Below are 72,089 nucleotides of genomic sequence, written 5' to 3' on the forward strand. Positions count from 1 at the left end.
ATAAACAGACATGTACAAAAATATTTATAGCTGCGCTTTTTGTGGTGGCAAAAAACTGGAAAAGGAGGGTATGTCCTTCATTTGGGGAATGGCTGAACAAACTGTGGTATATGCGGGTGATGGAATACTATTGTGCTAAAAGGAATAATAAACTGGAGGAGTTCCAGGCGAACTGGAGAGACCTCCGGGAACTGATGCAGAGCGAAAGGAGCAGAGCCAGAAGAACTCTATACACAGAGACTGACATACTGTGGTAAAATTGAATGTAATGGACCTCTGTACCAGCAGCAATGCAATGACCCAGGACAATTCTGAGGGATTTATGGTAAAGAATGTTACCCACATTCAGAGGAAGGACTGCAGGAGAGGAAACATATAAGAAAAGCAACTGCTTGAACGCATGGGTCGGGGCTGACATGATTGAGGATGTGGACTCGAAACTACCACACCAATGCAACCACCAACAATTTGGAAATTGGTCTTGATCAAGGACACATGACAAAACCAGTGGAAATGTGCGTCGGCCATGGGTGGGGGGAGTGCGGGGGGTGAAGGGGAAAGTAGGAGCATGAAACATGTAACCATGTTAAAAATGATTATTAATAAATGTTAAAAAAAAAAAGAAATAATATTGGTAAAACACTTAGCATAGTGCCTGGTACAGAGTAGGCACTTAATAACTGCTTATTCCCTTTCCTTCCCTTTCCTCTAGATAGAAGTGAGACCCAAGGAACTTATAATCTACTGAGGTGATTAGGATAAGTTCGCAGATAAATAAATACAGGATATCTAGGAAAAAAATACTCAGTTGCCAGGGGGTGGGAACTAACTACTGGGGAATGAGGAAAGCACCTTTGGAGAAGGTGGCATTGAAGCCGAGTAAAATGCAAAAAGATGACATGAAATCTTGAATCTCATTTCATATCCATTTGTTTTTAAAATATGCATAATAATACATTTGTTGTTGTTTGGTCCTTTTCAGTTATTGTCTGATACTTCCTGATACTTTTTTGGAATTTTCTTGGCAAAGTACTAGAGTGGTTTGTCATTTCCTTCTGCAGTTCATTTTACAGATGTGGAAACGGAGGCTTGCCTGGGGTCACACAGGTAAGTGTGTGAGGACTTGTTTGAATTCAAACTAAAATGAAAAATGATATGCTTTCATCTGCATTCTGATCCCAACAGTTTTTTCTCTGGAGGTGAATAGCATTCTTTTTTGTTAGTCCCTCAGAATTGTCCTGGATCATTGTACTGCTATTAGTAGCAGAGTCCATCACATTTGATCATCCCACAATGTTTCAGTTACTGTGTATAATGTTTTCCTTGTTCTGCTTATTTCACTCCACATCAATTCATGGAGATCTTTCCAGTTTAGAATTAAGCAGTTCATCATTCCTTATAGCATAATAGTATTCCATCACCCTCATGTACCACAATTTGTTCAGCCATCCCCTAATTGAGGGATACCCCCTCATTTTCCAATTTTTTGCCACCACAAAAAGCACAGCTATAAATATTTTTGTACAAACATGTCCATTCTCATTTTTTTTATCTCTTTGGAATACAAACCTAGTAATGGTATTGCTGGATCAAAGGGTATGCATTCTTTTGAAGCCTTTTGGGCATAATTCCAAATTGCCTTCCAGAATTGTTGGATCGATTCACAACTCCACTAGCAATGTGTTCTCTCACGCACATTTTAAGAATATTTTAATGGCCCTTTTTTTCTGGCACCCCTAAATCATCACCCCTCTAATTATCAAGGGAAATTTTCTTTAAACCCTTGTAACAAATAAGCTTAGTCTGAATCCATATAGTGGCCATATCCAAAAATATGTGTCTCTTCTGCACCTTGAATCTATTGCCTCTCTATCAGGAGATGGTAACACTTTATTAGGTCCTCTGGAATTGTGGCTGGTCATTCATTGCATCAATAAGGATCCTTTAGTCTTTCAGAATTATTTTTCTTTACAATCTTGTTGTCCTTGTAAACATAATTCTTTTGATTCTGCTCACTTCACTCTGAAGCAGCACTATTCCCAAATTCTCTGAAATCATCTTTTTTCATCATTTCTTATGGAGCATAACATTGCATTATATTCATATCTCACTCCATGAGAGTAATGTGCAACCATCCCCTAGTTGATGGGCATTCCAACATACACATACACACACAGATTCTAGTTCTTTGCTTTTCTTTTTATCTTCTTAATAGCCTCCTGAAAGTCAGGAAGTTTATTTTACTTATAGCTATTTCCTCCCCAGTATTATCCTTCCTCTTAATCGCTCTCCCAGCTCTGTTTTGTTTCGCTGTTTCTAAACCATATTTCTACACCAAAGTGTGTGTGTTCAACCATCCTTTTTCTGTTTCAGACAAGAATGAGATTTATCTGATGTCCACTCCTTCCTTCTTTCTTCCATATTAATATAAACTTCTCCCAAACTTCAATTATAGGAAACAGCAATTTCCACTCCCTTCTTCCTCCATCCTGTACATATTCCTTCCCCCTTCTGCAGATACTCAGAAATGAACCAATTCACCCCCAGGTTCTCTGCTTTTCTGATTTCACTCCCTCGATACTTTTTGAAGGCATTAAGGTTCTAAAGGGACACTTGTTTCCTCTCTTCTATTAGAATGTTAGCACTGCATCATCACACAATCCTTTTTAGTTATTAAGCTTATGAGGGAAATCAAAACTTCAGAGAGACAGTAGTAACACAGAGCAAAAAAACATTCTAGGCACCGGGACAGCTTGCACAAAGTCTTGGAAGTGGGAGATGAGCTGCAAGCAAGTACGCCAATTTAGCTAAGAATGTAGGATGCCTTGAGAGTAATGTGTAATCAGTTTGGAAAGACAAGTTGGAGTCAGATTGTTAAATGCTTTAAAACAATCAAACAAACAAACAATACTCTGGTTTATGATCTTTCCCCTCAGTGGGAATGACAATCCCTGGGCTCTCTCTCCCAAGGGCCTCTGAACAAACAGGAAATTATAGAGTAGCAGATGGTTACAGCTAAAAAGGACCTGAGAGATCATTTATTTCATCCCACACATTTTACAGATAAGGGAACTGAGACAAAGAAGGGAAGTGACTTATCCAAGGTCAAATACTGAGTCAGAGGGATCACTGGAGCCAGAACCTAGTTCTCCTGACTTACAGTTCAAGTTTCTTTTCACTATGAATCATTTTACAGGTATTATCTCATTTGATCCTCACAACAACCCTGGGAGACAAGTGCTATTATTATCACCATTTTACAGATGAGGAAACTGAGGCATAGAGATTTTTTAAAGTAACTTGCCTAGAATTATACAACTATTAAGCATTTGAAGCTATATTTGAACTCAGGTTTCTTCCACTCAACTATCTAAGTGATCTTCCTAAATAATAGGTCTGACCATGTCACTCCCCCTACTCAATAAATTCCTTTGCATTCAGTTGTTTTTCTTTTACTTCCAGTTCTTCCAGACTCCATTTGGGTTTTTCTTGGCAAAGATTCTGGAATGATTTGCCATTTCCTTCTCTAGTTCATTTTACAGATGAGGAAACTGAGGCAAACAGAATTAAGTGACTTGCCCAAAGTCACACAGCTAGTAAGTGTCCAAGGTAATATTTGAACTCAGGAAGATGAATTTTCCTGACTCCAGACCTAGCACTTTTATCTGCTGAACCACCTCACTGGGCCAGTAAACTCTCTATCAGTTCCAGGAATAAATCTAAAATCCTTTGGCACTAAAAGCCATTTATAACCTGACCCAACCCAATCTTTCCAGTCTTTTTACACATTACACCTGTCCACATAATCTGAGAACCACTGACATGGTCTTTTGGCTATTCCCTTCACACAACACTCCAACTCCTGACTCTGGACATTTTCACTGACTTTCTCCATGCCCTGAAACTCTCTCCCTCCTCGATTCACCTCCTGGCTTCCTTGAAGTCCCCGCTAAAATCCCACCTACTACAGGAAGTCTTTCCTGTTCCTCTTTAATTGCATTGTTTGTCCCCTGTTAATTATCTCCAGTTTGTGCTGTACATGGCCTATTTGTTTGTTGTTTCCCCACCCACCTATTAGACTGTGAGCTCCTTGACAGCAAGGACTATATTTTACCTTTCTCTGTACCCTCAGCCCTTAACACAGTGCCTAGGACATACTAGGCACTTAACAAATGTCTATTGATTGATTGACCAAATGATAATGACACTAAAAAACAGAAGATGAACATTTTTCCTTCTTTCTTCCCTTCTTTCCTCCTTTCTTTTTCTCTTCCTTTCTCGCTCTCTCTCTGTCTCTCTCTCTGTCTCTCTCTCTGTCTCTCTCTCCTTCCTCCCTCTCTCCCACCTACCTTCCTCTTTAAAATTTCAATCCAGACTGGTAGTTAAACTAGTTCTATGACCTCAGACCAGTCATGGTTTCTCTTGATTCCCCATATTTGTAAAATGAATGATAGACCTGAATAATTCTGAGGAACTTATGACAAAGAACACTCTCCACCTCTAGAGAAAGAACTGTTAGAGTAGAAATGCAAATGAAAACATTTGATTTATCATTTCTTTATTTGGGTATATGATTGGGAGTTTTGGTTTTATATGATTATTCACTTAGGAAAATGAATAATATGGTAAATATGTTTTATGTGACAATACATGTATAACCCAGATTGAATTGCTCACCAGCTCTGGGAGTGGGGAGGGAAAAAAGGAGGGAGACAATATGAATCATGTAACTCTGGAAAACTTATGGGGCAATTTGTTTTTAAAATAAATATTTTTTTAAAAAATGAGGGATAGGACTTGATCTTGTGGATCAGTTCTACCTTTAAAATTTTTTCATATAGAGAATATTGGAATACTTTTAAAACAATCTGATATATTTTCATGAACAATTCCAGTCCTATAGAACCTAGAAGAAAACATCTTCTACTCATAAGAGAGAAAAAAAGTACATAATTTTCTATTATTTTATTTTTATATATTTAATTTTTTCCAATTATACGTTAAAATAATTTTTAGCATTCATTTAAAAAATTTTGAGTTCCAAATTTTCTCTCCCCTCCCTCTTCAATCAGAAGGCAAGCAATTTGATATAGGTTATATATGTGCAGTCATGTATATTTACATATTAGACATGTTATGAAAGAAAAGAACCCAAAAAAAGGGAGGAAAAAAGAAAGGAAAAAAAATAGTATGCTGATCTGCCTTCTCTGTGTCATTTTTTTTTTTAAACCTTACCATCTGTCTTAGAATCAATACAAAGTATGGATTCCAAGGCAGAAGAGTGGTAAGGGCTAGGCAATAAGGGTTAAGTGACTTGCCTAGTCACACAGCTAGGAAATGTCTGAGGTCAAATTTGAATCCAGGATCTTCCATCTCCAGGCCTGGTTCTCAATCCACTGAGCCACAATAGCTGCTCTTTTCTCTACATCACTTTAAGAGAAAGTCTGGCTAATGGGTAGAAAACCAGCTTCAGTTCAAGTTCTGACTTTGATATTAGCTGGGTGACCCTGAACCAGCCAGCATCCTCTCAAGTACCCTAGCAATGCTCTCAGACTATTAAACTGCAGAAGGCTATAGATCATTATCGATGGAGAGAGTTTTCTCACCAGAAAGTCTTTATATTAATAAAATCATAAGTCTGGACCAAAAATAAAATAAAATATTGATTTTTTTAAAGGAAAAAAATCTTTGCAGGAGAAAAGAAGCTAAAGATAAAAAAAAATACCCAGACATATCTTCAGATATAATATCTTCATATCTTCAGATGCAGTCCATACATGTACATATATGCATACCATACATGTGCATTTAAATATAGCAAAGTACCCATGTGGATGGGCAGTCTTGATTTTTGTCTTGCCACTGGACTTCGATGACTGGGAGAGAGAGTGAGGCTGATGGGCAACTCTGCCTCATTTAAAACCAATTCATGTACAAATCAAAACATCACCCCACAATATGTCATTGGTCCTCTTCTAAATAAAGGACCACCACCAACAACTAGATATGTGGGTGTATTATGTATGAGTGTATGCATGAATGGATATGCACATGTTTTTATATATATATATTCTATACCTGTATCATATATTTATGCATAGTTTGTAAATATACATGTGTGTTATGTATACATGTAAATCTATATGTATATTGCATCTATATTTTTGTATGTGAATATATACATACAGAGAGAGAAGAGAAAGAAAGAAAAAGGAGAGAGAGATAAGAAAAGAGAGTGAACGAGGAGAGAGAGAGAGAGAGAGAGAGAGAGAGAGAGAGAGAGAGAGAGAGAAGCACAGACAGAGAGACAAAGAGAAAGACAGAGACAGAGAATCATTGTACTGAAAGTCTTTCAAACCTGCACCTACACTTCCTCAAAGCCTCCCTGTGGGAACTCCTGGGGATGGGGGTGGAGGAGGGGGAGGAGGAGGCTGCGAGGTATATGTGTTTGCTGTTTGTAAACTAAATTGGTTATCTTCCTGATTCATGCAGAAGGTGAATCAGTGAAGAAACTATGCCCTGTGGATCATGAGGTTAAGTGAATCATGCAAGACAGAGAGGAAGAGATGATTTATTAATAGAATTTCTCTTCATCAGAGAGAGAAGAAAAGAGAGATAGCATTGTATCATAAATTGAGAAATATAAGAAACCTTCCTCCTCCAAGGAGCCTTCCCTGGCTAATAATAACTAAGATTTATATAACATTTGCAAAGCATCTGACATATATTATTGTATTATTGTTTCGCAATAGGTAGAAAAGTGAGGCAAATTCTTAAGTACTACCGGGATTATAATCTCCTTTTATAGATAAAGAAACTAAAACTCAGAGACCTGAGGTTACTTGCTCATGGGCTCATCACTGTATGTCTCAGGAAGATTTGAATCCAGGTACTTCCTAGATTCCTCTAAATCCAACACTCAGTCTACTATGCCATGTTACACTTAATACTGATAGCTGCCTTTTCTGTGTCACTTTATGACTTACAAAGTGCATTACCCATAACTGCCTACAAAATAGATAGTATGGGTGTGATTATGCTCCTCTGCTATCCAAGCCTGGTATGTCCATGCAAGCTAGGTTGACCAGTGGTGGAACTGGAACTTAAACCCAAGACTCACTTCAAGTACAATATTTTCTAAAGCTTGGCACATTTCCAAATAAGCTCTTGGCTTCACCTCCCACAGCCCATATGGAGTTAGTTTTTAATTCCCTGGAAGTTGTTTGTAACATACTTTTATAGTTTAAACTTCTTCTATGGCCCAGAGGGCAGGGTTTGTTTCATTATTTTTGTTTTGTTTTGTTTTCCTAGGCCCCAGTATCTGGTAGGCACTTAATAAATGTTTATGGAATTGAATTGAACCAAGTTATAATCGGATGGGATAGGGGTGGGGGAATAGAATTTTGGAACCACACATTAGAAAATAATCAGAACTGGCTGGGACCTTAGAACACAAAAGAGAGATTTTCAACATTTTGGAAGAGGACCCCCACGTGATAGCAATGATATATTGTTAATATTCATTGATTGAGAAAATATATGATAAAAAACTTTTATGAATTTAGAAACACTTTAAAGTGAATTTATATATTTTTAACCACATTATCATATCTATTGTTGTTCAGTCATTTCAGTCATGTCCAACTCTTCAGCACCTCATTTGGGGTTTTCTTGGCAAAGAAAGTAGAGTGGTCTGCCATTTCCTTCTCTAGTTCCTTTTACAGATGAAGAAACTGAGACTAACAGGATTAAGTGACTTGACCAAGTGTCAGATTTGAACTCAAGGAGATGAGTCTTCCTGACCCCAGAGAGGGAGGTGACCCAGACAACAGAGGACTGGTCTGGAATTCAAAACCAGTCTCAGACACTTACTGACTGTATGACCTCAGGCAAGTTACTTGCCTCCATCTGCCTCAGTTTCTTCAACTATAAAATGAGGATAATAATAGCAACTGTCTCCTAGGGTTGTTATAAGGATTAAATAAGATATTTGTAAAACTTTTAGCATGGTGCTTGGCACAGAGTAGTAAGCACTTAGTCAATGCTTGTTTCCTTCTTTTGACAGAAAGAATGATTGTCTATTATTATACTGAGTTATGCTGTCCATTTTGATGATGCTTGTTCTTACATGGATTCTCAGTCCTTGCAATAATCTGTAAGCACTTTAGAGATATGGCCCATAGATCAAGAACAATAGGCACATAACATCAGAGCTGGCAGGGGTCTTAGAGATTATCTCAAATCCAACCTTCTTCTCCCATCCCACCCAACTCATTTATTTTCTAGATGAGGAAACTGAGGCTCATGAAGATGAAAGGATTTGCTCAGCCAAGGCCAATGGCAGAGCTGAGACTAGAACTGGGGTCTTCTGATTTCTAGTCTTTTTTCTTTTCTCCTCAGCCACATGTTCTCCTTTTCTCTTGCCCCCTTCAAAAAAAGATGAAGCCAATGCAGGACATGCTACTTCATAGATACTTGTGAAATGAAGACTGATCCAATGAGAATCATAGTTAGATGGAGACTTTGATGGGATTTAAGGGGATTAAGTAATGGGATTAAGAAATTTAAGTCAGTAATTTCCTTCAAGGAAATGTTGTGGTTTGACCCCCATTAGTGTGTGTGTGGGGGGAATTCATTATAGATATTAAATAATTCACATTTCTAGAGAGAACACTTTACATTTTTTGTTTCCTTTGATTCTCACAATTACTCTGGGGTGGGAAGTTAGGGAGCAGGTAGAGAAGTATCCCATAATACAGACACCTGAGACCCAGAGAGGCTCAGAGCAATTTGGCCAAGCTCATAGAGTCAGTCAGTGTCAGAATCAGCACTCAATTCAGGAGACTGAGGTTCCTCTCATTCTACCATGCAATACTCCTGGCTTATCAAGATCTGTTGAAGATACCCAACCCCAAAAGACATTGGCTAAGGTTCAATAAAAAGCTACCCAGTAAGTAAAGGATAAGTGAGCTAGTAAACAAAGGATAAATAATACTTGGTTGTTTGTTGCCCTATTTTTCCAAGCACTTTGTGTATGAATTTTATATCTATAGCAATGCTGTAGGCTACTGGAAGGGAGATACTGAGAAACTATCTCTTCCTCCTCCTCCCATCAGCTTCCCACTGTAGAACTGGAAATATGGTTGGAAGTATTTAGGAGACTAATGTTGGACTTGTCCAGGATGAGGGGCAAGAACTGTTTTCCTATCTTTGGTGCCTCCCTAGCACAATGCCTTACACTTAGGAGGCATCTAATGAATGCTTGTTGGATTTGTTGATCCCTTCTAACTTTACCAGAGTTAAGAGAATATAGGGAAAGTATTAGAGTATGCCAGGATCCCACGAAATCTGACTACCACAACCTCAAGACTGTTTTTGTTTGTTTGTTTGTTTTTTAAACCTTTACCTTCTGCCTTAGAATTGATACTGGGTATTGTTTCCAAGGCAGAAGAGTGGTAAGGGCTAGCTATAGGGGTCAAGTGACTTGTTCAGACTCACATAGCTAGGAAGTTTCTGAGGATGGATAGAACCCAGGACCTCCTGTCTCCAGGCCTGGCTCTCAATCCACTGAGCCACCCAGCTGCCCCAGTCTCACAGTTCCTGACACAAGATCAGTGGATACTGTCATGGATGAATCTTTTGCTGGCCTTGTGTTCCTAGGTAGGGACCTCAGAGTGGGAGGCCCTGAATAGGCTATAATTTTATTACATGATACTCTGCCTCAAATGTTGAGCAGCTTGGAGAAACACTGCAAGTTCTACACAATTTTCTAAATGAATTGAATTTCTGTTTCCTCTTCCTACTCACTTCTGGGTCCAGCTCATTATCCATATCCAACAGTTATCCAAGATATACTATAGTATATATATATATATATATATATATATATATATATATATATATATAGCTAGCTAGACAGCTAGACTGATGTGATATATATTTATATAGGCAATACATATAATACATCTTTCTATATATACCAATATGTAGATTATATATATACAAACATGTATATACACATCTATGTAGATGTATTATATGTATTGCTTACATATTTGTTTATATAGAAATGTGTATTATATTAATATAATACATTTATTATATATAGTTATATTAACATAATATAATTATAACTATAACACAATATTAATATAATAATATACCTAGACACATGCATCTATATATACATAATGAGTATATATATAGAGATATATAATTTTATTATACAAATATAGAAATCTTTCTATCTAGCTATGTTATTATATCTTGGACAGCTGCTAGATATAGATAAGACATACACATGCATAATATATGTATTTATATGTGTATATTATAATATATACTTACATGTATATGCACATGCATACATTATCTATTCAGTTCCGTAATTTTGTGTTGGGAATGGACATTTTTCATCTATTCTATGTTATCCAAAGATGGATTTTTTGGAAGTCACCCATCTTCTTCTCTGATGATCCAGGAGCTGGGAGGGAAAGGAATTGAAAGGAAGGGGGCCTTGAGGGTATACAAAGAGGATATTTGAGGGGAGGGGCTGTGGACTGGAAAAGCTTTGCCAGGTTTTACTTAAGAGCTTTAAATTCAAGCTTGCATTCCTAGCATAGACACTAGAGAAGACTGATAAGGCTTCTTGAGTAATTTACTTTCCTAGTGACTTGCTAGAGATGGCATTCTTCCAGGCCTGACAAAAGTTATGCTCAGAATCCCAGAATTTTAGAGTGGAAGAGATTTCATGGGATTTAGTGCTAGAAAGAATCTTTGAAATAATTTTACAGATGAGGAAACAGAAAATCAGAAGAATGAAGGCCTGACCCCAGGTCTCCTAGTTAGGAAATGGAAGAGCTGGCATTTAAACCCAGAACTTCTGAATCCAATTCTGGTGTCCTTCCCACTACACCATACTTCCCCATCCTAATTTCTAAATGATTGTCCTGACTAAAACGTTCAGATTTTAAGGATAGCAATGGGGGGGCAGCTGGGTGGCTCAGTGGATTGAGAGCCAGGCCTAGAGAGGGGAGGTCTTAGGTTCAAATATGGCCTCAGACACTTCCCAGCTGTGTGACCCTGGGCAAGTCATTTGACCCCCATTGCCCACCCTTACCACTCTTCTGCCTTGGAGCCAGTACACAGTATTGACTCCAAGACTGAAGGTAAGGGTAAAGGTTTTAAAAAAATAAATAAAAAACAAATAAACAAACAAACAAATAAATAAAAGAATAGCAATGACAAAGGACAAAAGGAAAAAATTTGGTGACTGTGATCTCAGATTGAGGGTTAGAAAGTGAATTAAGGCTCTGAAGTATTCATCTGGGAGAGGTCCAAGTAGGTTGCTTTGGTTCAATGGGGGAGGTGTCCAACTCAGTCAAAGTAGAGCACTAGAAAAAAACAGATCTTTTCTTCTCAGGACAGACCTGAAAGAAGCTATGAGTGAGAAGAGACACAGAATTCTTATGGAAAAGACAAGATAAGTCCACATCAATATTTAGTAGGTAAATCTCCCAAAATCACAGAGCTGGAAGACACTTTAAGGGGGCATCTGATCCAACTAAAAGCTAAATAGAAGTCCCTTCTACAGCATCTGCCAAAAATAATCATCTGACCTCTAATAACTGAAGAATTCCCTCCCTCCTAGAGTTGTAGTAGCCCGATCCACTTTTTGTTGTTATTTTGTGTTGTCTTTCAGTTATTTCTAGCTCTTTAGTTCTTTTTCTAACATTGACTCATTGTGACATTCAGCTAATGTCTTCTCTTCAAAAAAATCATCTCATGTGGGAAATGAAGGCTGTGGTAGTGGTAGTATCTACTAAGGCCCCAAAGTGTAAGCTGGGCTCATTTCTCTTAAACTCTGCCACAGGTTAGTTTTTCCTTAAAAACAAGAAATCTGTCTCTGAGACTTGACTTCTCCAGGGGACTTAAGGCTTCTGCTGTTGATGTGACTTTCCAGTGTGGGGAATGTCCTATGCCTAGGGCATAAAAAGGCCAACTGATGAGTCAATGCCTTCAGACATATTATGGATGTTTCACTGCCCTTCCAGTCAGCATAACCTCACCTTTGATGGAGAAGAGGGGGACTTCATCTACCTGAGCCAGCATTGTATCTTTGCTGAATATCCTTTCTATGCTAGGGCCAAGTAAACCTCCTTTTATTAATGGTCAATCTATGATTTTCTCATTTTTGTTTCAAACCCAAATGTGAAGCACCAGATTAACCTGGTGGGTAGACCCAGACCACATCAAAGGATCTGAAGTAGATAGTCTAGAACAGTAATGGGCAAACCATGGCCTGTGGGCCAGATGCAGCCCCCTGAAATGTTCTATCCAGCTGGGGGACATTATTCCTAATCTGACGAATACAATGAAACTTTGAAAGAGTTGCCTTAAAAACAAACTGACAGATGAGCATTTCCTTTCCTTTGGCCCCCTCTTTAAAAAGTTTGCCCATCACTAGTCTAGAAGATCCCTTCCAGCTTTGTCATCCTATGATTCTAGAGAGTGGGACCCAGTGGAGTGGCAGGAAATGGAAATCCAAGACCACCTCACCTTTTCTAATGGAGGAAGTATGGTTACATTTATATTCATCTACATGTTAGCATGAGGAAGAAATCTGGCAGGGATCAGAAGCCCTGTAGGCAGAGAAGATAACTACTGGTTATGGAATGTAATGACCTACTGGGAGAGTAGGGGAACCAGTTGAAAAGGAAGTGGGCAGGGATGAGGTCAAATTTTCTAATGAGAATGGGTCATGCCAGAAATATCCACATGTAAGAAAACAAGGGAGGTCATTCTGTGGCTTTAGGTCTATTCCAGTAATTTTGAAAATGATAAGCTAGCAAAATATTTGATAAAACTCTTGGACATTTATATTTCTCCTCTCTGAAAATTTTAATCCAGGCTAGTCAAGCCCTTTTATTTCCTGTTGTTCTGGTTGGACTATGTTTTAAATAATTTGTCTATTAATGGAATAATCATCTATAACATGAGGATCTTCTTTCTAATAACCAGATAATCATAAAACCATAGACTGTCAGAGTCAGAAGACCCAGAGAAGCATAGAATCATAGAATCAGAGTCCTCAAACACTGCCAAAATCTCTGTACTTTTGATACAGGCACACCTAAGAGAATGAATGAATGAAAAAAGGCACTTATTAAGTGCTAATTATGTGCCCAGTATTATGCTAAATGTTGGATATTCCTATAGAAAAATCAAGATAGTTCTCTTATCTCAATGAAATTATGAGCTATGTTGTGCAGGGTTACCCAAGTTAGACAGGTCATAGTGGAGAGTTCCGACAAAAGGGGATTGATTCATTGGAGAAGGAAATAGCAAACCATTACAGTATCTTTGCCAAGAAAACCCCATGGACAATATTAAAATGATAACTGTAATATCATCTCTGATAAGAAAATGGAGAGCAAGTTGAGTGACAACCAATAGTTTGGAATTTGGAACCTTACCCAGATGCCATGAGCCAGGGGCAAAAGACAGTTGCTGTCAACACTATAAAATGTCATGAGCTGAAGTAAACACTCCTCACTCTTGAGAAAGGCATGCCGGGTGGCCGGTGGGTGGGGCCAATCACCCTGCTCAAGTTACCTATATCCTGTTTCTAATCCTGTTTCATTGATTACCACATCATCAACTACTGAATAGAGCTATAAGATATATACCAACTACCTGATTATCAAGAAAAACATCATCAAACTCACACCGCCTGGTCAGGGCCAAGGTGCTGACCTGTCCAGGGCCAAAGAGGGAGAGGAAGCTCTCCAGCCAACAGAAGCAACCTGATTATCAATTGACCATCCAACTTGATCATCTATAGTCTAGTATAGATTCCCAACACCTTCTTCCTCAACCCTGATCCTTCCCCTGAGTTTATTTTAATTAAATTCTTAAAACTTATTTAGGTGAAGGCCATTATTATCCTAAAGATCAGTCTAATAGTTTTGCATCTAAAGGGGAAAGGGAATGTTAAGTCGCAGTCATTGCGTTATCCAATTATTATCAACATCTATCCTCATCATTACCATCTATCCATTAAGTCAACCCCAAGACAAGTAGCCAGAGAAGCTGTGTGATTTAGTTCACGGCTTCTCACATAGTCACTTAGTCTTGGGCACTGTAGGTGGGAACTAGTGCTCAGCTGAGCTGCAAATATTTGTGGGACCTGGTGTTCACTCTCTCAACCTTGGTGTTCACTTAGGCTTCCCATCCTTACTCAGCTTAGGACCTTATACCATCTGAGGACCTTGGGCCATCTCTATCAGGTCCAATCCAGAAGCACCATACCGCCCATAACATAAAAGATAAGACACCAGAAGATGAACCCCTCAGGTTGGAAAATATCTAACACACAACTGGGGAAGAGCAAAGAACAACTCCAGTATTAATGAAGTGCCTGGGTCAAAGCTGAAAGGAAGTGTCTGGTTAGGAAAAAAAAAAAAAAAAGCCTAATGCTGCAAAGATCAGTGTTCCACAGGAACCTGGAATGTAAGATGTATGAACGAAAGAAAGTTGGATGTGGTCAAAGAGGAGGTGGGAAATTTACACATTGTCCTCATAGTCAATAAAAGGTTGAGGAAAGCAGTACTGGGGTATAATCTCAAAAATGACAGAATGATCTAGGTTTGAATCCAAGGCAAACCACTCAGCATCACAGTAAAAGAAGTCAATGCTCCAAGTACTGATGCAGAAGCGGTCAAAATTGCTCAATTCTATGAAGACCTACAATATCTTCTAGAAATAGCAACAGAAAAAGATATCACATTTATGACAGGGGATTGAAATGCTAAAGCAAGAAATCAAAAAACAATTGGGATAACAGGCAAGTTTGGCCTTGAAGTACGAATTGAAGCAGGGCAGAGACTAATATAGTTTTTGTCAAGATAATTCACCAATTATAGGACTTTTAGCAACCCAAAAGGTAACTCTACACATGGACATCACCATATGGTCAATATCAAAATCAGATTGATTATATATTTTGTCTCCAAAGGTGCAGAAGCTCTATATAATCAGCTAATACAAGACAGATAAAGCTGGCTCAGATCATGAGCTTATTATTGTAAAATTTAGACAAATTGAAGAAAGTCAGGAAAACTGTACAGTTTATGACCTAAATATCATCTTTTATCAATATGAAGTGGAAGTGATGAATAAACTTTAGGAATAAGGTCTGGTAGATAGAGTGCTTAAAGAACTATGAACAGAGATTCACAATATTATATAGGACATAGCAACAACGAAAAAAAAAATCCCAAAGAGGGGCAGGTAGGTGGCACAGTGGACAGAGCATCAGGTCTAAAGTTTGGAGGTGCTGGGTTCACATCTGGTCTCCTTCACTTCCTACCTGCGTGCCCCTAGGCAAGTCACTTAACCCCATTTATCTAGTCCTTTCCTTTCTGTCTTAGAGTTGTTAAGTAAGAGTTTTTTAAAACCTTGAAAAATAAAGTGCTGCACTCCATATGCCAGCAAATTTTGAAAACTCAGCAGTAGCCACTGGATTGGAAAAGATCCACTTATGTTCCAATCCCAAAGAAAGGCAATGTCAGAATGTTCAAATCACTAAACAATTGTACTCGTTTCACATTCCAAAAAGGTTATGCTTAAGTGTCTGCAAGCTAGGCTTCAGCAATATGTGAACCAGAAGTACAGGCTAGTTTTAGAAGAGGCAGAGGCACTAAAGAACAAATTGATAACATTTGCTAGATTATGGAGAAAGCAAGAGAGTTCCAGAAAAACATCTATTTCTGCTTCATTGACTACACTAAAGCCTTTGACAGTATGGATCACAACAAAATGTGGCAAGTTCTCAAAGAGATGGAAGTATCAGATAATCTTATTTGTCCATTGAGGGATTTGTATATGGGTCAAGATGCAATAATGAGAACTGAACTTGGAATGACTGATTGGTTTAAAAGTAGGAAAAGAATACACCAAAGTTGTATATTGCCACCTTATTTATTTGACTTATATGTAGAGTACATCATGCAAAATGGCAGGCTAGACAGATCAAAAGTCAGATTTAAGGTTGCTGGAGGCAATATCAACAGTCATATGCAGATATGCCACTCTGATGACAAGAAAATAGCCTCTTGAGGGTGAAAGAGGAGAGTATAAATGCTGGCTTGAAGTTTAACTTTAAAAAACTAAGATCATGGCAATTAGTTCCATCACTTCCTGGCAAATAGAGGGAAAAGAAATGGAAGCAGTGTCAAATTTTATATCCTTGGATTCGAAGATCCAGACGGTGACTGTAGCCATGAAATTAAATGAAAAGAATTTAATCCAGATTATTTATTGAAAAAGGAAGGCTAGGTGGCACGCACGGTAAGTAGAGTGCTGGGTCTGGGTTCAGGAGAACCTGAGTTCAAATCATATCTCAGACACTTACTAGCTGTGTGTCCCTTGGCAAGTCATTTAACCTTGTTTGTCTCTGTTTATCTATAAGAGAACTGGAGAAAGAAATTCCAATTCCAATATCTTTGCCAAGAAAATCCCAAATGGGGGTAACAAAGAGTTAGACATAACCATCGACAAAACCACAACAGCAACAAATTCAATGGAAGGACAAATACTGAAGGTAAAAATTAAATATTTTGGTCAGAAAAGGAGAAGATGCCTTTTTAAAAATTATTTCTCTTGAATTCTTGACTCATTCCTCATTCCAATTTTTTCATTATTTCATTATTATTACTTCTAGCTCTAAAAAACAAATATTTGGTAGTTCAATGCATGTGGCCCTGAATAAATAAATTAGACAGTATAGTCATTTTTATTACATTGGCAATTAATGCCTGTAATCATTGAGTTCTGCTTTCATATCTCTAAAGAATGCTTTGTAACTGTATCCAAGTAGTTCCTTTATGGCTTGAGAATAGATTCCCAAATATTTTCCAAATTTTGTAGCTATACTGGATATAATTTCTCTATCTCTTCCTATTTGGTATAGTCAGTAATATGCAGGTGAGTTCAATAATAAACAGATGCTCATGAAGTACATCTACAAGCTGCAGGACAGCAAAACCTACAAGAAGCCCTTGAGGCTCACAGGTGCAAGAAATTTAAGGTGAAATAGCTGGCCATTTGAGGATATCCCCATTGCAAGCAGGGCACAGTTATTGATATGCTTGGAATTTAGCAGGGAGGATTCCACTAGCTAACACTAACACTAAATATAAAAATATTTCTTTAGGGCTTGAATGAAAACTGAAACGATTAGCAAGACCCTGTGCCTGGGAAGCTAATAGCTTTCACGGAGGCCATGATTCAACTGAATGATCACACAGAAAACAAAAATAGCACCTCCATTTCCTGTGGGATGGTAGGAAAGTCTGTGATCTCTGTAGCAGAAGGTCAAGTAGAGACTGAAATCCCTAAGGGGTAACAATATCTGTCTCTCCATAGCCTGTGCTTTCAGTGTGGTTCCTCTTGTCACCTATTACCATAGTGCCAATGAATCCAGAATGGGGAGAAAAGCTCTGAAACTGGGTAAGGAGAAACTGGATAGAAATTGGACTTGGAAAGGAACACATAGAATTGATTCATTTATTTACTTGTCTAATTTGTTTAGTTCCACTTTCTAACTACCAAGAGTTTAATATGAGATAATTCCTCATTCTTAGGTTTATATGACTATTGGTGGTTATTAAGTTTAGAACAAAAAAAATTTTTTTAATCAGATGTCACTAATATTTTGACTCATACCAAAACTACAGAAAGTTTCATCACAGACCACTTTATGTCATTGTGTCTTGGTATCTAGATTAACAGGTAAGGTGACTGAGAAGTGGTGAGATGTGGTCCCTATGTTGTATGAGCAGTGGCTTAAAGTAGACTTTCTAGGTCCAGTAAGAGCAGTCGCATGAGTTTTATTTTTGCCTATGCTTGGGCCTTCCTGTCATCCAGCTGGTGAAACAGGATAATCAGGTCACCTCAGCCACACCTGCCTGAGGTCTTTTGGGTCCCCTTTCTTTGGTACTTAGGGTGATGGAGATTTTAATATTAGACTAGTTGGCCTGGATAGAGGGTGTGTCCATGTGGGAAGCACTGCCCCATAACAAGTTCAGTTTACCAAATTACTAATTAGGGTGGAGAGAAGGAAGGAAGTAGCCTTCTACTCTACCCTAATCATCTGTTCCTCACGACTCACCAGTAGATTATGGGACCTAACAGAGACTATATAGCTATGTATATAGCCTCAGAATTATTGGGTAGAGATGAGAATGAATGCCTCTCATTTTATTATCATTGCTCACTTACTCTGTAAGTGTGACACCCACTACCAGGATCACAGGATCTAAAACCCAGAATGGTCCTTGGAGGTCATCAATTCCAAACAGGGGGGCAACTCTGGCTGCTTCCTGCTCAGCCATCAATAATGGGGGGGGGAGGAAGAATGGCTTTTTTGGTACATGTGATCAGCTGACATCATGGTTAGTTTTGCCCATGACCTTATCACCTCCTCCTGGTCCCCCTACCTCACATTACACTCCTCTGTGCTCTGAGAGACACTATTGAGGAAACATGAAAAAAACCTAGGCCCAAATCACATGCTAGGTTTAACAGTTGTGCCACTTAACAGATCACTTTACCTTTCTGAGCTTTGGTTTCTTCCCCTGAAAAATAAAATGAACATAATAATAATAGTACTTAACTTACAGACTTGTTAAAGGATCCCTTAAGACAATGCATATAACATGCTATAAACCTTAAAACACTATAAATGCTGCAAACTTTTGTTATTTTAATAACCTGAAATTCAAGGCAGGAATTCCTTCCTTAGTGCCCCATTGATCGACCAATTTTTTTTTTATTATTTTTTTATTTTAAACCCTTAACTTCTGTGTATTGACTTATAGGTGGAAGAGTGGTAAGGGTAGGCAATGTGGGTCAAGTGACTTGCCCAGGGTCACACAGTTGGGAAGTGTTTGAGGCTGGGTTTGAACCTAGGACCTCCTGTCTCTAGGCCTGGCTCTCAATCCATTGAGCTACCCAGCTGCCCCCGATCGACCAATTTTTGTCTGAATATTAGTGGGAGCACCTAACTTCCTCAGGACAGTTAGTTTCTTGTTGGAAAGCTCTAAATCTTAGAAAATTAGTTCTTTCTTACATTTTATTGAAATCAGTTTCCCCAAAGTAGCTTCCTATCATTGTTCTTTTTTCTGGGGCTCTGGAGAAAAAATGTAATCCTTCTTTCCCATGGTAGTCCTTCAAAGCCTTGAAGACAACTATGATGCCCGACCCTAAATCTTCTCTTCTCCAAACTAAACATAGCTGGGTGGAACTGGGATGAATTCCAGTCTTCTCATCTTCCTGATCCTTCTTCTCTGGACATTCCCGCTTGCCAACATTAGAGTTTTTTTGCAGCCAAAAGATAGTGCATCAGATAGAGTATTGGGGCTGGAGTCAGGAAGACTCATCTTCCTGAGTTCAAATCTAGCCTCAGATACTTACTTGCGATGTGACCCCAGGCAAATCACTTAACCCTGTTTGCCTCAGTTCCTCATCTATAAAATGATCCAGAAAAGGAAATGACAAACTACTCTAGTATCTTTGCTAAGAAAACTCCAAATGGAGTCACAGAGAGTTAGACATGACTGAAAATGACTTAGTAACAATAACGAACAGAAATCTAACTCCTATCCAAGCAGCCTTCATGGCTTGAGACACTGGGAAAAGAAAGGGCTCTCCAGAAAGAACGTGGAGGGTAATCTCAGAGACAGGACAATGGACAGAGAACCTAACAAAAAAAAGCTTTACTTTGGTACCAATATTTAAATGTATGTTGTTGGAAATAAAAATCAAAAATATCAGATGGTCTGAAACAGCCACTTTCTTGGTCTCTCTACACTCTTTCAATCAACCTTGGATAACCCAATGCTGAACAGTTTGAATAGTAAATGAACAATTCAACATATTGTCCTAGATGACCTTTTGACCTACGGGACAGCCCTTGGGCTCTTTAGGAGCACCTACTGGCAGAGTGGATACAGTGCTGGGCTTGGAGTCATGAAGACTCTTCTTCCTAAAATCAAATATGACATCAGACACTTATCAGCTATGTGACCATGGGCAAGTCACTCAATTTTGTTTACCTCAGTTTCCTCACCTGTCAAATGAGCTGGAGAAGGAAATGGCAAATCATTTGAATATCTTTGCCAAGAAAACCCCAAATAGGGTTAGGAAGATTTGGACACATCTGAAAACTTATTGAACTTGGGCTCTTTAGAGATGAAAACCTCTCTGACTACTTCCCACTCACCTCTCTGATTGCTTCCCACTCAACGGTCAATAAGGGTCGGCTTTGCTAGCACGTATGAGCAACTGGATTTATGGTTAGTTTTGCACATGCTCTATTTCCTTCTCCTATCTCCATCCTTCACCCCAAATTCTACTCCTCTGGGCAAGGTCCTTCATTCTGTGTCTGAGAGGCTGATTTCAATCATCTCTGGGTACTTAATCCCTTTTAGGGACCCCACAAACATTCAAGTCTTACCTTAGTTTATTTACTTTTTTAAAAAAATTAAACCTGCTTATCAGATCATCAGGTGAGTCTGGATCTTCATTAGATTACCCTCTGTATTGATAAGAATCTACTGGGGATAAGTGGGGTAATTTATGTGTTGCTGGGGCCTCTAGATAGATTTTGCTTTAGTTCCCATCTAGAAGGTCTTTTGTACTGTAAGGAGTTTGACTGGGGAAATGTATGGATAGTCAAGTGTGCTGTTGGGAAGAATTTTTACCCAGATTAATTTGGCTTCTCAAATGAGGATAAAGGGATGATTTCTAGTCAACTTCAGGTTCCTAAATTCTATAGGGAGTCTTACATGCTCACTTGAAACTAGTTATTCTCTAAAAAGGGAGACTCAATTTTCCTTTCTTCTTTCCTCTAATTTTCACGTTTATTGGTTGTTTTGTTTTTCTCTATTTGCTTGAGTTGGCACAAGTTGTATGTAGAGTGACCTATGAGAGTTTTACAAAACATCTATTGCTTGTTGAATTTACAGAACTTTGCATGGCGTCAGAGTAGAACAGAGATTGTGATCTTCAGGTCCACTGGTTGTGGTAGGCCAGGGCCCTCCCTAAAGAATTGTCAAGTTTGGGATTGTATAAAAAGGATGGTGCTGATACCATCATCCTGGAGAGCAATTTGAAACCGTGTCCAAGGGGCTATAAAACTGTACATACCTTTTGACCTAGCAGTAGGTTTAGGTATATGACCCAAAGAAATCAAAAGAAAGGAGAAAAGGACCTATTTGTATAAAAAATATTTATAGCAGCTCTTTTTGTGGTGCCAAAGAGTTGGAAACTGAACGGATATCCATCAATTAGGGAATGGCTGAACAAATTGTGCATAAGAATACTATTGTGCATAAGAAATGATGACCAGCATAATTTCAGAAAAACCTGGAAATATTTAAATGAAGTGATGCAAAGTGGTATGAGCAAAACCAGGAGAACCTTGTACACAGTATCAGAAATGATGTATGATGATCAGCTATGAATGATTTAACTTTTATCAGCAATGCAAGGCTGTAAAACAACTCCAAGAGATTCATGATGCTATCCACCACAAAGAAGAACTGGATTAAATCAAAGCATACCATATTTTATTTCCTTCATGAATATTTTCTTGTATGTGTGATATGTCTTTTTTTACAACGTGACAAATATGGAAATATGTATTGCATGACAGCACATGTATAACCTATATCAGATTGCTTGCTATCTTAAGGAGGGGCAAAAGGAGGAAAGAAGAGAGGAAAAGAATTTGGATCACAAAATGTCAGATAATGACTATTTTAAATTGTTCCTACATGTAATTGGGGGGGGGGGGAAATACAATAAAATATTACTGGATAAAAAAAAAAGAGAGAATCCTCTGAACTTGACTTTTCAACTGGGGGATTACAAGGGAGTTTGGCGCCACCATTCATTCTCCTTCCTGATTCCTTGCCAAGTGAGCTGTTTTTGGGGTGAGTCCTAGGTCATGCTAGTTCTAGGGGGTGGTGACTAATAATAATAATCCCTCACATCTGCAAGTTTTACAAGTCATAAACTTTGTTTATGTATTTTTTCAGTTGATCCTTACAATAGCTTTGGGAGTCAGAACAAGTATTATTATCTGCCTTTTACAGATGGGGAAACTAAGGCCCAGAAAGGATTCAAGAAGGGAAGGAACTTAGCAATTAATTATCAGGAAAACTGGAAGAAGATCCCAAGTCTCCAGACTCTCAGGCCAAAGCTTACTCCAAAATATTGCACAATCCCAGAAATTTTCTGGTGCTAGGTAAAAGGCAATAAATATAGAGCAGGCCAGGCCCTAGAGCCTACTTCATTTTATAGTCATCTCTGATTTTAGATTTTGTTGACTTAAAAAATCAGAACTAGAAGAGCCCTTATACAATATCTAGTTCAACCTCTCCATTTTACAGTATGGGGAAAACTTAAGGCCTAATGGGGTACCTAGCCAAATATATAAGGGGCAGTGCCAAGCTTTATAGCTTTGCCAAGCCCAATGTTTGGTCCATAGTGCCTTCACTATATCTTCGCTGAATTGAGCCCTTCTTTTACAGATGACCTAATTAAGGTCCAAGAAAGGTAAGAGACTTTCTCCAAACTACCCAAAGAACAAGAGGCGTTTATTTTCTCCAGACAAGGACCTTACGTGACTAGCCTATAGCCAAAGTTCTGGACAAGATCTTCCCTGGACCCATTCCTACAGTCCCCAATGACCCATTTTGCATCCAATTAGCTACACAGTGGGCTAGAGACAGCCAGACAGCCAATTCATTAGCACTGTATTCCTAAGCTAATGGATCAGGGTATTTATTGGTGTTATCTATTAAGTAATAGAGAGATAGTTTTTTCACAGGAGACTGAGAGATTTTGCCTCAACCCAAAGCAGCATCTCTATGGTGATGAGGACATCTTGGTATAAAGGAAAGAGCCTGGGGCTGGGAAATCTGGGTTTTGAGTAGGGAGTGCCTCAGTAGGAAAGTGGCTAGGATATTAGTGTGAAGAACAGATCACTCCATACTTAGCATTTTTCTCTCTCCTCTGAAAGGAGAAGGGTCCTGACTCCAGAGGTTTATCTGCCTTCCCTTCTTGGGAGGAGCTCCTCTCTTGCCCATCCCTCCTTTTTTGAAACCTTTACCTTCTGTCTTTGTATCATTTCTAACACAGAAGAGTGTCAAGGGCCAGGCAGTTGGGGTTAAGAGCCTTGTCCAAGGTAACACAGCTAAGAAGTATCTGAGGCCAGATTTGAATCTGGGTCCCGCCTCCCCCCACCCCCAACTCTATCCACTGTACTACCTAGCTGCCCTCTTTCTTGCTCTTTTGATCTTCACATTCTAAATAAAACCATCTGTTTTGTCAATGTTCTTAGAAAAAGCTGGAATTCAGGATGCTTAGCATCTAGTCTGGTCTATTTCCATGGACTCAGTGTAGGGCCTTCCCCTCTTAGGGCCTCAGTTTTCTCATCTGTAAAATTGTGGGTTAGGTCTAAATGGCCGATAAAGTCTCTTCCAACTTTGACAGTTTATATCCTATTAATCTATGACCCCTTCTGCTTTCACATTCTTTTCTAGGTCCTTTTAGATAAGCGCCTCACATTCTATCCTACTGAGGTTACATTGGTGCCTTCTGGAGTCAAGTAAATTGTCTTTAATTTAGGACTTGTCCTCCCATCACCCTTCACAGATCTCTGGTGCCCCCTTCAGGAAGATCCCAAGCACAACAAAGTGAACTCAAGTGTTGGATTTCAAATAAAAAGAGATGATTAAACCACTTTATCCAATCCCTTCGTTTTACAGATTAGATCACTAGGACATTAAAACAAGGGAGGAAAGTAATTTGCCCAAGGTCACAAAGGGAGCAAATTAACAGAGCTTGGATTTGAACCCATGTCCTCTGATTCCAAATCCTGTATTCTCTCCACTCCACCATGTGTCTCCCTGGGACTATGTTCATTGCTTTGTCTGTACAAAAGGAAGACCAGATCCAAAAGGGAGCTATTTTGGTATTTACTTATGAACTGAAAAAAATTACCCCTTTCCTACCCCAACTTTGAACCTTGAGCTAGCATCACAGATACAGAGCTAAGAAGGTAGCTTACAGGACATCTAGTCCAACCCCTCATTTTATAGAGGAAGAAACTGAGGACCAGAGAGTTGAAGTGCTTTGTTCATGGTCACACAAATAGGAAAGATAAGACATCTCACTCCAAATCAAAAGATCTTTCTATCACAAAAACCTGAGGAATGAGTGTGCGGTGACTATAGACGGGAACTACAGCCACTTTATCCAGCATCAATCAATTAATGAACAAACGTGTATTTAGCACTTATGTTCCAGACACGATTTGGGCTCAAATGAGAGAACAATTGTAAGACAGCACAGTGTCTGGCACATATTAAGCACGACAAAAATGTTAGCTGTTATAACTAAATTCCTGTGATTCAAAGAATGAATGAATCTAGGGGTAGCTAGATGGCATAATGAATAGAGCACTAGGCCGGGAGTTGGAAGGTCCTAGACTAAAATCTGGCCTCACTTTCTTAGCTGATCATCCTGGGTCAGGATTATGATTAAAATTTTCTTGGACACTATATATTAATTTATAATTATCTAAAGTTGAATAGAAAGAAACCACCAGGTAAAATAAGAAATAATAACTAAAAAACTACTTCGACGTATCCCCATATCCGGTTCCCAGTCAAAGTTCAAGTGCTCCAGAGAAGGGAGAGAGATTGTGTTGTAGTTCTGGTTCAGGAAGAGTCCGGAGCCTAAGAAAGCACACTACTGCTCCGCCCCCTCTCTTTATAAGGACAATGACATCACTCCTACTAGGACTCTGATTGGACAATCTGGGTCTCGAGTCCTGACTTCTAGAAACTGCTTATGGGAGGGCGGGGCAGGACTTCCACCAGTCAGGACTCCAGGTATCCATGCAGTCCTTTAATCACATGACCTGTAATTCTGACTTCATGACCATGTGCGGGTAAGGGGTTACATTTTAAAATTAATTTCACGCATCACCTAACCCTGTTTGCCTAGCCGTTGTCCTTCTGTCTTACAGTTGTTTCTAAGACAGAAAATAACGGTTTCCAAAAAAGTACTTATTAAGTGCTTACTTGTTATCACTCACTGGCCTATGTACTGGGGATACAAATACAAAAGTGATTCAGGCCCTGCCCTCAAGAAACTTATATTCTAATTGGGAAAATAATACATATAAGGGAATTATCATCTGGGAAGTCACAAAGATGCTGAGTAGAATAGAACGGCCCATTCACAAATCCTTCCCAGTGGCAAATAGTTATTTGGTTATGGTTCTCAGAGAAAGAAGTGTAAAAGGGGGAGGGCAGAGAGGGGGGGTGAACAGAATGAAGGTGAACTTGCATGGTGATAAGAACAAAGGACTGTCTGGGCCATCTATTTCCTGGAGTTTAGTGGCTGGCCCCTTCCAGGCTACCCCCTCCCCAACTCTGTTCTTGGACCAGAGCCAAAATGGGAAATCCAATTAGGCCAAAACAAGATAGTACCTACATGTAAGTAAGTCTACATTCTACAGGAGGAAAGGACATGTACACATATAGATGTATATATAAGCTATATATAATGCAGATTCCTGGTATCTCTGATGTTCTAGGAGAAGAGGATGGATTTGCCTATCTTTCAGGAAGAAGACTTAAAGCCTTGTTTAGCTGGGGTCTGAACCCTGATCAAAGAAAGGGCTTCCAGACTCTTCCTAGTTCCTGAAAGAACCATGTCCCCCCTGTCCTAAAAGGCTGCTTAGGACCCTAATGAATCCATTTCTACCTCAGCAGTCACACTGGACTCAGTATTGTAATATTCATAGGATCTTAAGGTAGTAGCATTTAATGTTGCATTTAGAACTGAAATCCTAAGATCCTGAAGCTGGCAGGATCCTCAGAGGTTATCCATTCGGATCCTCTCAATTTAAAAGGTTTCTTGGGCAGAGTCACATAATAGAAATACTTCTGATCTTGGGGTTCCTGGATTGAATCTTTTCTGTATGACCCTGCCTTCCTCTATGATTACTTCCAATTTCTTCTGTCAATAATTTGTTTCTACCAGTTATTTTCATATTGTTTTCCCTGGGTTATAAACTCTTCAAGGGCAAGGAGTGTATTTTACTTTTCTTTGTTTTCCCAGCAGTTTGCACAGCAGTTGACACATTATTATTATTCATTGTTTTCAGTCATTTCTGATTCTTTGTAACCTTAAATGAAATTTTCTTGGCAAAGATACTGGAGTGGTTTGACATTTTCTTCTTCATTGGATTAAGAAAGCAGAAGTTAAATGACTTGCCCAGGGTCATACAGTGACCACAGATGTTAGTGAGCACCTGAAGTCAAATATGAACTCAGGTCTTCCTGACTCCAGGCCCTGTGCTCTATCCATTGTGCTATCTCTGAGTTGCCTCTGGTTGGCACATAATGATGCTTAATAAATGTTTATTAATTGGCTCTGAACTAATCATGGAATCTCAGAGGATATCCAGTGTAACCCTTACCTGAGAAGAAATCCTCTTTATAACCTCCCTGACAAAAAGTCAGGTAGTTAGTTGTAGGAAACCTTCAATGATGAGAGACCCACAACTTCCTGAGACTGCTCATTCCTCTTTTGAACAGCTCTATGAGGAATGTGAACAGAGTTTTAGATAGGCATATCCTCAGAAGCTCTTCCACTTGCCCCAGAATGGCAGCAATACTTTTGGTTCGGGAGCAGCCTTTTAAACTCCCTACTGTCCCAGGTTCTGATCCAGAAGATGAAATGAAACATTAAATCCATGGAATATAATTCTGGCTCTAGTCCCTAGTTTTTTGGAATAACAAGTAATGACATATCTCTTCTCTCAGTATTCACAGAATTAAATCCTCAGTATCTGATCAGAGTGGAATAAATAATTAAAATGAAATGAAAATAAGAAAAATCCTGCCTTACCTCAGCAAAGAGAGTCAAAGTTAACTATCTCTTAGGTGGCATAGTGGATAGAATGTCAGGAGGACTTGGGTTCAGATTTGACCTCCAAAACTTACTAGATGTATAATACTAATGTATAACTTAAACCCATTTGCCTAGCCCTTGCCCTCTCTCTGTCTTAAAGTTGTTACCAAGACAAAAAATACAGAGTTGTTTTTTTAAGTTAACTATCTCTTTTTCTTTCAAGGTTTTTCTTTCTTTAAATCTTCTGTGTGGATGAGGAAATTTTAGGAGAAATTTTTAAAACCAATTATGTATAATAAATTTCCACATAAGTTTTCCAGTTATATGATCCAAATTTTCTCCCTTCCTTCTTCCCTCTCCACACCCTCCTCATCCAGAGCTTTCAAGCAATTCAATCTGGGTTATATATGAATTATCAAGCAAAATATATTTCCAGATTGTTCATTTTTATAAGTAAATAATCTTATAAAACCAAAGCCCCAAAACATAAACCCAAATAAACAGTTGAAAGATCATATGCTTTCATCTGCATTCTGGCTCCAAAAGTTCTTTCTCTGGAAGTGGATAGCATTCTTTGTCACAAGTCCCTGGATGAGAAAATTTTCCATGGAGCACCCATACACAGTCAAGTCTTATAAAAGAAATCAGAAGAGGGAAATGGCAGCCTCTTTCCTTCCTTGAAAGCAAAGGAATGTGAAGTAAGACAAGACTTTTCTGGTTTACCATGGAAGAGAGTGGGATTCATTTGTAGTTCTCCTTTCTCATAAACTCTCAATGACTTTGGTTTTGTGGTATCTGTTCCTTCTTGCCTTGATCAGCTGGCAACCCCTGGTGCTGCTTGCATCATAACCAGGAGAGCTCACCAACCCAGATGGCATCCCTTTTATCCTGTTGCATAGCCCTGTCTTTGATCATGTAGCTGTTGCAAAGGGGAAAAAGGAGAGCAAGGCCGACTCCATGTCGGAACAAAATTGTATTAGCAAAAAGATCTTGTTGGCAAATGTCAGCTACAGAAATTGTTTATGAAACACAATGTTCCTGAAAAATGTTTCTCCTCTCTGTTCCAAGATAAGACCAACACAATGTTCCAGGCACTGTAAATGTTTTCCTAATTGATGAGATGACAATCATCCAAGAATCTCTAAAATGCTATGTATCTATGCTTTGCACAATTGGAGCTATGACTTTGACTATTCTCATGAATAAGTAAAATCTGTTTTTTCACATTCTTTTTATATGTTGTCTTCCTCCATTAGAATATAAACTCATTGAACATGAGCCACAGTAATAGCAATATTGAATGATGATTATCTGTGAATGACTTAGCTATTCTCAGCAATACGATGATCCAAGACAGTTCTGAAGGCCTTATGATGCTATCCACCTCCAGAAATAAAACTGATGGAGAATGAATGGAGATTGAAACATATTATTGTGTGGAGAGAATTTTAACCCCTTCCCCTCCTGGACTGCTGACCCGTTCATCCTACTTTTTGCATGCCAGCATTAAGTCCTGAAACATAGATAAAAAGGATGTGAGTGGAGCCCAGTGGGCTATCTCAAGTGATTACTAATAAACTTTATAGAAAAATAAAAACGTGGAAGATATTAATTTTTAAATATAACATTATTTTGTGTGGGGTTTTTTGTTTGTTTTTTCTTTCACATGACTAATACAGAAATATGTTTTGCATGACTGTATATGTATGATCTATAGCAAATTGCTTGCCTTCTCAATGGGGTGGGAAAGTAGAGAAGAAGAGGATTTGGACCTTAGAATTTTAGAATGAATGTTAAAAATTGTTTTCACATGTAACTGAAAAAAAATTAAAAATAAAAAAGACTATAAGCTTTTTGAAGGCAAGGAATGCCATTTTTCCCCTTTTGCTTGCATTTGTATTGCCTAGTACTTAGCACAGTGCTTGGCACAAAACTAATAAATGCTTAGTTTTTTAAAAACCCTTATCTTTTGGCTTAGAATAGCTACTAAGCATGGATTCCAAGACAGAAGAGCCATAAGGGCTAGGCAATTGGAGTTAAGTGATTTGTCCAGGGTCAGACAGCCAAGAAGTGTCTGAGGCCAGATTTGAACATAGGTCCTCCTGACTCTAGGCTTGATGCCCTAGCTGCCCGAATAAATACTTGTTGACCTCTATTTGTTGACTATTTGATTTATATGACTATATTCAGTCTTGTTCATTGTCAAAGGGATCACCAACAGTCTTGAAGTTGAGGAGAAATATCAGAAGGAAGGAAAAGAACCTATGCAGTATTTCAGACTTGGTTCTGCTGTTCCTCCTTTGTGAATCTCCCCATAGGAAATTGGCCCATTGGCATTTGCTTGTTGCTTGTAGGCAATTCACAGACACCATAGAACAAGGAGAGCACCACTAGACTAAAAATACTTATATTCTCTCCCTCACAGGTTGTGAGGAAACAATTTTACAAACAAATGTGCAACAGGAACATGAATTGTTGTTTAAGCAAGCAGTTTTCAGAGGTTTGGAACTCCTCCACTTGATCATATCAGCCATTTTTAGGCAACATTGATTAATAAATGTCAGTGTATTATCTAGGTTATTGGGACAGCTTCTCTTCAGAGACATGACTAGGGATGTTTTTACCTGGAAAAAAAAGTTTAATAAGAGATGGGGTAACAGTAGGAAGAAGGCTGTCTTTCACTCCAGAGGGCTGAGGATGTCAGGCTCCATCCCAACTTCCGCCCAGCCCCAGTAGGAGAAAATGCCTTACAGCTCCTTTTCACAGCTGCACTGCAAGGACAGAATATCTATGATATTCTGTCTCTGATGACATTCTTCAGGAAAGTGTTTCTATGGCATATTTCTCTATTGGAAAAATTCTGCAGCCTACTCACAGTCTGAGGTGTTTGGGGAAATTTGAGGGAGGAGGAACACTTTCAGCCAGGAGATCAGATAAATTGAATAGGTAGTGCCACCTGAGTTGAATTTAGAAGGATTTGGAAAGATAAAGATACCAGGCATGAGGAACAAATGATGTGGTACAGAGATGCAGCATGCTACATAAGGGAAACAGTGACTAAAATCTAAATTACAATGAAGAGAAGTAATTAAAAAAAACCTTGCCTTATCAATACATACTATGGGTCGGTTCCAAGGCAGAAGAGTGGTAAGGGCTAGGCAATGGGGGTTAAATGACTTGCCCAGGGTCACACAACTCCAAACTGTCTGAGAGCAGATTCGAACCTGGGATCTCCTGTCTCTAGGTCTGGCTCTAAATCCATTCAGCTACCCAGCTGCCCCCAAAGTAATTTTTTAAAAGGCTAGAAAAGTGGATTTTGGAAGCCAGATTATAGAGAGCTTTAAATCTCAGACATCCTAGAGACAATAAAAAGTCATATAAATAATGTTCTGGAAGCAGGGTGAAGGATGGATTAGAGAGACTAACAGTAGAAAAAAGAGGAGGGGAAGAGAAAAAGATGGAGAGAGGGACAGAAACAGACAGAGACAGAGGGAGGTGACGAGTTTTGTTCTGACCTTATATACTTGAGTTCAAAAAGACTGGAGTTCAGTTCTGGCCTTATATACTTAATTAGCCATGTGACCCTGGGCAAGTCATTTAGCCTCTATCTGCCTCAGTCTTCTCAGCAAGAAAATAGAGGTAATAATAGCATTTACCTCACAGGAGAGATTGCTGGATCAAATGAAATAGCATTTGTAAGGCCTTTTAGCATAATTCCTGGCATATTGCGAACATTTAATAAATGCTCATTTATTTCCTTCTCCCATCAATGAGGCAAGTTTCTGATGGAAACAAGAGAAGAGGCCATTTTTAAACATTTAGGAAAATAAGAGAGGTGCTACATGAGTGGAAATAGGAAAAGGCTATGATTGTGAAAACAAGGAGAAGGTTAGAGTTTTTTGCATCTGGGTTGATGAGCTTGAATTTTAATTACTGGGGAAATTCTAAATCATATTATTAAAGAGATGGTTCATGAGAATCTAAAATGGAAAATGGTAGCCAATAATATCATTATGCATTCATCAAGAAGAGGTCATGGCATACTCAGATGAAGTGAATTATAGAAAAGAAAATCCTTGCATGCATTTCACAAATCATATTATTTTTGTGAATAAAATGGAGACACAGATGATAGTACAGTAGATTAATTGATCAACAAACATGTGATAGCCACTGCCCTAAATGCTGAAACTAGACACAAGAAGATTAGAGATTAATAGGTGTCAAGATATCAACCTGTAAGAGGTCTCTTTTGGAATGCCATGAGGATCTATCCTTGGTCCTGATGCTATTCAACATTTTTAATATTGACTTGGATGAAAGCATGGATGTCAAGTTTGGTAGATTTGCAGTGGACACAAAGCTGGAAAGTATTATAGGCAAAAGAATTTCTTTAGTAGCATTTTGTTAGAGCAAAGAACTGGAAACAAAAGAGGTGCCCATCGACTAGAGAAGTGGCTGAGTAAATGATGTATGAAATAGAATATCATTGTACCAGTTAGGTGACACAGTGGATAAAATGCTGGGCATGAATTCAGGAAGACCTTAGTTCAAATCTTACACTTATTAGCTGTGTGACTCTGAGCAAGTCACTAAACCCTGCTTGCCTCAATTTCACCATCTGTAAAATGAGCTGGAGAAGAAAGTGGCAACCCTTTCAAGTATCATTGCCAAGAAAACCATCACAGAGAGTCAGAAACAACTACAAAAATGATTAAACATTGTTTGTCACCTCCAGGAGAGGGGAGGGAGACAATGTGAATTGTATAATTTTGGAAAATTTATGTGTAAATTTGTTATTAGAATAAAATAAAGATAAAATTAAAAAAGAAAACTAATAAACAATAACAAGTGTCACAAGAAATGACAAAAGCAGTGATTTGAAACCTGGGAAGACTTGTATAAACTGATGATTCAGTGAGAAAGAGGAATACAATGTATACAACAATAACAATATAACTATAAAGAAAAACAACTTTTAAAGACTCAAAAATTCTGATTAATGCAAAGGAAATCAAAATTCCAAAAGACCAATAGAGGAGGAAGTAGACCAGCCATCTCCTAACAGAGAGGCAATGGACTCAGGGTACAACAAGAGACAATGATATGAAGACATGATCAACATGGGGATTTGTTTTGCCTGACTACAAATTTTGTTACAAGAGTTTTGCTTTCCTTTTTTTTTTTTTTTTAAACCCTTAACTTCTGTGTATTGGCTCCTTGGTGGAAGAGTGGTAAGGGTGGGCAATGGGGGTCAAGTGACTTGCCTAGGGTCACACAGCTGGGAAGTGTCTGAGGCCAGATTTGAACCTAGGACCTCCCGTCTCTAGGCATGGCTCTCAATCCACTGAGCTACCCAGCTGCCCATGCTTTCCTTTTTTTGTTGTTTTTTTCCAGTTGGGGAGGGATGAGGTCAGAGAGAGTTATTGTAGGGTTGTAAAAAAAAAGAACAAAAGAAAGGGTCATTGAAACATTTTTTTAAGATGCAACAAATAACAGAAGGAAAGAAAAACCAGATGATTAAGATAGCTTTAAAAGTAACATGTTGAATTAATATACAATTAAAAGCAAAAAATGCCATATGTAAAGAAATCCAGAGTTTTATGATCCAATTTTCTCCTTCTACTTTATATATAAAAATGTTCATCTTAACTAGTATTTGAGTTCAAAATGTAACTTTTTTTTTTAAACCCTTGTACTTCGGTGTATTTTCTCATAGGTGGAAGATTGGTAAGGGTGGGCAATGGGGGTCAAGTGACTTGCCCAGGGTCACACAGCTGGGAAGTGGCTGAGGCCGGGTTTGAACCTAGGACCTCCTGTCTCTAGGCCTGACTCTCACTCCACTGAGCTACCCAGCTGCCCCCAAAATGTAACTTTTTAATACCGTGCACTGGTTCCAAGACAGAAGAGTGGTAAGTGCTATGCAATAGGGATTAAGTCACTTGCCCAGAGTCACACAGCTAGTCTGTGCTGAGGTCAGATTTCAACTCTGAACCTCTCCTCTCTAGGCTAGACTCTCAATGCACTGAACCATGCAGCTGCCTCCAAGTTCAGAATGTTTTAAAAATAATACTAAAATAAGGAGGGATAACTATCAGATTATACAATAGAGCCAGGGCCTCAAAAAAACTTCAACTAGCTACATTGCCTTTGGGGAATTGTGCAGTATTCCAAATAATTCCAAACTTAAAATAAATCCCTGAATCAAAGGCTCATTTTTATAACTTCACTAGACTTCCATGGTGTGATTCTATGAAATATTAAATACCACAGTCTCTGAAGTACAGCTACAAGTCAATCCAAGGGCAGTAGAAACCTGTGGTAGTCATCAGAGAATTAAATGACAAGGAAGGGAGGTTGGCTGGTCATGCCCCACAAGTAAGGAGTGACTGGTGAATAGCTCACACGCTCTTTTGATCTCATTGAAGTACTCCTACATATTGAGTCTCTTCCCCCATCCGTGAATCCCTATCCCCATTTCTCTCTAGGATTTTTAGGAGGATAAAGGTCACATAGAATGAGAAAGTTGCAGTCTGTACTGCTGGAGGGTATATCTACAGTGGCAGAATCACAGATTTATTGAAGTATCAAAGAACATCTTAGATATTATCCCAGTAATCATCCTAGATGACTAATTTTCAGTAACTACTTCCACAAATGTATTATTTCTTTTTGACCATTGCTGTTCAGTCATTTCAAGCATGTCTGACTCTTAATGATTTCATTTGGGTTTTCCTTGCTAAAAATACTGGAGTGGTTTGCCATTTCCTTCTCCATCTCATTTTATAGATGAGGAAATGAAGGCAAAAAGGGTTAAATGACTTGTCCAGGTAAGTATGTGAGGTCAGATTTCAATTCAGTTCTTCCTGACTCCAGGCCCAGAGCTCTATCCACAGTGCCACTTGGTTGCCCCTTATTCCAAATTAGTCAAAGATTCAAATTCCAATTAGGAAACTGAATATAATATGAAGTCTTATTATAGAAACTATTCACCTCATTGACTTGTGACTTGTTCTGGACTAGGGGATGAGAAGGAAACTAAGAAATATGAACTTATTTCTCCTTTAGAACCTTTGCTCAAGCAGGAAAAGAAATTCAGTGAAATCACTTTGAAAAGACTAAGCATTACAAATCACATCTGCAGGTTTTGGTTGTTTATATTTTTTTATTAGATTAGATTTACCAAAGCAAATTTCTTCCTTTCCTTTTTTTTTTAAACCCTTACCTTTTTTAAGGGCTAGGCAATTAGGATTAAGGAGACTTGCCCAACCACACACAGCAAGAAAGTATCCGAGGCCAGATTTGAGCCCAGAACCTCCAGACTCCAGGCCCCATACTCTATCCTCTGTCCTGCCCCTTACCAAAGCAAATTTCAGGAACAACATGGAACAATCAGAGAAAACGGAATGAAACATGTACAAAAAGAAGAATACAGACTTTTAACTCAAAACTATCTGCTAAAGAACAGTCAATATAGAAATTTTTCATTTTTATCAATTTCTTTTGGGGGGGCACAATTGATACTTCTCAATAAGCATGCAAACAACCCCTTCTACAAAGCATATTCCATGAAGACAGATAAGTAAAACTGCTTAAAAGCTTAATTCCATATATCATTAGCAGTACATCTTTTGGAATATGTAATTTTCCACTTTTTAGTTTATTGTTGACAGAAAGAAATGATGTATTTTACTCAGTAGCTTTTTGGAGGTAAGAGAGGAACATTTAAAATTGTTTAAATGTTTATTGATTGATACATGTAAAACCCAGTAGAATTGTGCATCGGCTAAGGGGGGTTAGGGGAGTTTGGGGGAGAGGGAAAGAACATGAAATATGTAACTAAGGGAAAATATTCAAAATTAAAAATTAAAAAAAAATAAATGTTTATTGATACTTATTTCACATCATTCATTTGCTAATACCATCTCATCATCTGAACTTTCCTGTACATCAAAGGAAAATTGTTAAGCAAAGCCAACTGATCCAGCAACCATATCTGAGTATGTATATGCAATATTCTGTACCTGCATAGCCCCACCTCCTAAGAGGAGGGAATTGTGCTTCTTATAATAAAATGTATTCCATTACTAGCTGGTCCAGTGGTTAGAGTGTTGGACTTAGAGTCAGGAAGACCTGAATTCAGATCTGGACTCAGACACCTACTTGCTGTGTACTTACTGTCTGCCTCAGTTTTCTTATCTGAAATATGAAGATAATAATAGCACCTACTTTCCAAATTTGTTGTAAAGATCATTTGAGATGTTTGTAAAGCACTTTCAAAACTTTAAAGAGCTATGTAAACATTATTATTATTATTATTATTATTATCATTATTATTATTATTATTAAATTTCACAGTTTGTTCAGTCATTCTGTCATTTCTCCATTTTTGCTAATATAAAAACTGCTTTATGAATATTTTAGCATGTCTCTAACTGATGTCTTTGGAATAGATGCTTAATCATGAGGTGATTGGGCCAAAAGATATAAAGCATTTCAAATCTTTTTAGAAAAATTCACAATTCTAAATAGCTTTCCAAAATGATTGGACTAAATTCACAGCACCAAAAATAAACATTTGGAATCATTAGCCCTGCTCCCTCACTTAGAAATAAAAAGAAATAAATATTTGTACAGTTGAATTGTCTTCCAGACTTACCTGAAAACCTTAGTAGTAATTAACTTCTAGGAAAACAATGTCTTGCCCTGAAATGTTTTCTTAATGAATGCCTAACCAACTTCTAACCCACTCTCAGTCCCCTCACTCCTGGTATCCCAGGAAAGGATTCTTCCCGGAAATGATGAGGGTAATGATCAGACTAAGTAAAGGAGGGAGAAGGGAAGAAAATAAGCATTTTTTAAGGGCCTACTAATTGCTTGGAACTTTGCTAAGTGCTTTCAAATATTAACTTATTTGATTTGATAAATGTTTATTGACTAAAAGGAAGAAGTCTTTGATTAATTCAAAGAATAGTTTATATTGAATAGAAAGATGAATCACAGGAGAAAGCTGTGAAAGAAGAATTAGAATGATTTAGAAAATTATTCTGAAGGAGGTTGTTGATGTTTTAAGATTTTTGTTCTGTATGCCCAAAGAACTATAAAAGACTGCCCTTTGATCCAGCCATTGCTGGGTTTATACCCCAAAGAAAAAGACTCGTACAAAAATATTTATAGCCACGTTCTGTGTGGTGGCAAAAAAATTGGAAAATGAGGGGATATCTTTCAATTGGGGAATGATTGAACAAATTGTGGTATCTGTTGGTGATGGAACACTATTGTGCTTAAAGGAATAATGAACTGAAGGAATTCCATGTGAACTGGAATGACATCCAGGAATTGATGTAGAGTAAAAGGAGCAGAACCAGGAGAACATTATACACAGAGATGGATACCCTGTGGTACAATCGAATGTAATGGACTTCTCTACTAGCAGCAATGTAATGATCCAGGACAATTCTGAGGGACTTATGAGAAAGAATGCTATCCACATTTAGAGAAAGAACTATGGAAGTAGAAACACAGAGAAGAAAAATAACTGCTTGAACACATGGGTTGATGGGGACATGATTTGGGATGTAGACTCTAAACGATCACCCCCGTGCAACTATCAATAATATGGAAATAGGTCTTGATCAATGACACATGTAAAACCCAGTGGAATTGCATGTTGGCTACAGGGAGGGTGGGCAGGGGTTTGGGGGGGGGGAGGAAAAGAACATGAATCATGTAACCATGGGAAAAAATCTAAAATGAATAAATTTAATTAAAAAAAAAAGAATGAGGTGCTTAGACAAAAAAAAAAAAAAAAAAAGATTATTGGTCTGAAACTATTACCTAAATTCTGGTGTCCATCTTTGGAGTTTTCTCCATCAAAGCAGAAATGCTTAGAATATTAGAAGAGTTTGATTAATAAATTAGTTCTGGCAGGCTTATGTCCAAAATGCCAAGCACAGTATTTTTTTTTCTTTGACAAGAGTATTAACATCTCTATCATCCCATTGTTATTGTTCTAGTGCTTCTAACTCTTCATGACCTGGTAGACCATACTGTCCAGGGATTTTCTCTGCAAAGATTTTGGAGTAGTTTGCCATTTCCTTCTCCAGGAGATTAAGGCAAACAGGTTAAGTAACTATGAAAACAGGATGAACAATCTTAATGTGGGTACGGGTGTTTTGGAGCTCAGAATTTATATTTTTATATAAATATGGAAAGCCTGAATGGCAAGGTGATTTCCATGTGATACTAATGAAGTTGATGAAATCTTTCATATAATAGAAAAGTCTTTATAGACAAGCTATGAAAAAGCACAAAAAGCACAAAGGAATTTTGGGTAAGCAGGTTGTAGTAACTGATAAAGAGGCAGGTAAGTGGTGATGGACTTTTTAAGTCCATCTTTTAAAGCGGGGGCCAAAGGAAAGGAAATGCTCATCTGTCAGTCTGTTTCTAAGGCAACTCTTTCAAAGTTTCATTGTATTGTATCCTACTCATTGTATTTGTCAGATTAAGAATAATGTCACACAGCTGGATAGAACATTTCAGGAGGCCGCATCTGGCCCACAGGCCATAATTTGCCCATCACTGGTGTAGTGGATAAAATGTTGGGCCTGGTATCAGGAAGATCTGAGTTCAAATATGACCTCAGACACTTATGAGCTGGGTGATCCTGGGCAAGTCACTTCACCTCTATTTGCTTTAATCCACTGGAGAAGAAAATGGCAAACCTCTATAGTATCTTTTTTCAAAAAAATCCCACAGACAGCACTGGCGTGCTATGGTTCATGTTTCAACAACAAACTGATGAAATCATGCATTTATTTTTTAATTTTTTTAATTGAAAAACTTTACTTAATTAATTTAGAATATTTTCCCTGTTTACATGATTCATGTTCTTTGCCTCCCCTCCCAATCCCACCTGCCCCATAGCCGACACACAATTCCACTAGGTTTTATATGTATCTTTGATCAAGACCTATTTCCAAATTATTGATAATTGCATTGGGGTGTTTGCTTAGAGTCTATATCTCCAATCATATCCCCACTGAACCATGTGTTCAAGCAGTTGTTTTTCCTTTGTGTTTCTCCTCTCATAGTTCTTTCTCTGAATGTGAATAGCTTTCTTTCTCATAAGTCCCTCAGAATTGTCCTGGATCATTGCATTGCTGCTAGAAGTCCATTACATTCGATTTTACCACAGTGTATTGGTCTCTGTGTACCATGTTCTCCTGGTTCTGCTCCTGTCACTCTGCATCAATTCTTGGAGGTCTTTGCAATTCACATGGAAGTCCTCCAGTTCGTTATTCCTTTGAGTACAATAGTATTCTATCACCAATAGATAACACAATTTATTCAGCCATTCCCCAATTGAAGGACATTCTCTTATTTTCCAATTTTTTGCCACCACAAAGAGTGTGGTTATAAGTATTTTTGTACAAGTCTTTTTCCGTATGATCTTTTTGGAGTATAAACCCAGCACTGGTTTGGCTGGGACAAAGGGCAAACAGTCTTCTAAAGCCTTTTGGACATAGTTCCAAATTGCCATCCAGAATGGTTGGACCAATCCACAACTCCACCAGCAATGCATTAATGTATCAATTTTGCCACATCCCCTCCAACATTTATTACTTTCCTTTGCCGTCATGTTAGCTAATCTGCTAGGTGTGAGGTGGTACCTCAGAGTTGTTTTGATTTGCATTTCTCTAATCATAAGAGATTTAGAACACTTTTTCATGTGCTTATTGATAGTTTTGATTTCTTTATCTGGAAATTGCATATTCAATGTCCCTTGCCCATTTATCAATTGGGGAATGGCTTGATTTTTTGTACAATTGATTTAGCTCCTTATATATTTGAGTAATTAGATCTTTGTCAGAGTTTTTTTGTTATAAAGATTTTTTTTCCAATTTGTTGCTTCCCTTCTAATTTTGGTTGCATTGGTTTTGTTTGTACAAAAACTTTAACTTAATGTAATCAAAATTATTTATTTTGCATTTTTAATTTTTTTCTAACTCTTGCTTAGTCTTAAAATCTTTCTTTTCCCAAATATCTGACAAGTATACTATTCTATGTTCACCTAATTTATTTATAGTTTCCTTCTTTATATTCAAGTCATTCACCCATTCTGAATTTATCTTGGTGTAGGAAAATCATGCATCTTTGAAATGATCAAAATTTAAATATATATAGAACCCTCACTTGGAGTCATAAGACCAGTTGTGGTTCTGCTACTTTGTTTCTTTCCTGAAAATCAACTTCCCTTTCTGTAAAAGGACAATGATCCAGATTATCTCCAAAAGCATTCCAGATTTAAGAATTCTGAGCTTTATAAACCCATTTTATTCCCAATATAGCCAAATCATAATATTAATCTGAGTTCTACATTTGAAGGGTAGAAGGAGGAGAAGAATAAGAAAGTGTTTCCACTCCCTTTTCTGGATAGAGGCTATGCTCTATTTTTATTTTTTTTAATATTTTATTTTCTCAATATAATAATGTAATGTAAATGTAAAAAATAATGTAATGTAAAAAACACGCAATAACAATTTTCAACATATTTCTGAAATTATAAGATCCAAATTGTGTCCTTCTCTTCCCACTCCCAGAAATGGTAAGCAATTTGATCTGGTTTTTGCGTGTATTATTATGCAAAACATACTTCCATATTGGTCATCATGGTAAGAGTAACCTAACAATAAAAACATCAATAAACTTAAGTAAAAATGTATGCATCTGGGCAGCTGGGTAGCTCAGTGGAGTGAGAGTCAGGCCTAGAGACAGGAGGTCCTAGGTTCAAACCCGGCCTCAGACACTTCCCAGCTGTGTGACCCTGGGTAAGTCACTTGATCCCCATTGCCCACCCTTACCAATCTTCCACCTTGAGACAATACACCGAAGTACAAGGGTTTTAAAAAAAAATGTATGCATCCGTTCCAACAGTTTTTCTCTGGAGGTGGAGAGCATTCTTGGTGTCTCCTATTCTGTTTATTTCTGTCTGGATCAGATAGGTAAACTAATCTATGCTCCCCTACTTTGCTCATGGTATCACCCTTTATATCTAAATCATATACCCATTTTGATCTTATCTTGGTATAGAATGTGAAATACTGTTTATATCTAGTTTCTGCCATACTGCTTTCCAGTTTTCCCAGAAGTTTTTGTTAAATACTGATTTTTTAATCCCAAAAGATCTTTTGATTGCTCAAACTCTAGATTACTAGTCATTTACCACTATTATTGTGTCCGTAATCTATTCTATTGCTTCACCACCATTTCTTAGCTAGTACCGGATTGTTTTGACGACTGCTTCTTTATAGTAGACTTTGATATCTGGTACTGCTAGGCCACCTTCCTTCATAATTTTTTTTCATTAATTTCCTTGATCTTCTTAACCTTTTGCTTTTCCAGCTGAATTGTTATTATTTTTCCTAGTTCTTTAAAATAATTTTTGGTAGGGGGCAGCTGGGTAGCTCAGTGGATTGAGAGTCAGGCTTAGAGATGGGAGGTCCTAGGTTCAAATCCGGCCTCAGACACTTCCCTGCTGTGTGACCCTGGGCAAGTCACTTGACCCCCATTGCCCACCCTTACCACTTTTCCACCTATGAGCCAATACACAGAAGTTAAGGGTTTAAAAAATAATAATAATTTTTGGTAGTTTTGGTTGGTGTGTCACTGAATAAGTAAATTAATTTAGGTAGAATTGTCATTTTTATTATATTAGCTTGGACTACACAGGAGCAATTGATATTTTCCCAACTATTTAAATCAGATTTTATTTATGTGAAAAATGTTTTGTAATTGTGTTCATATAATTCCTGTGTTTGTCTTAGCAAATAGATTCCTAAATATTTTATATTGTCTAGAGTTATTTTAAATGGAATTTCTCTTTCTATCTCTTGCTGTTGAAATTTGTTGGCAATATATAGACATATTGATGACTTATATGGATTTAAATTTTTGCTGAAGTTATTTCAACGAGATTTTTGGTCAATTCTCTAAGTATATCATCCCATCATCTGTGATGTTTATTTTCCTCATTGACTACTTTAATTTCTTTTTCTTCTCTTTTTTGCTAAAGTTGGCCTATTTTATAGCTCAATATGAAATGGTGGTATTACTAGGCATCCTTGCTTCCTCCCTGATCTTCTTCTTGTCCTGAACCTAAAGATTCCTTAAATCCTGATTCTTCTCAATGGCAAAGACAGGAAGGTACTTCAAGTGGTCACGTCACACAAACCATTTGCTCTTCTTTCTCACTGATGATCTCTATTTTTATCACCAGCAAAGCTAGATACAATTCTGATGTTGAATCAGTAGGTAAAGGTACAGATGGCCTTGTTTCATAAACTAACCTTTTATTTTGGTTACTTCCTTAATGAAAAACAAATGTGCATCTACTTTCTTTGATAAAAGTCTTGATGTCCAAAATGGCACAAACACGATTGCAATATACTAAATACCAATGAATAGAAAATGCAGGGTTGGGATAAAGGATAGTCTTTATAAATGTCATATACCTAGTTAGCATTCTACTCTCCTGCCTCACTGTGTCAGAAGTTTTTGAAGGCACAAGTTAATGGTAGATTGTATGAAGCTAAAAGTGCTTTGGCCTTGGGACCCTTGACACAACTGTCCAAAGACTACCTTAGCTAAATGCAGCAAAGCTTATTACCAGAGGGTTAAATAGCAAGTGTTCTATTGATTGGGGAATAGATAAACAAACTGTGGAATATACATGTGAGCATATAATATTGTCCTGCAAGAATGGATTCAGGAAAAATCAGGAAAGAGAACGTAAGCTATTGAAAAGTCTCATTTTTATAGTTGTATACCCAGTGCTTATCATAATGCATGATATGTAGTAGATGATTAACAAATATTTGTAGGGGCAACTATGTGGCTCGGTGGATAGAGTCAAATCTAGAGATAGGAGGATCTGCATTCAAATCTGACCTCAGACACTTCCTGGCTGTGACTCTGGGCAAGTCACTTAACCTCCAGTTGCCTAGCTCTTGCTATTCTTCTTGGAACCAATACTCAGTATCAATTCTAAAATGGAAGGTAAGCCCTCCTGATTAGAGAAATGCAAATCAAAACAACTCTGAGGTACCACCTTACACCTAGCAGAGTGGCCAATATAACAGTAAATGAAAATAATAAATGTTGGAGGGAATGTGGCAAAATTGTGTTATATGTAAAAAATGTAATAATTTGTATATACTAGTGTTGCAAGTTTTTTTTTTACGTAGTAACCAAGTGGAATTTGAATTATTATCTTTAGGTTTTTTTGTAAAAGTATAGTTAGAAGCATTATTGTGTAACTAAATATCTGTAATTGTAAATATCTGTATATGTGACTTGCATTTTGCAAGACGTTTTTCTCTTTCTTCCTTCTTTTTACTTCTCCCTGTTTCCAGTATAGAATATAGAATAAGTTTAGTTAGTTTAAATGATTCATTGCGGAGATGGGTCTCCCAAGGAATCACAGGGAGGAATGTTGTGATAAGGATTTTATTTAGTTTATCCTGTCTCATTAGGAGCAAGGGTTTTAGGTCAGAGAAAGATTATTTTATTTTTATGCTGTCCCCTTTTAAGAGAGGGGACAGAAGAGTTTGCTGTGGTCACTGTAAGAGGCCTACCATAAAAAGGAGCCTGGCTTGGGAGTTCTGAGTCCAGACTGACCTTTTTTAGGTGCAGGTTTCTGGGTCATTCTCTGAGAGGGAAAAGATCTTTGGTGACTTTGAGACTATTATTTTTAGATTTGAAATACCAATAATGAGATAAGAGAGTGCTGACTGAGAGCTTTTCCCCTCTGAACCAGAGCGTGAGTTGGAGAACAGTTTTGTCAACTGAGGTGACAGTTGGATTGGAGTGGTGGGAGACTAAACTGTCAGAGGCTTGGTTCTTCTCTGACTTCAGAGAAACTGCTTCCACTTCTCTCTGAAGTTATATATGTTACTTTATTTCATTTAGGAGTTTATTATATACTTAAAGTTCATCATTTTAGCATAGATTAGTAAGTCGGAATTTAATATTTTAGTCAGTGAGTATAGTTCAGTGCGGGTCCACTTCTGTGGACAAGAGACTGCAAACATAGCAGTTTTGGGGGGTTTTATTAAGACATTTTTAGTATTATAGTTTAAGAGATTTCCTATCATATTCCTACCTTCTATTGCCTTTCCCTACCTCAACCAGAAATAAATCAGAGTTGTATTAAACTGCATCCAGCCTTCCATCCACTGCCTGTGAATCAGTTTAACCACTGACAACTTTAGTTATTTTAACCAACAAATTACCCAACTGGCTATTAATATTCAAACCAAATATAAGTCAATTATACCTATTACAATTGGGACACTAATGCATTGCTAGTGGCGTTGTGAAGTGATCCAACTGTACTAGAAGGCATATGCCCAAAGGGCTTTAAAGAATGCGTGTCCTTTGATTCAGCAATACCACTAATGGGTTTGTACCCCAAAGAGATTAAAAAATAAATAAAAATGGTTTGTATAAAAATGTTTATACTGGCACTTTTTATGGTGGCAAAAAACTGGAAAATGAGGTGGTGTCCCTCAATTGAGGAATAGCTGAACAAATTGTAGTATATGATGGTGATGGAATACTACTATGCAATAAGGAAAGATGAACAGGTTGATGTTGAAAAGAACTGGAAAGAAAGATTTATATGAAATGATATGAAGTGAAATGAGAAGAACCAAGAGATCATTCATTATATACAGTAACTTAAACATTGTAGGACAAGTAAATGTAATAGGTTTTGCTAATATTAAGTAGCTTTCCAAGCTACTTAACTCTAATTGCCTACAGCTTTTCTGTTCTGGAACCAATTAGATTGGTATTGATTCCAAGATAGAGGTAAGGCACCAGACTAATAACGATCAAGAACAATCCCAAGGGACTTATGAGAAAGAATGCTATTCACATGGAGAGAAAGAACTGTGGGAGTAGAAATGCAGAAAAAAAACATTTATCACTTGTTTATATGGGTATATGATTTGAGGTTTGGGTATTCAAAGATTACTCTATTACAAAAATGAATAATATGGAAATAGGTTTAAAATTATATGTTTAACCTAGTGGAATTGCTTATCAGCTACAGGAGGGGGAAGGGAAGAAGGGAGGGAGAGAACCATGAATCATGTAACGATGGAAAAATATTTTTTAAAAAATAAACTTACTGGGGCAGTTGGGTAGCTCAGTGGAGTGAGAGTCAGGCCTAGAGACAGGAGGTCCTAGGTTCAAACCCGGCCTCAGACACTTCCCAGCTGTGTGACCCTGGGCAAGTCACTTGACCCCCATTGCCCACCCTTACCACTCTTCCACCTATGAGACAATACACCGAAGTACAAGGGTTTAAAAAAAAAAATAAAAAAATAAACTTACTGGCACATACACACACACACACACACACACACACACACAGAGGAAGGTAAGGGTTATTTTAAAATAAACATGTGGTGACTGCTCAAGGAATGCAGAACCAAGAAAAAATATGATGGAAAAAAAATGAAAATAATTATACTCAAATGAAATGGCCCACGTTAGCTCCAGAAGACCAAGGAGTCACATTTTCCTTACACTGGAAGAGAGAAGGTGGACAGTTAGTTATTCTAGAAAGGTAAAGCCAAGATTGTGGAGTGATGGGAAACAGTGCAATGAGATCACCTCCATGAAATCCTAATAGATCTAGAAAATGCACCAGACTGGGGCAGCTGGTGGTCAGTGTGGAGAGCACCAGGCCCGGAATCAGAAGGATCTGGGTTCAAATCTAGCCTTAGGCATGTCCTAGTTGTGTGATCCTGTGCAAGCTACTTAACGCTAATTGCCTAGTCCTTACAGCTTTTCTGTTCTGGAACCAATTAGATTGGTATTGATTCCAAGATAGAGGTAAGGCACCAGACTAAATCTTGATGGGGAAATCCAGAAAAAGCTAACAGTGAAGTCCACTCACTGCAGAGCTGTGTCTCAATAAACCTCAGATCCATATATCTGGCCATCAGACCTCAATATGAACTATTATAGTGGCAGGAATGCTCAAGACACAAATGAAGAAGAAAATGAAACCAAAATATCTACAAACTTGGCTTCAAAATTACCAAACCACAACTTGGGCACAAATTCTACTAGAACTCTTTTAGGAGATGAAGCAGAGGTTTCTTTTTTGTTTTTAACCTTTACCTTCTGCCTTAGATTCAATATTAAATATCAGTTCCAAGGCAGAAGAACAGTAAGGTCTAGGCAATTGGAGTTAAGTGACTTGCCCAGGGTCACACAAGGAAGTGTCTGAGGACAATTTGAACCTAGACACCCCCACCACTCCCCATCTCCAGGAATGGCTCTCTAGAAGCAAGAGTTTTAAAATATTTTTAGCAATGGAATGAGAGAGCCTAATAAAGAAATTAGAAATGAGTTCTGGGAGAACTCATTGGAAAGGGAATTACAGCTTGGCAAAGGAAATACAAAACCTTGCCTAAACAACAAACTTCAAAAATTTGAATGGACCAAAGGAGAAGCCAATGACTCCATGAAGTAATGATAAAAGCAATGTCAAAAAATTTGAAAAAAAAAAAATGGCAAAAACACAAATGACCTGGAAAATAGAGGGGAAATGTTAAGAATCATTGCACTCTCTGAACACCACAACCAAAAAAGAGCCTTAGTTATATTTCAAGAAATCTCAAAGAGAAAATTGCTTAGATTTCTCTGAACTAAAGGGCAAGATGGAAAGAGAAAGAATCCATTAGTTACCTCTAGATAGAAACCCCCAAAATGAAAATTCCCAGGAACATCAAAGCCAAGTCAAAGAGAAAATTGCATGAGTAAAGAATTGAAATTTGGAATCAGTCAGTCATACACAATCTAGTAGCCACCACTATAAAGAAGCAAGAGAATTTGGAATACACACCCTAGAAGGTAAAAGATATAGGCTTATAATTGCAAAGAAAAATTTGCTTAGCAAAACAGAGTACAAGGAGGAAAAAACACATGTTCAGTAAAATAAGAGAATTTCCAAGCATTCCTTATGGAAAGACCAGAAAGGCATAGAAACTTCAAAGAACAACAGGAATGACAAGAAACACAAAGTAAATATGAACAATAATAAAGAACTAAAGTATAAGACAAACTGCATACATTTGAATATGGGGAGATGATACATATACCACCCCCCCCTTTAATTCTTATCATTAGGATTTACAGTACAACAACTAGATAAGGTCTGGGAATAAATGTCTTGATCTTAATTATGGAAAGAGAAGTAAAGAGGAATATAATGAAGGGGAAAGGAAGGTTAGGGGAACAATTTTTAAAATAAGGGTGCATAAGTAGTACAAATGAAGAGGGGGTAAGGGTTACAGAAATGAACCTCTCTGATCTAGTCAAAAGAGGCACACAGAGTATATAAATATTTTTCACTTTACAGCAAAAGAAGGAAAGGGGAGAAGGAAGAACAGGAATTAAATGGAAGACAGATTAAGGGATGCCTTAATCCCAAGGAAAACAAATTAAGGATATAGACAAATATTCATAGCTCTTTTGGGGTGTGTGTGCAAAGAATGGGAATCTGAGGGGATGCCCCTAACTAGGGACTGGATGAGTGTTACAGTATAGAAATTTGATGGAATATTAATGGTGCTAAGCTCTTTATCTGTATAATGACCAATCAGGGTTTCAGAAAAATGATGAACATGCTTTCCACCAACTAATGAAGAGGTGGACTCAGAACGCAGAATGATACCATCTTTAGAACAGGGATAACATGGAAATTTGTTTGACTAAACATTTATGTAATGGGTTTTGTTTCTTGGGTTTGCAAATGGGGTGGTAGGGTGTGCAATGTGGGAAGAGAGGTCTTCCAATTAAAACAAAATATATTTAAAAAGAAAACTTGGGAATTCTGTTCAGCACAAGGACTAACTACAGTTCCTGAAGACATGATAAAACTTGCTGCCTACCTCCTGAAAAAAAGATGGACTCAAGAATATAGAATGATATACTTTCTTTTTTAATACTTACCTTCTGCCTTAGAATCAATACTATGTATTGGTCCCAAGGCAGAAAAGCAGTAAGGGCTAGGCAACAGGGGCATTTAGTGACTTGCCCAGGGTCACATAGATAGGAAGTGTCTTGAGTCCAAATTTGAACAAGATATACTTTTTAAAAAATGGTCAATGAGAAATTTTGTTTTGCTTGAGGTTTTATATTTCTACCTCTCTCAACAGAGAGGAAGACAAGTGGGAGAGAGGTCTGTACTTAAAAAAATTTTTTTAATTGCAGTATATTGATAAACAAATATATTGGTTGGCTTTAACTGCATCTTGTCACAGTTTGGGAAGGGGATGTGGGAAATGACCAATGCAAATAAAAGTATCAACAAACTTTTTTAAGATAAAATGATTAAGTTGTTAATGAATATCATATTCATTTAGTTCATAAAAATAAAAGAAAAAGTCTTGTAATTCTGGATGGCATAGTGAATGCTTATTTCCACTCTAATATTTAAATATCTTCCTTATTAGCTAAAAGGGAACTGAAACAAATCTATGTATCTCATACTATTTATCATGGGAAATGAGATTTCTGTGTTCATTTTCTTGGTTGCATTTTTGTTTGGCCAGTTAAACAATCTTCTGACAAATTTGATCCCTCTTCAAACCTTTAAGACTAAATTTTATTAGAAACTCAATTATTAAGTCCTGAGATAAACTTTATCACCAAGTTTTAAGTAAATCAAGATATTTATTGACATCACTTAGCTCCTCTAGACTTACAAAAATTTGATAGTTTCAAAATTTTTAAATCACTTTTATTTGAGAGGCAATTATAGTTACAAAACAAATACTGAATTTGTAATGTATACATATATCAAAGTGGTATGGACTAGATAAAACAAAAAAGGGTATGATACTTCAATTGAATTGAAACATAATAATCGCCTTCCACATATGACTTTATTTCATTATGAACAAATGTCTAAAAGTTAACAAGGGAAATTGGTGAATTCCTGCTCATAGCTAGCCTGATGTTTCATATTATACATGATCCCAAAGTAAATCCAGTTAATGATGTCCATGAGCAGGAGCAGCTGCATCTGCACCTTTGAAAACAAAAATATGGTAGAAATTGTATTGTAATTTAGAAAGGTAATAAAAATGAAATAGACCTCAAATTGGTCAGAAAGGTAATACAAATGAAATAGACCTCAATTTGCTCATAAAGGCAAAGACCAAAGTAACAGAAAATAGAATTGTCAATTTCCTATTAGAAAAATCAAGTTTTATATTAATTTCAAAACTATTAAGTTTTTACAAAAAGACTTTATCGCCATATAAATTAACTTTGGGAGATAGCCAGAGTAATGAAAGTCTTAGTAGAGACCAAATAAAACCATTTCAATTTATCTAGCTCCTTCACAAAGTTTCTCTTTCTCTGTTTGCTATTAAAACAATATTTGAAGTTCAAACAATTTCAAACTTTTTTATCTGTGGGAAATTATATGGGAAAAGATAAAATTCAGGATCTGGCTTTAATCAAATGGGTGTGGTTCTTACCACTGAATTTTTAAATTAAATATGCTTCCTTACCAGTATTTTCATTAAAAGTGAAAGTATGGTCAAACTACTGGTTTGAGCTCCCCCTACTGCCGTTAAGTAACAAAGATTTTGGCTACCATTCAAATTACTATGTAATTTTCTTCTACAATTTCAAAGAAAATGTTTAGGACATACATAGCAAAAATTGCTTTGAGAATTCTACCTTACTACAACTACATATGTAACTCAAACATGATATTCTAAAATATTATTTCTGCTATATATTTATTTTTTAGAACTATGTACCAGATACTTCTACAGTATTAAAAACATATTTTAAGAAAAGCAACCCATCTCTGTCTTCTCCCCTTCCCTAAAAGACTTACCTTTCAAGGCTTTGGCTCTTTTATCTAAAAATTAGAAGAATATATTATTAGTCTTTGTTGTAAGCTATTTAAAAAAATTTTTTACTCCCACTTAATAATATGCTACACAATTTAAAATCTTAGACATACCACTTGAGAATCATTTTGAATGATATTTGATTAAGAGCTTTGCTGCCCAATGTACATCTAAAACTACTACAGGTAGTCTCCACAACCCCATTCAGTTTGGTTTTCCCTAAGACTCTAAAACAGGAAAACCAGAAAATGCTATAAAAATACTTTCCAAATCTTTTATTTAAAAGGTCTGGACTCAGGAACTTCCTAGATCTTTGACCCTAAACAAGTCACTTAACCCCCACTGGCCAGTCCTTACCACTCTTCTGCCGTGGAACCAATATATAGTACTGATTCTAAAGACAGAAGGTAAGGGTTAAAAAAGAAAAAAAGGTTATGCCTTCTCTACTCCTGGTTAACCCATATCCAACAGTTTAAAGGTTCTAACATGTTTTCCAACATAATGTTTAAGACAGATACAGTTATCTAACATGCTAAATAAATTAGTTTTTAAATAGGGCAGCTTGGGGATGTAATAGATATAGAGCAATATATATCTATATCTATATCAAATCAGAAAGGCTCATCTTTTTGAATTAAAATCTGGTCTTAGGCTCTTACTAGCTTTGTGACCTTGAGCAAGTCATTTAACCCTATTTGCCTCAGTTTCCACATCTAAAAAATGATCTGGAGACACAAATGGTAAAACCATTCTAGTATCTGTCAAAAAAATTCCAAATGGGATCCGAAAGTCATATACAACTGAAAAACAACTGAAATCTTTATTTAAATTTAATCTAAAAGAAATGACTAAAATCAAGGTTTGGGTGGGAATCATTTTTGCCAATTACTAATTCCTGACAACAATTTTTTCCTCCATTCATCTCCCAAGAACCAAACAAAATGCAACTTACCAGCACTTCTGATTTTGTAAACAATGAATCCCATCAAACCCATTCCTACCCAGATCTCCTGGTAAACCTGGGTGTAGTAGGGCTTCAGTGGAATCCAAACATTTTTCACCAAGTTCTGATAAAGCTGAAAATTAATAGTAGCAATAAATGTGGGCATTTCACATTACTAAAGTTGATATTATTCATTCGACAAGTATTTATAGAGCATTTGAGGCCCTTCCCCCTCACTGTCCCCATTCACCAAATGCCATACTTTTCCCTCTCTGATTCAGGGTTTCAAATCCTTTCCATTCTTTCATAAGAATCAGATCTAGCTCTGCCTCTTTCATAGAAGCTTCCATGCTCACTCACCCCCATTGTTCCTGCTTCTCAATTTTCAATGGTTCTTCACACCTCTATCATCTATACTGGTAGTTAGCACATTATAGTCTTGCATTATTGTTTCATGGAATTGTACATAGCATTCCAGAATCAGAAGGGGCAGATCATTGAGGTCTAGTCTAAATTTTAACCAGGGTCATGAATCCTGCTTCAAATACTTTGAATTATGGCTTGACCAGGGAGAATACCAGGAAGGATAGTAATGCATATTGGAAAGAGCCCTGGATTTGGGGTGAAGGAACTTGGGTTCTCTACTCTGGTGATCCCATTTCTCAGTTCTTGGTCAAGTACCTTAATCTCTTTATAAAATGAAAGATGCAAAAGATCTTTCTAGTTCTAAATCCTATGTTTACTATTTTCCTTGTTATAAAAAATATTTTTACTGAAGCAATCTAAGATTATAACACCTTTTATTGGGTGTGTATGTGAGGTTTATTGCCTATTTTCTATTTAGGTTCCAGAACCCAATCCATTTGTTTTTGTGACTTGATAACACTAAAAACTCTTAAAAGCAGATTAGCAATAGAAGTATCATAGGTGAGTAACTCACAGAGTAACTTCAATTAATGAGTAAAACCTTGGTCAAATCACTTTTCTCTGGGTCTCAGGTTCCTCATTGCAAAATCAGGGGATTAGACAAGGTTTTTCTTATGATTCCAGTAAGATCTAACATTTTATGGCCCTGGAGTACTGGGTGCCTCTTGTTTTTAGGCATGAGGTGAAGACAGTAAATAAAAATATTATTTCCAGGTCATCTCCATGCCAGACTGCCTGTTGTCTGGCCACTTCCAGTAAGAACCAGAAATTTGAGGAGCTCCCACCCTTATACTCCTCCCAGGGTTCTGATTCGTGATTATTGAGTATTCTACCATATCTTACTAGTCTTAGGCCCCCTAACTACTTCATAGCCATCTCCATGCCATCCTGCTAGAGATGTAACTCTTCCCATTTTAGCTATGAGAACAATAATCAAATCACCACTACTAATCCTGCAAACAACTACTCAATCATTTGCCCTACTGGCTCTCACCATTCTCAGTCCAAAACAGTTTCCTCTTACCACAGAGTTTCCCAAAAGGAGTTAGTCTTTCCCCAATTACAAAGTAAGCTCCTTGAGAGCATTGGTTATCTTTCTTGTTTATATTTGTATCCCCAATTTGGCAGTTCCTGAACTAGTAAGCTCTTAATCTTTCTTCCATTTATATATTCATATCTCCCAACTTATTCCAATACTGAGACTCATTAAAGAAGCTCAACTATAAAAATGCAAATAAACTTTCCATTTAATGCCACTTGCATCTTAGTGTGAATTACTTTTATCAAATTGCTGGCTAACTTGATAGTTAAAAACACTTGCATTGTTGGGTTTGAGCTTTGAGGGGGTGGCAGTAGGGTAGATGGAGGGATGATTTTCAAACATTTCAGGGAAGTAAAGACTTAACCCTGAGGAAAGAAAAGAAAGAAGTGGCAGACTGGAAGTGGGGGATGGAGGAAAGAGACAGAAAAGTGCCAAAAAAACCCAAAAACTCCTCTCCTTTGAGATTCTAAATAAAGTTCTTGTGTTATCAAAAAAATTCCCCCTGAAAATAAAAACACCTGATTCTCATAGAGAATATGCCAGCTGATGCTTACTGTAGAGCATACCACAAAATTTCCCATTACTTTTTTTTTTTTAATCTTTCATTGAGCAGGATAAAATGGTATAGAACAGAAGGAACCCTGGATCTGGAGTTAGGAGACCTAGTTTCCAGTATTCACCTGAAAGTCACCCAATTTCTCTAAGCTTCAGTGGCCTAATTTGTAAAAGGAAAACAATCACACTACTTGCCTCACAGTTATGTGAAGAAAGAAAGCTATTATTGTTAGACATCATCATATGGCTGGCCCCCAGATTTTTTTTCAGCCACCATCACTCACTACAATCTACTGAAGCATAGGAAGCCACAATTTATTGTTAGGAGCACCAAGACTGGGGAAAATCACGAATCTTTGACACAGAATATTGTTGTAATTATGGGGTAGTGAAAGGACTTATAAGTAGAAGTCAGAAGACTTGGGTTTTAATCCCAATTCACTGTTTAACTTTAGGTAAGTCAACTCCCTCATTGGGCATCTCTTTTCTTTTTTAGCAAAATGAGCTACAATTCTAACATTCTAGGACTTTTACAGTCAACCCTCCACATGACTGGATAAAAGCTAGGTCTAGTGAAACCAAGCCACAATGAACATTTGTATCTCACTAGCAATACTACAATAAAATGCACTAGAACCAACTCAAGATTCTAGGATAACTGTAGGAAAAGGGTCAGAACCTGTGATTATACTGGTATTGGGAACTTCCTGATAAGAAAGTTCCCCACCCCCAGCAACACAGGCCCATGCAGTCTCAGAACACTGTGAGGTAAGCGACTTGTGAAGGGTCACACAGTCAAATCCAAGGTCTGACTTGAACCCAGGTCTTCCTGGCTCTGAGGCAGATAACTTTCTACTACTGTGCAGGCTCTCTTTCAGCAAGTATAACTTTGAGGTAGACTATTGTAGCATACCACTCTTTCTATCTATTTCTGATTAGTCTTTCCATTCAAAAAGCCCAACAAGCCAACTGTCCTCACTTTTTGGGCAGATGACTGTTATCCAGTTTCTTTTTTCCTTAGTCCTCATCTTCTTAAGCTCTCTGCCACACCTGACCCCACTGATTGCTCTCTCCCTTCCTGACAGTCTCTCTTCCCAGCTTTCCTTCCTTCCAGTCTGGGCCCCTTTCCTTCTCAGTGACCTTCTCAGTTCCCATAGATTTGAGAAGAGCATTTCTGGTGAGATGACTTTCAGATCTACAAATCCAGCCCTTGTATCTCCCTGACCTTCAGTCCTATTAACAACAACTACCTTTTAGATAAACATTTCAAGCTCAACATGCCCAAATGTGAGTTCATTTTCGTTCATCCCAAATCTATGCCTTCAACTTTCTCTATTTTTTGTGAAAGGCGTCACCACTCAATTCTCCCAAGTTTATAATCTCAGTTTTATCCTCAACTCCTCACTTTCCCTCACCTCCTCTTCTCCCTCTATACTACTTCACTTGGTGACCTCAGCAGTTCCCAAGGATTCAATTCCTATCTCTATGCTGATGATTCTCAAAATCTACCTTTCCTACTCCCCCAATATCTTGCATCTCAGACATCTTAAACTCAATATAACCAAAACAGAACTCATTATCTTTCCCACTAAACCCTCCCTACCTTCTACCTTCCCTAAAACTGTAGAGGATAAGACTATCCTCCCAGTCCTTCAGGTTTACAACCCAGGAGTCACCTTAAATTCCTTACCATCTCTCACCTCCAAACCCCACATCAAGCTGTTGCCATTTCACGGTTACAATCTTCCAAATATGCCCCCTTTTCTCAGGCACAACCACCACTCTATTATGGGGGCCTTATGAACTCCTGCTTCAATTACTGCATTGAGAGTCTGCCTGTCTCTCAAACGTGTCCAATCCATTCTCCATTCAGTCACTAAAATGATTTTCTTAAAGCATGGGTCTTATCATGTCACCACCACTCCTATGCAGTGAACTGTGGTGGCTTCCCATTGCCTTCAAAATGCTGTTTGACAATCAAAGTCCTTATCCCTACCCCCTTCCTCCCTTTCCAGTCTTTTAAAGATCGTACTCCCTGATATAATACATACTCTTCAATCCAGTGTCACTGGCCTCTTGGTTGTTCAGGAATAAGACTCTCCATCTCTCAGCTTGGGGTATTTTCTCTGGCTGTCCCCCATGCCTGAAATGCTCTCCCTCTTCCACCCTAATGACTAACCTCCCTGGCTTCCTTTTTTTAACCCTTGTACTTCGGTGTATTGTCTCATTGGTGGAAGATTGGTAAGGGTGGGCAATGGGGGTCAAGTGACTTGCCCAGGGTCACACAGCTGGGAAGTGGCTGAGGCCGGGTTTGAACCTAGGACCTCCTGTCTCTAGGCCTGACTCTCACTCCACTGAGCTACCCAGCTGCCCCCTCCTGGCTTCCTTTTAAGTTCCAACTAAAATCCTATCTCCTACAGGAAACCTTCCCTGACCTCTCTTAATTCCAGTGTTTTCTCTCTTTAAATTATTTCCTGCTGATCCTATGTGTAGCTTGGTTTGGATATATTGTTTGTATGTTGTCTCTGACTGTAAACTCCTTAAGGGTAAAGTCTGCCCTTTGCCTCTTTTTGTATCCCCAGTACTTGGCACAATGCCTAGTATATAGTAGATTTAATAAATGTTACTGAACACATGAACTTCACATATCCAGCTACCAAATCTTATCATTTCTATTTTTACATCCTTCTTTTTACTGCTGTATTAACCACCTTGGTCCAGGCCCTCATTACCTCTGGCCTAGGCATTATAAAAGCCCAAATGGTTTCTGGAGACTTCTCAAGTCTCTAGCCCCACTCTAATCCAGTCTCCAAACTAGCCTTCTACAGAAGTACTCCAATTCCTGTAATCTTTGTGCACTGACCAAACCTCATGTCCTCACTGCATTCCCTCACTCTTACCTAACATAATGAAATCTTTCATGTGCATGTGGTTCTATCTCCTGGTAGGGGATCTTTGTATTTGCATTTCTAAGGCCTAATAAGGTGCCTAGTATTTACTAATTACTTAATAAATGCTTACTGAATTCACATGTAAAATCTAAATTGCTTATTGTCTCAGGGAGGAAGGAGTGGGAAGAAGTGAGGGTGAGGAGATAGAGAATTTGAAACTCAAAATAAAAAAAAAATTGATAGTAGGAAGCAATCAGGTGGCTCTGTGGATTGAGAACCAGTACTAGAGACAAGGTCCTGGGTTCAAACAGGGTCTCAGACACTTCCTAGCTGTATGACCCTGGGCAAGTCACTTAACCCCCATTGTCTAGCCCTTACTGTTCTATTTTGGAACCAATATACAGTATTAATTCTAAGATGGAAGGTAAGGTTGTTTTTAAAAATGAATGTTAACAAATTGTTTTTACATATAATTGAAGGGAAAACATTTTTTTTTAAGTTAAAAAATGCTTGTTCACTTACTGGTGATAGGAAACTCATTATTCAAAAAGTAAGCTCATTCCAGTGTTATAAAGCCGTTTTAAAAATGCTTTTCCTGGGGGCAGCTGGGTAGCTCAGTGGATTGAGAGCCAGGCCTAGAGGCAGAGGTCCTAGGTTCAAATCTTCTGACACTTCCCAGCTGTGTGACACTGGGCAAGTCACTTGACCCCCATTGCCTACCCTTACCACTCTTCTGCCTTGGAGCCAATACACAGTATTGATAATAAATATTGATAATAATTGGTAATAAATAAATGAAAATGCTTTTCCTTACAGTATTGGACTGGATCTATGATTTGTTCAGTATAGCAACCTGCCCTCTAACCTGGCTGCAGTTCACCTCTCCAATAACTTCTGAATACTGTTCCTAGTTCTACCTTTTCGAACCAATATACCTCATCCAGGGGCTTTATAAACTACAAAATGCTTTTTCTTAAAAAATTCTCTCTACCTCAGCCTCCTCTGCCCCCTGCCCCCAATATGAAGAAATTGGGGCTCAGTGATTCCATCAAGGTCACAAAACAAGTAAATGGTATCACAGGGAATGGAACACTAATTTTCTGATTATTATTCTTTCCACCTATATACCATGCTGCATTTTCATACAATATAAATTCATCCTTCTAAAAGACAGTCTTTTAGATAAGATACCTTTTATACTCCCACTAAGTCTCTCATTCCTGAACTCTTCTTCACAGGACTCAGTTATGAGTTGGGGCTATAATATAATGTCATTTCACTTCAATTACTGATGCCACTTCAACCCACTCTTTCCCCCAAACAAAACACTCACAATTTTAACCTAGGAAGGCAGGAATTGTATTTGCTTAAATATATAGAAACCTGTAAGTAAATGGCAGCAGTCATTTGTGAAAAAATACATTTCAGGAATATAGATTCTATTTAGCAAAACTGATTCTTCTACTTTAATGCTTTTTTACACAGCTTTAGAGGTGCAGTGGAAAGAACTCTGGATTTGAGGCTAGAAGACCTGGGCTCAATTCAAACTGGATGACCTTTGGTAAATCACAACCTGATACCTAAGCACCTCAATTGTAAAATTAAGGGGTTGGGGCAGATGATCATAAAGTCCTTTCTAGTTCTAAATTTTCCAATTAAACATCGCCTCTAAGGGCCTTCAACACAAAAGATCAGGTAGTAAGGGATCTTTGGATCATAGATTTAAAGGTGAAAGGGACCATGAAGTCCTTCCTCCTCCCCAAATTTACAGATAAGGAAATTGAGTCACAGAGAGGTTAAGTGAATAGCCTAGGTCTTCCTGAGTTCAAATCTAGTGCCTGAAAAACTAAGGATTCAAAAACAAAACAAAAAATAGTTCTTATTCTCAAAGAGCTCATATTCTATTCAGGTCCTACATTTACAAAATACAAAGTAGTTGAAGGAAGAGGGCAATGTTAATATAGCAGGATCTGGAAAGGCTTCCTGAAGAAAGTGGCATAGGAATACTTTATGGGCAGTAAATGGTGTAGGAAAGATTTTCCAAACCAAGGGAGAAAGACAGAGAGTATTATGATAACTTGTTTTTTCAATTTAGATATTCCCTCTATTGCTTCATACCAGAACTCATTTGATATCTTAAATTTTTATGATTCTTTAATATATTCTTCCATAAATCCAACTAGAAGTTTACCTTTAATCATAATTGTTACATGATATGCCTACCTCCTTTCAAGGCCATAAAATGTTTTTGATCACATCTTATACTTCTCAACAAATTAAATAATGTAATTTCTGTCCATTATTATTATTAGGTGAAAGAAGTCAATCATAAAATCAGAGTTAAAGAGTTTGAAAAGAATCTGGAAGGTCATATAGTCCAACCCAAGAAAACCAAGAGACCCAGTAAAGTCAGCTATTTGCCTAAGGTTATTAAGTAGTAAGCTTCAGAGATGGGATTTGAACCATGGTATTCTCATTCCTGTCCCAATGTCTTCCCCTTGTACCAGGATGGATCCCAGTTAATGATGGAAGAAACAGACACAACACCTACTACATTGCTCTTGAATTAATAGAACATATCCTTTTTTGGGAAACATAAATTGTAGATCTAGGTCTTCCTCTAATCTATGTAACCTTGGAGGTTATGTCTCAGCCTCTCTGGATTTTAGATTCCTCCTTGTAAAAAGGAGAATCTCAATTTTCTTCCTAATAATGACAAATTATAGTTCAATGACAAAAAGGCTACTCTTTCAGGTTTGAAAAAGTTAGAAAGCACTCTCATCCCTTAGCTCTCCCATGCTGCTCCTTTGCAGACCCTCCCCTCTCATATTCCTACATCTGGTTCTCTTCCTTTTTTCCTTTCCTTCTTTATAAGTCTCTTCCTCTTCTGTGCCCCTATCTTCTTCCCGATTTCCTTCCTCCACCTCCTGGTCCCCCTCCCCACTCTTATCACCTGCCTCACCTCCACAACACCTTGTTTTCCCCTCTTCCTATGCTGATTCCTCAAAGCCTTTCCTAGTCACCTCTGTCTTAACCTTCCCCCGTTCTTCCTTTTCTTCCTACTCTTTACCTTCTTTGCTCTTCCCTCCTTCAAATATCCTCCTCCCTAGTCAAAACGGAAGCCCCTTGGACGCCAAGGGTTGTAATATTTCTCCTTTATGAGTTCAAATCCTGCCTAGGAACACTTAACAGCTGGGTGACCCAGGACCAGTAACTTAACCTTCTAACTCCATTCTCAAGCTTGTGTGAGTCAAGTGATATAACACTTGTGCTGATTATTGATATCTCCCCAATACACACAGACACACACAGACACACACAGACACACAGACACAGACACAGACACACACACAGACACAGACACACACACACACACACACCCTCCTCAGATCTTGAGGAGGGCTTCCTACATCGCAATCCGGCCCAGCGGCCTCCCCTGCCCTTCAGGAGGCCCCCCTCTCATGGGCCCTGACACCTCAGACCGCGCCGACCCCGAGCGGGTTCCTTTTTCTCACCATGGTTGGTTTCTGCAAGGAAGGGCGGCACGCGAGAATCCAAGCCGGCAGCGGAGTACTGCGGAAGGCCAAAGGCTCCAAAAGGTGACCCTAAAAGCCGGAGTCTCGCGGGGAATGCTGGGAAAAGCGGCTCAGAGAGCGCCGGAAAGGGCGGAACCTCCCCGTCGCCTCAGAGCGCTAGCCTCCCGCTACAGCGTCCTCGAGCGGTGTGTATTGTCGCGGCAGGGCGCCGCGAAGCCGCAGTCCGGACGAGAGGAAAGAGTCAGCACAGCTAAGACCCCCCGAGTCAGAGAGCGGGGGCGGGAGAGAGGGAGGGCGTGCCAGCTCCTGCCCTGGAGCTGGGAGAAGTGGAATGGAAGGGGGTGAGTCCTACTAAAGCCCAGGAATTTTGTTCAAGGTCCCGGCCGGGAGAGTCTTGCTTTGTCTCTCCTCTCCTCTCTTCTCCTTCCCCTCTCTGATCTTTTCTTTTCCTTTCTTTTCAAAAACCTTACCTTCTATCTTACAATGGATACTAAGTTTCAGTTTCAAGGCAGAAGAGCCATAAAGGATAAACAATTGCAGGATTGACTTGCCAAGGATCATACAGCTAGTGTCTGAAGCCAAATTTGAACCCAGGACCTTCCATCTCCAAGCCTGGCACTCTGTCCACTGAACTACCTAGCTGTCCCCAGGAGAATGTTTTTTGAAGCTTCAGGAACACTACCTTCTGTGGGAAACTTTACTTGTGCACCCTCCACCCCAGTTGTTATTGCCTCCCTTCCTTTTTAACTTATTCAGTCTTGTCTGACTCCCTGTGACCTTATTTGGGGTTTTCTTGGCCAAGATACTGAAATGGTCTGACATTTCCTCCAACAGCTTATTTTACAGATGAAGAAGCTGAGACAAATAGGGTTAAATAACTTGCCCGGGGTCACACAACTAATAAATGTCTGAGGCTGGATTTGAACTCAGGAAGGGGAGGGTCTTTCTGACTCCAGGCTTGGTGCTTTATCCATTTTGCCACTTAGCTGACCTCTAGTTAACTACTTTGTATGTAATTCAGTTTAGGTTTATGCTGTTTAGATTTAAATATGTATTTGTTAGGCCCCTCCCTCCTCTTGCCACTCCATATACCTTAGAATTTCATTAACTACTTGCAGAAAAGAGATTTTTTTTTGTTCTTTGTACCTTTTATATTTCTCCCAGAGCCTAGATAGTCCTTGCTACTTGGCAAGAGATTTAATAAATACTTGTATAACTGACTGAGATCTGGTCTTTTGACATTGCTTAGTAGACTAGTTTAGACCAATGATGGGCAAACTATTCCCCCAGCCCAGATCCTGGCTGTAGTTTGCCCATCACTGCCTTAAGCAATTCCCTAATCACTACATCTGGATGTAGGGGCATAGTGATTAGGGAATTGCTTAAGGCAATGATGGGCAAACTATGGCCTGGATCTGGGCTGGGGAAATAGTTTGCCCATCAATGGTTTAGACTATACTATTCTAGCTATGAATTATACTACACTATGCATTATACATTATGTTACATATATTACATTATATATATCATATCATATAGTATAAATAATTGAATACTATTTTATGCTCATATTACTCTATTCTAAATTTAAACTACTCTATAGTATATTGTTCTATTGACTACAAACCTTTTAGAGCCATGCTGGCCCTCTCCCCTCACCTACTTCCCGCTTATGAGGGGTAAGGGGGAAGGAAGCATTCCCAATGGCTGCTAGGCAGAGGGTAAGGGGAAGTGAGGATTATCCTTAGGCCCATGAAGAGGGGGAAGGAAACGGCTCTACCCAGAATCCCTCTGGCTTTCTAGCAACAAACTGATGGGTGCCTGCAGAGGTATGCCCACAGAGAGGGCTCTGAATGCCCTTTTTTTGCACACATGCCACAGGTTCACCATCATGGTTTATACTATACCATACTACCCTATCCTATAGATCTGCTGCACCAAAGATCCTATCATCTTTGATTCTACTAAGATTTGAGTGGCAGAACCAGCAAGGAGACAGAATGTAGCAATTTTCTTGCAGACAACTTAGAAAATAGGCAAAAGATCTGTTTCATTGGGGTGGGCAGCCCACAAAAAGGCCACACCAAGGAGTAGTGGTGCAAGTCAACAACAATCCCCGCTTTCCCCCAACCCCCTCCCTGCCAACTGCTCAAACTTTTAAACTCCCCACCCAAGCCAATATTAAGACACCAAGACCCTGCCTAAGCCAGCAGCAGAGCACAACCAAAACCACCCCTTAAAGTTCTGTGCCCCAGGGTAAGCATACAGTAAGCCCCCTCCATTCCAACCCCAGTAATAGTCCACAGTGCACCTGGTCAGTTCAAACCCAAGGAGAGATCCGGAAGCCCCTGCCCAAAACTGAGGTCAGGCCCTGAACCACAGAGCAAGGTAGCTGACAGTAAGCTGGGTCCTGCAAGCCATCAGCATGGCCTGGAGGAGACTGAATCAGCAGTAGGAGGTGTCTTCCAGCACTCTTGGCTCACAGGCCATCGTGCTGCCTTGGAAGAACTGAACTTGCAGAAATCTAAAACTAGAGCAGAAGGTAATAGAAAAACTGAAGAGAGTGCCCTGAGAACAGAGCCCACCTTTCAGACAAAAATAAAAGTCAAGAAAAAGACTAATAAAATGATCAAACATTAAAAAAACCACACCTAACCATAGAAAATTATTATAGAGATAAGAAAAAAGCAAGGCATAAACTCAGAAGGAGGCAATGAAATCAAAGTAGCTACATGCTTCAAAGAATAATGGAAATTGATTTCAAACTCTAGAAAGGATCAAAAAGGATTTAAAAAATCAAGTAAGAGAGGAACAAAAAAAATGGGGAAAAGAAATGAAAACAATATAAGAGTAAACAGGAGGCACCTAACAAGAAAAGGAGGCACCTAAAAAAATAACACTTTAAAAATTGAATTAATTAAATGGAAAAAAAGAGGTACAAAAATCCAAAGAAAAAAAGAATATCTTAAAAATGAGAATTGGCTAAATGTAAAAGGAAGTGCAAAGATCCTGCAAAGAAAAGGATTTCTTGAAAAGTAGAATTGGCCAAATGGAAAAGAAAGTACAAAAGCTCACTGGGAAAAAATGATTCCTTAAAAATTAGAATGGGGTAAGTGGAAGCTAATGACTTCATGAGACACCAAGGAGCAATAAAACAAAATAAAAGGAATGAAAAAATTGAAGAAAACGTGAAATATCTCACTGGAAAAACAATTGACCTGGAAAATAGATTGAAGAGTTTAATTTAAGAATTTTTGGACTACCTGAAAGACTTGAAGAAATTTTTTTAAAAAGCCTAAAAATCATATTGTAAGAAATTGTCAAAGAAAACTGCCTTGATATTCTTGAATAAAAGGGTAAATTAGAAATGGAAAAAAATCCTTCAGTCACCTCCTGAAATAAGTCTCCAAAAGACAATTCCCAAGAATATTATAAACAAATTTCAGAGCTCTTAGGCTGAGGAGAAAATGCTCAAGCAGCCAGAGAGAAATAATTCAAATATCATGAAGCCACAATCAGGATTACACAGGATTTAGCAGTTTTTATAAAGAATTGGAATATGGTATTCTGGAAGGCAAAGGAACTAGGTTTACAAGAATCAACTACCCAGCAAAACTGATTATTTTTCAAGAGGAAAAAAATGGTCATTTAATCAAATAGCAGATTTCTAAAGATTTCTGATGAAAATAACAGAAAGGAATAGAAAATTTGATGGTGAAATACAAGACTGAAGAAAAGCACAAAAAGGTAAATAAGAAAAAGAAAATTTATAGGATTCAATAATGTCAAACTGTTTATATTCCTATATGGGAAGATGATGCTTTAACTCTGAAAAATTTTATCATTATTAGGGCATTTAGAAGGAGTGTACATAGACAGAGGGCACATGAGTAAAGTTGACTAACATGATATGATATTAAAAAAAATCAAGGGATGAAAGAGGATTGCACTGAGAGAAAAGGGGGAGAGGTAGAATTAGGTAAATTATTTCACCTAAAGAGGCTTAGAGAAGGAATAACAACCATATTAATTTGGACACAGAAATCTATCTTACCTGTAGAGCAATAGGAGAGGAATAAGAAAAAGGGCGAGTAATCAAAAAGAGAGTAAAATAAGGGAGATGGCATTTAAAAGCAAAACACTTGTGAGGAGAGACAGTGAAAGGAGAGAGAAAAAGCAAGATAAAAAGGGGAAAATAAGATGGAGGGGCATACAGAGTTAATTATAACTGTGAGTGTGAATAGAAACAAGTAGCAGAGTGGATTAAAAACCAGAATACTATGGGGTTTTTTTAACCCTTATTTTCCATCTTGGAATTGTTAACTGGGAAAAAAAACATGGAACTATTAAATAGTCAGAAAAATCAGTCTTTAATTAAGGAAAGGAGTCTGGCACTAAAATTTAGGCCTCCTTGAAGAGCTGCGTGCTTATTAACCCACTTAGAGTCCCCTGACTCTGGCAGCTCCAGTCACTAAACTCCTGGGAGTGCCACTGCACTAGATGACAGCTCCTAAGAACAAAAAAATTTGGGGAACTTATATACCTTTTGGAAAACCTAGGGACAGAGAAATATGACTGATTGACATCACCATGGCTACAAGGAAATGGGAGTGTTCAAGCTAGCTGATAGGCTGCAAAAGGCGGCTTGGGAAAGAGACCATAGCCAGAGAATAGGGCAGTGATTCCCAAACTGGGTGCCACCGCCCCCTGGTGGGTGCTGGAGCGATCCAGAGGAGGTGGTGATGACCACAGGTGCATTTGGGGTCAGTGAATAACTGTAAGGGAGTGGTGATAGTATGTGACAGGGGGCGCTAAGTAATATTTTTTCTAGAAAGGGGGCAATAGGCCAAAAAAGTTTGGGAACTACTGGGCTAGGGTGTCAGGGAGTGACCTAATTACAATAAACACTAAAGGATAGTCCCTGCCATGTGTTGGTACAATGGGGAAAACTTCTAATATAAAAGGATATTTAGCATTTGCTTAGCCTCCCCAACTGAGATGATCATTTACCTTAGGGTAAATTATTGTTCAGTCTGAGACTAGCTAAATCTGAAATTTCCCTGAGGGCAAACTCTCATGGGAACAAGGACAAACTTGGGGTCTCCAGCTTACAAGCTAACCTTAAAACTTGGGGTTCTCTTAGATTCCATGTCGACAGAATCAATACTGTATATTGGTTCCAAGGCAGAAGAGGAGTAAGAGCTAGGCAATGGGAGTTAAATGACTTGCCCAGGTACTCACAACTAGAAAGCTTGAGACTAGATTTGATATGTTGTTTATAAGAAACATTTGAGGGGGCAGCTGGGTGGCTCAGTAGATTGAGAGCCAGGCCTAGAGACAGGAGGTCCTAGGTTCAAACCTGGCCTCAGACATTTTCTAACTGTGTGACCCTGGGCAAGTCACTTAACCCCCATTGCCTAGCCCTTACCACTCTTCTGCCTTGGAGCCAATGCACAGTTCTGACTCCAAGACAGAAGGTAAGGGTTTAAAAAAAAAAAAAAAGAAATACATTTGAAGCAGTGAGACACAAAAAGAATAAAGGTGTTAAGAGAGTTTTTATTAGGAAAAGGAGCAATCATATTTTTCAGTAAGAGACCCCCTGCTGTGCCACTTGTCAGTTGGTGACAGTTAGAAGGGTGTGACTGAGTGTGGTTTTGTAAGTTGCAGACCATTGGAAAGGGCTTTGGTCTCTGGCTCTCCTGGGGAGAAAGTGTATTACTAGCACTCTCTCTGATTAGAGACAGAGAAACAGAATAAGGCCTTAATAGCCTTATTGATCATTGATAACTTGGGTAGACAGATAGATAGGTTATATTATCAGATAGAGAGAGTAGTGAGAGTAGGTGAGGGCTTCAGCCTAGCCGAAGATACTGCCCTCTGAGGCAGATAGATGTAGGGTTTTCTAGAAAAATTTAGTTAGGATTGGGATCTTGGGTATAGTTATAACCTATTATAAGATTACTTTCACTTTCCTCCTTCCTATTTCCTATCCATATTTCCTAATAATAAACTAAGTGTTTTGTGTTTAATAAACTATGCATTGGCTTTTGATCGAACTCTTGCCCCTCCCCCAATTTAACCCTTCACAAAGGTAAGGGGTTAGAGCAGAATTTATTATGTTTCCAAGAAGCAAAAAAAAAATCAGGGGTAGCAATGGTGATCTCAGACAAGGCTAAAGCAAAAATAGAACTAAATAAAAGAGATAAGGAACTTATATATTGATAAAAGGTATCACTGATTATAAAGTAATATCAATACTAAACATATATGCACCAAATTGTATAGCCTCCAGATTTTCAAAGGAGAAATTTAACGAGCTATGTATAGGGGGCCAGCCTCTATATGGTTTTGGGGTCCACGTTGGTGGCATAGGATGGTTAAGGCAGGAGAAAGAAAATGAGAACAACTAGACTAGTGGTTAGCCCATGCTGTTCTGAATTCTGTGGGAGTTTATTATATACTGATTTCAAGCAAAGAACACAAAAAAGAGTCACAGCTGTGAAGGGGTAATAAATCACACATAACCCATTGAAGTCTAAAGAGTAAAGGTGCAAAGACAAATGGCCAAATTCCAACCACCAATTTAGTAGGGGATAACTCTGGGAGTGGAAATACCCCATGGAGATGCTCACCAACTGAGTTCTGCTAAAGGCGCCAGTTCTAATCTAAGTATGCAATCTTATCTAAGTAATGTTTGTTAGGATTCAGGCTTCTCAATTATCAAGGAGAGGAATCATCAACTCAGTAGATGCTGGTCTGCCACTTCAAAGCTCTCCAATAAGAATTCTAAGAAAGGTGGGGATCAAAAACTGAGTCAAAAGAGGAGCCTCAGATTTTTATCTTAGATGGCCCATTCTGTCTGCATCCTGACATGCAGTGCAAAAAAATCATACACACAGTTTTACTTGCCAATGATTTTGTAATGGGATCCAGATAAAATATCTGTTACAGACTCTGTTTCTCTAAATTACTCCTAATAGCCTCTTGGAGGGATCAAGTTGTTTTTGGATTAACCTACCTGCTGGTACCAGAGCTTTTCGGGGCTCAGGTGACCAGAACCAAACACAAAGACTGCTTCAGCCTGGATTGGTCACGTAGGGAATCCAGATAACAGGCCCTAAATTTGATCCTATTTCTCCAATGGCTCCCTACATCCAACGGCTCTCAACAGCTATGGGAGGAAATAGACAATAAAACTATACTAGTGAGAGATCTCAACTTTCCCCTCTCAGAAATAAAGTTAACCAAAAAATAAGAAAGAAGTTAAGGAGATGAATAGAATTTTAGAAAAGTTAGATTGAATACATTATTGGAGAAAACTTAATAGGAATAGAAAGGAAGATACCTTCTTCTTAGTGTTATATAGCACCTACACAAAAATTGGCCATGTATTAGGGCATAAAAGCCTCACAACCAAATGCAAAAAAGCATCAATTATAAGTGCATTCTTTTTGGATCATAATGCAATAAAAATGTAATCAGTAAGGGTCCATGGGAAGATAAATTAAAAATTCACTGAAGCTAAGTAATCTAAATCTTAAAAAGGGATGAGTCAAAGAACAAATCATAGAAATAATCAATTTAATTAACGAGAATGATAAGGAGACCATATATTAAAATTTATAAGACATAGTCAAAGCAGTAGTCGGGGGAAGATTTATATCTCTAAATAAAATCATCAATAAAATAGAGAAAAAGCAAATCAATGATTTGATCATGCAACTAAAAAACTAGAAAAAGAACAAATTAAACAACTTCAATTAAAGATCAAAATGGAAATTCTGAAAATCAAAGATGAAATTGAAAGTAATAAAACTATTGAATTAATTGAAATAAGAGTACAGAACTAAAAGTTCCCATTTTAGGGAGAAAAAATAAATAAAATAGAGCACTGGTTAATTTGACTTAAAAAAAGAAAGAAGAAAACCAAAATACACAGTATCAAAAATGAACAGGTTGAATTCACCACCAACGAAGAGGAAATTAAAGCAATGATTAGGAACTACTTTGTCCAATTATATCCCATCTCAGAAAAAGAAATGGAAAAAACTATCAATAAACTCCCTAAGTGCCAAAAGCTGTCAAGTTCATGATGAATGGCAAAGCCACACATGAACCCTGAGATTCTGCAAAGCAGGTCAAAGGAGGATGGATTTCTCATTCAGTTTCCCCTGTGTGATTCTTCTCTCACTAATATCCCTCATAATAGAAATTATTATCATCAATATCTCTATTCAGCCCCAGGAACATATAGAGGAGCATTATAGGCTATTATTAGAACTCTTACAAGTCTCCTTCAAACTCCTAGGAAAAACCCCACCTTTATATGTAATAATGCAAAAATTCCCCTAGAGCCTCCCTATAACAAACCAGCAAATAGTGAGCTAATGTTAAAGATTTTAAAATCTTAACTTAGATACACAAGTGCCCTCAAAAACAGGCCTGAATAGTCTCCAAGTCTCTCCTCTCCCTGATCCCTGATTTGGTGGTTAACAATGAATAATAAATGGAGAAATTACCCTCAAAGGCTGGTACATCCCATTCCACTGACTGGACTGCTTTTTCCACCCCACAGCCAAGGAGACAAGTAAACACACCTCAAAAAGTTGTTAGTAACAAAGTTGTTGGTAACAAGGTTAAGTATGGCTTGTTCACTATCTCCAAGAAAAAACTTATGTTGAATATGGAGTTTCTATGCCAACCTTATGTGTAATCTCAAAGCATATAAAAATAAACCTCACACAAGGCAGTGTGGAGCAGTATTCATGATGCTTGCCTGGCTGAAATTCAAACTGTCTCTCATTCATCATGGGCCAATGCTGTCACACCACCTGGAGTCCCTGGACCTGGGGGAGCCAGCCTCCCCCACCTAAGGAAAAATGGTCAGGGGCAGTTGGATTCACAATTCTATAAAACATTTAAAGAATAATTAATCCCAATACTATATAAACTATTTGGGGAAATAGGCAAATAACAGTTCCACAAAATTCCTTTTGTGACACAAATAGGAAGATCAAAAACAGAAAGAAAATTATAGGCCAATTTCCTTAGCGAATATTAGATGACAAAATGTTTAAATAAAATACTAGCAAGGAGACCATAGCAATATATCACAAGGATCACTCATGACCAGGTGGGATTCATAACAGTGAGTGGGACATAATCTGTGCCTTTCTCTGTTTTTTAAGCCTTTTTAGCCAGTATCCCAATATTTTCAAGAACCCAGCTAGGAATTAGTCTTTCTCCTCAGAATTAGAATACCCCATTCTCTAGAACAGGGGTCGGCAATGTATGGCTCTTTCTGCAGGAGCCATAAAGTCAATTTTTTTTCAGGCGCTGTTACAGGAGCACTGTACGGCTCTCACGAAATTACATTTTAAAAATTGTGGTGTTTGTAGCTTTCATGGCCAAAAAGGTTGCCAACCCCTGCTCTAGAACAAAACCTTTGGCTTGTCTACTTTGAATTTCAAAGACCTTGACTGGTATCTGGAGACAAAGGGGAGCCATCAGAGGGTAATTTACAACTCAGTAATTTCCTTATCTTTTGAAGGTGTCACAGTGTCAAAGGATTTCATGTTCCCTTTACATATGTATGCTTTGTTACATCTTTGAATTTACTCACTGTTCTTCAAACTCTACTCTGATTCTGAATATTCATGATTCTGAATCTGACAGGAACAAAGGATGGTGGGGGGAGGGAGAGATAGGAGGGAAGGTTTCTGGGATTAGGCATTCTATGAACTGGTCATCTGAATTCAATGTATTGGCATTCCTTAAGCACCCTAAACTGGGAGTGTTGTCTTTTGGAATAGAAAAATAATCTGTTTTATATTTTGGCTTCTCAACTCTGAGACTGTGAATTCATTACAATGGTGGGGTCCACTGTTTGTGACCCAATCCCACTCACCAGAAATATAGGACTAGTCTAATATTAGAAAAATCATTAGCATAATTGACCACATCAATAACAAAATTAACAGAAATCACATCATTACCTTAATAGTTACAGAAAATGCTTTTGACAAATTACTACACCCATTTCCTTTAAACACAAGAAAGCAGGGCAGCTAATTGACTCAGTAGATTTGGAGCCATGCCTAGAGATGGGAGGTCCTGGGTTCAAATCTGAACTCAGATACTTCCTAGCTATGTGACTCTAGGCAAGTCAATTAACCACCATTGGAACCAAATTGGTTCCATGATGGAAGGTAGAGGTTTAAAAAAACAAACACTAGAAAGCATAAGAATAAAAGGGTTTTTTCTTAAAATGTGTTTGTTTTTTTAAATCTCTACCTTCCATTTTGGACAGAGACAGAAAAGTATGGACCAATTTCACTAATGAATATTGATACAAAAATTCAAGTAAAATACTAGCAAGGAAATTGTAGCAATATATCACAAGTGTTATGCACTATGACCAGGTAAGATTATATCAGGAATGCAGGGCTGGTTCAATCTTAGGAAAACTATATTATTATCTCTCTGAATATAAAAAAAAACTTTTGACAAAATAAAACACTTATTCCTATTAAAAACACTAGAAAGCACAGGAATAAATGGAGCTTCCCTTAAAATGGCAAGTAGTATTAAAAGCACAAGTAATTATTCATAATGAAGATAAGCTAGAAGATTTCCCAATAAGATCAATAGTGAAGTAAGGAAAATCAAAGATGCCCATTATCACCACTACTATTCAATATTATATGACCAATGCAAGACAAGTAGAAAAAGAAACAGAAGGTATTAGGCTAGGCAATAAACAAAATGATCACTCTTCCCAAATACTTAGAAAATCAATACTTAGAGAATCAATTAAAAAACTCATTGAGTGGGAAGCTAGGTGGCTCAGTGAACTGAGAGCCAGGTCTAGAGATGGGAGGCCCTGAGTGCAAAACTGCTTCAGACACATCCTAGCTGTGTGACCCTGGACAAGTTACTTAATTCCTATTGCCTAGGCCTTACCATTCCTCTGCTTTGGAACCAATATATAATAGTGATTCTAAACGGAAGGTAAGGGTTAAAAAAACAACAACTAGTTGAAACAATAACTTCAGCAGAGTTGCAGGACAGAAAATAAATTCACTTAAGTCGTCGATATTTCTATATGATACCAATAAAGTTCAGCAGCAAGAGAGAAAAAAATTCCATATGGAATAAATGCAGACAATATAAAATATTTGGAATCTACATGCCAAGACAAGCCCAGGAACTATATGAACACAATTACAAAACATTTTTCACACAAATAAAGTCAAGATCTAAACAATTAAAAATATTTATTGCTAATGGATAGGTTGAGACAATATAATGAAAATGACAGAGGGCAGCTGGGTAGCTCAGTGGATTGAGAGCCAGGCCTAGAGACAGGAGGTCCTGGGTTCAAATATGACCTCAGACACTTCCTAGCTGTGTGACCCTGGGCAAGTCACTTGACCTCCATTGCCTAGCCCTTACCCCTCCTTCTGCCTTAGAACCAATACACAGTATTGACTCCAAGATGGAAGGTAAGGGTTTAAAATAAATGACAATTCTATGTAAATTAATTTACTTATTCAGCACCATTTCAGTAAAACTACCAAAAATTATTTTATAGAGCTAGAAAAAAACAACAAAATTCCTCTAGAACAACAAAGGTCAAGAATACAAAGGAAATTAATGAAAAAAGTAAAGGAAGGTGGCCTAGCCTTACCAGACCTCAAACTTATACAAAGCAGTAATCATTAAAACAATCTGGTATTGCCTAAGAATTATAGTGGTGGATTATTTGAATGGATTAGGTACTAGTAGTTGATAAACTTAAAGATCTAAGCTTTTAGGATAAGAACACACTTTGAGAAAAACTGCTAGAAAAACTGGAAAAATAGTAAGGAAAAAAACCAGAAACTAGGTATAGATCAGTACACACATCATATATCAAGAAAAAGTCAAAATGGATATATGATTTAGATTTAAAGGGTGATACTATCCCACTTTAATCTCTAGAGAGCATGGTTTTCAACTCAGCTCAATTCTAATATATATTTGGTCCCACCAAATTTACATTCAAATATGACGTCACTGCTTCATACGTTGTTTTTTTTTTCAGCTGATGCTAAAATGCCTGGAGATGCCAAACCTTTTCATTTTAAATGGAAAAACAAACAAATCAAAGTGAAACCAACAAGAAAGAGGCTCATTTTCTTAGGGCCAACTGGGCCTTAGTGAGAAGAAAATTCTTGCCTTGTCTCTCAACTAAAAGCAACAATGGAGTCAAGAGCAAGCAGGCAGAGAGAAATGGGAATGTCTGAGGTCACCCAAAGCCTTTCTGAAGAAACCTCCAGTTATGGGGAAGTTATTTTGCAGTCATTTTTCAGTTCCATCTGACTTTGGGCTCTTATTTAGTGTTTTTTTTTTGACAAAGATGCCAGAGAGCTTTGTCATTTTCTTCTCCAGCTCATTTTACAGATGAGGAAATTGAGGATGATAGAATGAAGTGACTTGACCAGGGTCACCCTGTTAAGTGTCTGAGGTCAGATTTGACCCTCAGGAAACTCCAAGCCCATCATGTTACCACTTAGCTGCCCTTCTGGTTATAGAATCATTTTTTTTTAACCCTTACCTTCTTAGAATCAGTATTGTGTATTGGTTCTAAGGCAGAAGAGCAGCAAGGATTAGGTAATGGAGGTTATATACCCAGGGTCACACAGCTAGGAAGTGTCTGAGATCAGAGTTGAACCCAGGATTTCCCATCTCTAGGTATGGCTCTCCCACTGAGCCACCCAGCTGCCCCCTGGTTATAGAGTCAATTTTAAAAGCCTTCCCCTAACCACTTGGCTAATAGACAAGATTAATTATGTATCCCGTTTACACATGCTACTTCCATTCCATATCATCTTGGTTCTCCTAGAAATAGGTTTCCTAGTCTCTCTGATCATGTCATGTAGCATCAGAAGAGTCAGCCTGTATGTCAGAGTCCTGTTAAATAAGTAAAGCTTTTTGTGCAATATGGAGTTTTTTTTTTAATTAAAATTGACAAATTTCTATGTGTAACATGAATTTCCTCTAGTTACATTTAGCCAGATGACATTTCTTTAAGACACAGATCTCATATTGAGTAAAATTGAACATTCTGGGAAATTCAGTCCTGCTACATTGGAATAATGGGAAAATGGAAGAGGAAAATTTTCTGGCAAGACAAGACAGCCTCCCTTCCCCAGCCTGATGTCCATCTTGTGATGTTTCCCAGCAACCTAGACCCAGTTTCTGACTCATTGTTTCTTTCCTCTCCTCCTGCTCTTTTGGTTTGTTTTCTGTTCTATGCTTTCTCTATAAACCTTATCTATCCATGGCTGTTTTGGGTCTTGGAATAATAGCAATATCTAGCATTCTATCCAGCTACTATGTGTCAAGCACTTTATCAATTGGTAAGCATTTATTAAATGCTTACTATGTACCAGGCTCTGTGCTAAAACAGAAATGATAAGATTTGGTAGCTGGCTGTGTGAAGACCATCTATTCAATAACATTTATTAAAAGCCTACTATCAATATGTTATACATAACAATACATGTATAACCCAGATTGAATCACCTGCCAGCACCAGGAAGGGGAAGAGAAGGGAGGGAGATATAACTTAGGAAAACTTGTGTGGAAACTTGTTATACCATATAATTGGTAATAAAAAATTTTTTTTTTTAAAGAGCCAGGCATATTTTTTAAATATATCCAAAGCAAGCTCTTTACAAGAAAAACAGAAAATAGTTAACAGAA

The 72,089-nt window shown here is 38.0% G+C and overlaps 1 protein-coding gene across 1 annotated transcript; it reads right to left on the reverse strand.

Annotated features, from left to right (window-relative positions):
- Window positions 1-47,796: 47,796 nt before the first annotated feature.
- ATP5MJ (ATP synthase membrane subunit j) lies at window positions 47,797-58,450 on the reverse strand. The gene is made up of 4 exons (XM_044661886.1): window positions 58,320-58,450; window positions 49,900-50,023; window positions 48,932-48,955; window positions 47,797-48,103 (listed from the first exon to the last, which is right to left on the reverse strand). The coding sequence occupies exons 1-4, from the start codon at window positions 58,320-58,322 to the stop codon at window positions 48,072-48,074; spliced, it is 183 nt and encodes a 60-aa protein (XP_044517821.1). The 5' UTR covers window positions 58,323-58,450; the 3' UTR covers window positions 47,797-48,071.
- Between the last annotated feature and the right edge of the window lie 13,639 nt (window positions 58,451-72,089).

Source organism: Gracilinanus agilis, chromosome 2 (assembly GCF_016433145.1).
Source record: "Gracilinanus agilis isolate LMUSP501 chromosome 2, AgileGrace, whole genome shotgun sequence".
Lineage (NCBI taxonomy): Eukaryota > Metazoa > Chordata > Mammalia > Didelphimorphia > Didelphidae > Gracilinanus > Gracilinanus agilis.

What these genes read in the sequence shown, in the direction of transcription:
- ATP5MJ (XM_044661886.1), bottom strand. An exon ending in TTACAAAATCAGAAGTGCTG is followed by an intron (nt 48,956 to 49,899) that starts GTAAGTTGCATT and finishes TCTAATTTTTAG; the next exon opens with ATAAAAGAGCCAAAGCCTTG. An exon ending in AAGAGCCAAAGCCTTGAAAG is followed by an intron (nt 48,104 to 48,931) that starts GTAAGTCTTTTA and finishes TCAAAGGTGCAG; the next exon opens with ATGCAGCTGCTCCTGCTCAT.